Genomic DNA, 72,089 nt, shown 5'->3' with positions numbered 1-72,089 from the left:
ATAGAACTCAAAACATCAGCACTCGCATTATTTGCTATTTTAAATTATTTTATGAACGAGGCAAACATAGAATGGAAAAATTGCGTCGGAATATGCACCGATGGTGCTCGTTAAATGTCCGAAAGATTCCAAGATATACAAGCACTTTAAAAACAAAAATCGCCTCAATGCACACATTGCATGATCCACAGAGAAACTTTGGCTTCGAAAGAAATGAGTCCTGGTTTGAATATTGTATTAACTACAGTTGTAACCGTAGTAAATTATATAAAAATGAGACCCCTGAAATCGAGAATCTTTTCCGCACTTTGTGAAGACATGGGTTCAGTACATTCAGCGTTACTATTTTATTGCGGGGCAAGATGGTCATCACGTGGGAAATTTTTGCAACGTGTTTATGAATTAAGAGAAGAAATCGCCATTTCCTAGAAGAAAACAGACAGGAAACCGAGAATTTTCGCGATGGTTTATTTGTGATGAAATTGAGCTACTTGGTTGATATATTCGAGAACTGAGACTGGCTATTTCTAATATTAAGCCTTCCTTCGAAAAACTTTGCTCTGCAAGACAGGCCCAAGGAAGTCGCTAATAATTATTAAATTTGTTTTTAATTTAGTATTTTTTGATTAAGTAAGTTGTTTTACTTCAATAAGTTATTAAATATGTTGAAATATATTTTGTTTTCTATGTATATGTGTGCTTTCTTTTCAGTCATAATATTTTCTCTTTTTCTCTTTTAAATAATATTTTCTCTTGGATATTCTCAAGCCCCCTAGGGGGGGGGCCCACAGGTTGAGAATTGCTGATCTATACTATTAATAAAAAAAATATGTGTGCATGTGTAGGTAGGTGTTGCCAGACTGTTTGACCTACAGTTACCAAATTTGGCACGTGTATACTTTGAATGTCAGGAATGTTAACCTAGGAGAGATTTTTTAAAATTTTAATATATAATTTTTATTAATTTAAAAATTAAGCGAAATTTTGGTACTACAACTTCTGGAAATATTGTTGCACAAAAATGTTTTTTACATCATTTCAAAATGCTATGGACAGTCTCCCTTAGAAAGGTACATGTACATAATAAACAGAACTTCACCAAGATAAGTGAAATAAGTAGTACAAGGATTTAATGTGATAGTATTTGGCAAAATCAGATATAAAATTTATCTGATATAAGTAATTTTTTCAATTGAATATCAACGATTTATTTAAAATTAAATATAACCAATATTCTCGGCGAACTAGCTGGTCACCTGAGGCGATTAGCTAATAAATGGCTCTGTTTATGTTGTTGTTTCTAATTGTGATTAGTTTATCCTATCTAGATGAATCCATGAGTCAAGGACTCATAATAAATGCGGCCTCTTGTGACCAAATAGCGAATCTAGAAAACCTTTAGGTTAAAATTTGATATAGAACATTAAAGTAGCTTGTTTTTTAAAAAGCATAGGTTCCTGAAAAACTTCCATCAATCAGATTATTAGCCTAGATCAATTACTTATTAACCTAACATTTGTCTATTAGTTTTTGAATCATACTGGCTAAGAACAAATGAAGAATATAAACCAAAATTTTTTTCAAATGACACAAACTTTATCTTAACCTATCGGGAAATCAATTATTTGACAAGATTGGGATAACCCTTAAAATCTCATTAACATAATCTAAGACAAATAATATTGGATATATACATACAGTAACATTCAATCACTCCCAAATAATCTACAAACAAGAATTCTTTACTTAATAATCGATGATGTTTATTTAGAATTATATAATCAAGGATGCATAAAGATAATTCATTATTATACAAAGGATATTTAAAAATTTAATTCTTTTTACTGTTGTTTCTGATAAACACAACTTACTTGCGAAATATATATCAGCAGCACTCATTAGCTCTCCATATTGGGTCATTATATCATCGCTGCAAAAATAGAATATGTAATAAATGGGTCGTTCCATAAACATTTCGATACAATTTACTAAATTTTGGCAACCATTATCTTGGAATACAATAATTTTGTAATTATAATAATAATTAATAAGTGGTTCTTTTTAAAATTTATTTTTTTTAAAAATCCCATAAGATTTCCATATAGTTAAAGAAATTATTTGAAATCAAAGAGGAAATTGTTACTTAAAGAAACTATTAGTCAAATTTTAAATTGATAATAATATATAAAAACATGAGAAAGAAGAAAATGAATGAGGTCATCTAAAAGTTGCTACTCTAATTTTTTTAAACACATCTCTTCTACATTTTTTTTTAATTTGAAAAGAATTTTTATCTAATGCAATCAATTTTTATTTCTATTATACGATAAAAAGTCAAAAGTTCATTTTAAATTTACGTATAAAGCAAAACTTCTTAAATTATCCTTTAGTTTAAAACTACACAGAATACGATATTCTAATGTGTGGGTTAAAAAAGAACTAACCAGAAATATATAAAAAAGGGCTGCTTAGTTCTTCATTAAAAAGTGAAAGACTTGTTTTTATCAAGAAAAATGTATAATCTAATACATTTATATTTTTCTACACAAAAGCTGAAGTAAAAAAAATAATTATGAATCAAAACTGGAATCTGAAGCTCCGTAAATGATAATGTTTTAGATTTAATTCGTCTAGCTCGTTGCATCAGATGTTACATTCTATGCGTAACGATTTTTGCACCACGAGATTAGCAGAAATAATACCAGCCGAAAAATATTATCATGTTTAAGAGCGAAAGTAAAAATTCTGAAAAGAAAAAAATTTACTTAACTTAGTTTTAATATTGGCAAAAACATATTTGCAAAAATAATAATAATAATAAATAAATAAATAATTTTAAAAAAAATTTGTTTGTATTTCATTGCAACGACAAAACACATTGTTAAATAATGTTTAAAATTGATTTTGAAAATTATTTAAATTAAAGATAAAAATGCTAAGTTATTGCATTTTAAAGTTCTGCTGCATGATTTTTGTGCAATAACATGTTTAAGGTTAAAAAAGAACATTAGTTTTTAGATTAATTTTGATTAACTAAAAAATTGAATTAAAATTTTGAAACATTTTTCTTAGAGAAATTTTATTACACAAAATGTGATTCTTTTCTGAGCTACGAATTATCTTCTTTGTAGAGCGTTCCCAATAATGTGTGTATAACAATTTATAGAAAGTAAGTCAGCGTCAAAATATCTGACGTTAACTGGAAATCAAAAAAATAATTTTTTTTCATTATTTTACCTTCTTCCGATGACGACAATTCCTCCTGTCTTAGGGTTAATCCATCCTTCATCGTTCTGGCACCAAACACCTGCACGAGAAAATGAAAAGTTAAAGATTTTTTTTTTTCTTTTAGAAGTTATATTCGTGATACTTCGTTTAGTGTTCCTATTTAGTGTTTTAGTATTTTTATATTTTTAATGCTTCGTTTAGTGTTTCATCAAGTCTTTAATACATCGTTTAGTGTTATAAGATGCTATGATTTTTTTAATTATATTGCATTTTAATGTGTTTTTAGGATTAAAACGATTTCATCTTTAAATTTTTATTCCATTTTTAATGTATTTTATTGATTTTATTCACCTATTGAAGTTTCGTTGTTTATAAGATCTATTGTATGTATCTTTGCATTCATATTGTGTTTCAAATGTTTTTCAGATTAAGTTTGTTTAGCTTTTAAAATTCTAGCTCATTTTCAATGCTTCTAGGCTTTAGATTTTTACGACTTTTTTTAATCTGAATGTGTTTTTTAATGTTTACAAATTGACTGTATATATATATATATATATATATATATATATATATATATATATATATATATATATATATATATATATATATATATATATATATTAAATATTTAATATGTTAAATCTAATATGTTCTTGTCATTCACTTCTTTCAGTTTTTTCTTATTAGGTGTTTTTCAATCTAATGCATTCTTTAACTGAAGTTTTTTTATATTGGTTATGTTATATCTCATTTGCTTTTATTTGATAAGTATATTTTTCTGAATGCTAGTTAAACATAGGAAACTAGTTTATGAATTTAGAAATATTTTTTTTCCATTTAACTTTAAGGATTGAGATGTAACATTTTTATAACATTTTTGTTGAAATTTTCTGGTCATAATAATTTCAATAAATTCTGAGTCATTATTATTTACTTAATTCATAAGCAAAGTTGAATCCCACGTGGCAAAGTTGTGACATTCGGCTACATCATTTTTGTATCCTTTTAGATTTCAGTACAATTATCTTTATTGCATCATTGCAAAATTGATAATTCGTCTTGTGGCAACACATTTTGTGCTCAATTCTTTATATTCTCAAACGAAGGCAAAAGATATTTTTATTTAACATATTTAATAATTTCACTTAAATAAATGAAGCATTGATTTATCAGCAGAATAAGAGAAAAAAATAAATAAATATATAGAGATAATTTTCATATTTTTTCCCATATATAAAGATAAAAAAAAGGAATAGAAGCCTCTCAAAAAACGAACAACGGTTTTACTTTGATGATTAATCGTCTATCACATTATTATCGAAATTCACGGCTTTGCTGCTGAATTCTAAAATTATAGTTATTATTTCAAACATCGGTATTCTTTTTATTGGCAGGTATTTCCAGTAATATCTCGGTAAAAAAAATCACAAAGCCTTTTCGAACCATAAAAATCATCAGATATAAAAGATGATTTTCGTTAAATTTAAGAAAATTCACAGCAAACTACATCCTATATTCAAATTTCTGTTTTTAAAAAAATTTAATAATTCCTTTTTAGTATAAAAGAAATAATATAATAAATAGTAAACATGATTTTAAAAAGGCAAGAAATATGGAAGTGTGTTTAAAAATTTTAAAACTTGTTAATTGAAATTAACAAATTCATTATTGAAGAATTTATTAAAGCTTACTATAAATGACCAAAATTGTAACTACAATTTTTCTTTTTCTTAGAAAATTCGTTGTTCTTCGATTATCTTTGTATTCAAATACGAAAAATATTACTATTCAAAGTGATTCACCTTCGTATTTGCTCAGGTATGTGTCATACAATCTCTTGTTACCTTTGTCGCCCCAAAGACATACGGGAAATGAAGGACAAGGGGTTGCCACTACAACTTCTCCCCTCTGACCAACAACTGGTTTCCCTGAAATTACAAAATAAGAAATGAAACTTATTTTCTGCTACTTTTAGTGTTACTTATTAGTTATTTTAAGAAACGAAACTGTTATTTTACTCACTTCTGAACAACAAGTAATTCTCCTTAAATTACAAAGTAAGTAATAATTTTTTTTCTGTTATTTTTGGAATTATTGCATAATATCCTAATTTAAGAAATGAAATTGTTATTTAGACACTAATCACCACTTCAAGCGTGTTTCATAAATAATTATTTTTTTGATCCATTTGACTTACAGGTGGTTAACTGCTTTCATTTTAATAAGTCCGTTGGTTCCCGTGGCCAGCAGATGATAATAATATTTTATATTGTAGCAATTAACATGTTAAATTAAAGAATAAATGGATGTTTTATTCTACACTATATATTTCTGGTATTTAAATGCCATTTCTCAATAAAAGAAATTGTGATTTTCTAAGACTCAAAATCAGCACTCGAAGCCATACATAACGGTAAAACAACAATAACGCAAGAAATTAATACCCTTCTCCATTTACTAAATATACCTTGCACTCTCCAGTGGATCCCAGCTCATGTTGGAACTGAGGGGAACGGATGTGCAGATGCCCTTGCAAAAGAAGCACGGGACGAAGACCAACCTCGAGTAGTCACCTGTGCAGATGCGAATGCTGCCGCCAGGCGAAGGATCTACAACCAGAATCTTAGCAAGGCAACAATCCCCGATCTAAACTGCCCAAGAAACCTTTCCTCTACAATAGCTGGGCTACGTACTGGACATTTCAAAGGTATGAAGACCTCACGAACCAATAAAAAATCTTATCCCATCTGCAAGTACTGTCCCCATTCGCAACTAACTCCAGATCATGTTTTTGACTGCCATTATCGGTTCCCTCTTTCAACTTGAAGCACCCCCCAATCGAAATCTTCCATAGCCATCGGGCTCCAGAACTTGCAAATCTTGTCACCAAGGCTTTTGGAGGACTCTAATCTTTTGCACTAGCACTGTATGCATAGACTGGACAACAACAACAAATGCCATTTCTCTACCTCTTTCAGATAAATAAATAATGTGAATTTGAACTTCTAGTCGGAAACTTCGCAGAAGAATTATTTCATCCATCCTTAATTTGTTATTAAATATATATTCTTTGTTGTATCAAAGATATCGTGTACACAAATAATGGATTTAATACATTCGTATCATTTATCTATATAAAAGTAATAACTGAAGCAATGAAAAATAATGGATTTAGTAAATTCGTAACATTTATCTATATAAAAGTAATAACTGAAGCAATGAAAAATATTGTTAGAAAATATACATCAAAGTATTTTAAGAGTTTATTAAAATTACGGTGTAAATTATACAGATATAAAAATGATATAACTAAAATCATTTTTAAATGTAAAAATTGTTGAAAATAATTTTTATGAAATAATAGGTTCTAAAAGTTATTTAAAATGTAATATTTCTATTAGCTTTTAATTATAAAAAATGACTTTATCGTTTCCAATACTTAATCCCATTGAAAATAAACACTTTCAAATCTTTTTTAATCGAAATAAAATAATTTCGAAACACAATGGAGTTTGAAATAACCGAGTTATAAAACTATGTATTATAAATTGAAACATTCATTTTCCTCTTTAAAAAAAGAATATCACTGTTATAAATATTTTTATTTAGTTATTTTAGTTATCTGTGCATCTTCAAATAAATGCCATTTTTGACATTCTCCGGATCTTGCTAGAAAGCCTCTAATTTTTGGCCTGATGCAGATAAGTGCATCTGGGGGGGGGGGGGGTACGGAAAGAACAGCTCACTACCTGAAAAGAACGAAACTATTTATTCTGTTCAAGTTTTTCTCCATCTTAGCAAGAGCTTTCATCCTCATCGGGTCGAAGGTCTGATAGTAAGAGCCAAGAAATAATGAATTCAATGATACTTTGACTTCACAAATCGGAAAACGTACCTTGTTTATCGACACATTGAAGATCGACTCCCAAAGCAGGAACTTGGCATTCACCCATATAGGAAATCGTGTTGAAGTCAAAGCCAGTAAAATCGCCAAACATTTCTGTAGCTCCTACATTTTTGAGAATATGTAAATATTACAAAAAGGTTATTGATTAAAGATTGCTTTTTTTTTAAATAAGTAACCATGGTTCATGTGAATAAAGAAATATCGGATCAGGTTATAAAATAGCATAATTTCTATTTGATTAATTCGTATAAATCAATATTTTACAAAACAATGAAAATTCAATAGCATCAATAAACTTTTTCTCGTAAGTAAATCTCCTTTATTCTACTTTTATTTGATTAATGGTAATGGTAGCAAGGATGGTTGCAGGCTAGTTATCATTAGTTTTCTTTAATTAATAGTAATGATAACAAAAATGGTTACAAACTAATTATCATTAATTTTATTGAATTAATGGTAATGGTAACAATAATGATTATGGGCTAGTTATCATTAATTTTTATTAAATTAGAGGTAATGGTAGCAATGATAGCTACAGCTAATTGTCATAAATTTTGCTGAATAATGGTAACAATATGTAGGGCTTTGTATCGAAGCAAAATATATATTTTTTTCTTAATGTATAAGCAATTTATCGTTGCTATGATACATAACCTACTGTATTAGCTTAACAACTACAGTTTATTTTTTCTAAATAGCATAGCATTAATAGATCAAAATGCTGATATTTATGAATTTTATAAAGCAATATGTTTATTTAATTAATAAAAGTTATAATCTTCTCACCGTATTGGCTACCAATGAAGATATCATTTCTCTTCAGGTTTTTGTAAATGAAATCGTAATTTCTTTTCTTGACAGGACTAGCTCCCATGGTGAAAACCTTCAAGTGATCGAAGCTTAGATTTGGATGATCTGAAAGAAAAATCTTTTAATTAATTCAAGTCTATTTTAATTGTCAGATATCTTCATTGAAAGTGCAAAAGTTCTTATATCTGAAATTTCATTCTATTTTAATCGAAATGTGATTAAAGTTTTGCACATGGCTGTCACATGAACTTCAAGATGAAGATTAATCTTCAGATATTTCAAATTGTTTTCTTAAATACAAATTCAACAATATCAAAATTTCTCACCATTCCATACATTCATAACTTCCAATCCGTCAAAATAGCAAGTCGAAATGAACGCATATGTTATTTTATATTTTGATAAAACTGTCCATAAATCGAAGTTTTTCGTTTTATATACTGGCTCTCCATCGAATAGAAATTGCTTGATTCCTAACGCAAGAGTGGGAAATGGATAATCCCAGACACTCCACCCAACCTGAAAACAAATTATTAAGAATTAAAAACCACTGTTAATATGTTTGTATTTCATATTTTGAGTTTCAATATTACTAAAAATGATTTAACTATTGAGAAATTTATAAAGCTAAGTACGTTGTAAATTAAAACAATACTAAATAGTTTTAACTCCAAAATTAGTTAATCAGATGGCAGTGTTTGTAAAGTATAATGCATTTATGCAATATTTTTAATCCTTTATATGTGTTTAAAATTCCTCATGTGTCATCAAACGGTAATACGTTCATGCGCAGGAGGTCACTACATATTAGTTTAAAGAAGCCCAATCAAATAGGACTTGATGATTTAATGACGGATCTTAATGATTTTATCAGCATTCCTAAATCTTACAGAAATTGAATAGTATGAAGTAAATTTGTATTTTTTCAAATTATTTTATTTTTGCAACATGTAAAATTAAATACCTTAAGTTGAAAGTGCTCAAGAGTTCTCTGCTGTGATATTTTGACTTATTTCCGATAAAAATTTATACAATTCATGTATTTAGTTTTAATTATTTTTTAAGCAGCATTCTTCATGTTTTTTCAAAGTATGAATCATATATAATTCGAATTTATCTGACACAAAACCTAATTAATTCCGGATATTTCTTCGTATATTTTGAATTCGTCCCCTTTTAAAGTACTAATTATTTCATCAGAATGTACTAACATAAAACTGAAATGATATCAGACTCTTTCTTCTTGCACTTTAAATTGTCTTTCACTATTTGAAAGATTATATTTAAGAACAATATTCACATCAATTAATCAGATTACAAATGGCATATCTGCTATACAATATGTCTATTTTTTTAATACGAAACCCCTTACCGCACAATGGCTGTAAGCAACGTCTCCACTCTTCAAATTCAAATGAAATATAAAATCTCTCAAAAGCGAAAGAAAAGTCTGGAAAGTAAAAAACGGACAAGTTTATTAATATTTTAACGTATAAAATAACAAAAAAATTAATCCATGTAAAAAATAAAGAAGGATTGTAAGAGACTAGGGATTGCAATACCGGACCGAAATTTCAATACCGGTATTCGGTATTTTTTTGAATCTTAATACCGGGATACCGGTTTTAATACCGGTATTAGAAATTTTAGAAAAAGAAAGAAAACACAGGTGTTTCTTTGTTTTATTTGCCAGTTTTGTTAGAGAGTGTAAATTGTTGCTAGTTGGTGGTACTCTTAGCAATGCGCGATATACTCTTTCCAAGTATTTACCTCTAAATCCCTTATCTTCAAATAAATCGATTTTTCGTCGGGTGGTTTTGGATATAGCTGATTTCTGTATTATATTTTGGTTCGTTGAAATTTTTTTATTTATCACTAATTCTAATTTTTGTTCAAGAGACAATTCCTTTTCACTATCGACAATAGTGACATCATAATCTTCGACAATTGTACCGAATTCTTCTGAATGTGGATAGGTTTGTGGGTAAAAAATTTTAAGAAAATTTACTCTTAACTTAATGAGATTTGAATTGCTTATTTTCTTTCCTTCTTTTTCTTTTTTAAAATCATTATAATTATGTAAATACCATAAGACATTTTCTTTTTCGGTATGCCTATCTTCTGTGCGATTTTTCAATGTAATATAAAATTCTTCAGATAGTGATGTGTACTGTTCTTTCAGTGACTGCAACATGAAATTTGTTGTTGCATTAGCTGTTAATAAATTAGAATCTCTCCGACATAATGCCTCAATAGTCATTTTTATTGAAAGTAGAGCTGATATAGTTCTGGATATTAAGTCGAATTAACTATCTGAAAAATTAATTTACAGATTTAAGTCGATTATTGCTTTTTGGATTGGATTTCTCAGTTTCAAAAATCGTTCCATCATTATACGTAACCTGTTCCAACGTGTTTTAGAATCTATTATTAATATATATTCTGTTTTATTTTTAGTTAGTATATATTTTAGTAATATATCCTTTTTATAGGGGAAAGTTTAAATATCTTAACAATTTTTCGAACTTTATAAATTATAGGAAGCAATTCTTGATAGGTTAATATTTCATACGCATTAGCAATATCTTCTTCAAGAATTACATTGTAATTATCTTCATTGTCAATATCACTCTCACTCTTACTCTCTTCAAAGTTGGAATCCGAAATTTCTATATCCACAGTAATTTGGATTCTTCTGTGCTTTATTTTTTTGGTATAATACATATATTACTTCTAATTGAATTCCATGTGCATAACACAACTGCTGATTTGCACCAATCAACTTTCCAACTTTTTTCATAATTGTTGCCCCATCAGTCGTTATGGATACAATATTTTCTTTCAGGGTTAATCCATGTTTCGCTAATTTAGATTTAAGCCATTAATTGGCTAATTAATTTCGTCTGTTAGGGAGACATAAAAACAAAAACGTATACTATTTTGCTATGTTCGCGATACCTGAACATAGAGTGGAGACAATTTTAAAAATTTCTAGTAAATACCGAAAAACCGGTATTTCAACTTGTGAATACCGGTATTACGAAATTGTACAAATGGCTCAAAATACCGGTATTGCAATCCCTATAAGAGACTGTCCACTTAGACTTGAACACAAATCTTTTGTTGAAGAATTCTTTGCAATTAAATATTATAAAGTAACTAATGAATCTTAACTGCAATCGCGAAATTTTTCAATAAGCAGCTTAAATACTTCAATATCTTGTGTATTTATCTCTCTCTACATGTTTCAATAACTTTTTTCTTAATATATGATGAAGACATTTTAACAATATTTGTAATTAATTGATAGCCCACATATATAAATTTCAATCAGATTTTCAATTAAATGAATTCTGATAGAACCAATAGCAGAATTAGTATGTTTATTTCTAGGTTGTCTCAATGCCTTTAAGTTTAATGCTATAGTTAAGACCCCATTTTCATCTGAATCCAAATTAAAAATGCAAGCCGGCTGGATAGACGCCTGCAAAGCTCTGGGCAAAAGTCTTGGGATGCCATTCGAATGTTCTGGGCAAAATTTCTTACAAAAATATATCGTTAGTTCTCACATAGACATCCCTATATGATCGGGTTAGAGACACTGACAGATTAAAGGGTTATGGTAAAATTGCTCTGCTTCTTGATATATTTGTGATTCGTTTTTGAATACATAATACTCAAGAACAAATGAACAACTTTATAATGAAATTAACTGAAAATATCGATGAAAATTTCCATTACAGACTGTTTGTGTGTTTAATTTTTATTGAATTTGAATATTTTGTATTTGAATGGATAAAATATCAGCACTCTAAACGTGATGAAATGGGTATGTACTCACTACTGCAGAATGTACTACTCCTTTGGGTGAACCTGTAGTACCTGATGTGAAATTGATAGATATGGGATGATCGAAGGGAAGTTGTTCGAATACAAGATCTGGTACATTGCCACCAGGTGTCTTGCCTCTTTCCAGGAAGTCCTTTAGAAAGATGCTGTGCAAATATTAATCAAAGAATAATTCTTTATTTTTTATAATAGTCTATACATAAAAAAGGATAACGTACTGTTTATTCTCGCATTCTAAAGCAGCGCTTCTGCACATGCGTCAGGATGTATTTATTTAGTCAAAATAAGGGTGAGAGGAAAGATGAAAAGAGGAAATACTTACATTAACAATAAGATGAATTAATAAGGTAAGGTGAATTATTATTTGTAGATGAAAATTTGTAGATAAGATTATTTGTAAATTTGTAGATGAAAAGAGGAAATACTTACATTAAAAATAAGGTGAATTAATAAGGTAAAGGGAATTATTTGTAAGTTTGTAGATGAAGATTATTTGCAAATTTGTAGATGAAGATTATTTGCAAATTTGTAGATGAAAAGAGGAAATACATTAACAATAAGGTGAATTAATAAGGTAAGGTGAATTATTTGTAAATTCAGGAGAAGTAAAACACCAGATAACTCGTAATATTATCGGAAAAGGATATTAATTCACAAAAAAATACTTTAGGGCATTTTTTTATTTATTGTGAGAAGTATAATCGTTGAATTATGATGAATAAATGGAATATTTTTTTTTCTTAAAATTTAACAATTTACTTTTGTATAAAATAATAACAATTTTTTAAGTGAATACACTACTAACGATAGGTAACATCAATCACATTTAATAATAATGTATAAAATATGTTTCATTGTAGTCTGACTATTCTTTGTCACTTTAATTATCCATATAAGCATTTAATATACAATTTTGAGTTACAATAAGATAGTACGATCAGAAACGATATGACATTCACGTGTAAAAACATAGCACGTAAACGTATACGAGAAAAAATAGAATGGAAAAGTATTTAATGGAGCAGAAATTAAGGCTGAAGAATAAAAAAGTCCGGAATTACACTGCTTCTGCTTTTCATCCCTTAGCGAGGGAGTATCGTCGAAAAATGGTAAGCTCGATATATTAAAACGAACAGTTCTTGGCAGAAAACTCGTTCTTATTATTAAGTTATTATTAATTACAAGATATTAATTGTAAGTTAATGTTTATTTAATTAAGAACTATTTTTATAAAGAAAAAGAATAGAAAAGAAGAAAAGGAAATAATCATTCATTATTCCAAATTATTTTCAAGTTTCACCCAGATATTAAGAATTTAATCAATAAAGGTTAAAAAACAGACTACCTAGAATTTTTATTGACTATTAAAAATACAGTAACTAGTCCAGATGGGTAAAATGGAATTAAGAGTAAAACGGAAGCAAGCTACATGCTATTATTGTCCATGTGATAAAGTCGTTTAAAATTTTATTATTTATTTAAGCGAATATGCTGATATGGCAGAAATTAATAAATGAATGCAGCTTTAATTAAAAGAGTTTGAAATAAATTTAATAATGGCAACATAATTACATCTGATGCAACATATAGATTTAGGGCTCTTGTAAAGCCTATATCCTTCAAGTTATGTAGTCATTACCATTATATGCAACTTGATTCCAACAATGGAGAATTAGTGAATATCTAAATTCGTGCCTGTTCTACTGATTTTTTTAAATAGCACGATCTATTGATTTATACAATCTCTGGAGCAGTTTGACAGCCAATGTCGTGAAAACTTGTCTCAGAATCGGATCATAGTCAAATAGGATCAAATCGGCAAGTGAAATTCCAACTCCAGTCAGTTGGATTCTTATATTTATAGATCGTTCTATTTGAAGCATCAACAAAATTGGCATCATTAAAGAACTTCTCCTCATTCTTTAGTCTCTAACAAGTTGTACTAAATGTTATATTGAAGAAGTAAAGGCATTGCAAGGTAGTATATGTGATTTGTCAGATGCAAATATATTGCTGTAATTATTAAATTTCTAATCCTTATAACTGAATATTGAATGCATTATTTTCTTTACAAAAATATTTTAAATGATAGCTATATTTAAGGTACTTTGGATAAAAGTATGGAATAATATTCTCATCCGCAGCAATGGCGGATAAACTGGCTAATTGAAAAAGGAACCGAACCTTTTTGGGATATTGGATATGTCCTTGGATAATGTGTCCTTCAGAGTAGGAACAATGATTAGCTTTGTCAAGTTTGGAAGACCTGTTGAGAAAGAAATATAAATTAGGCAGCCGCAGCGGTAAAATAATATAAACTCACCAAAAATAAGATAAAAATCAATATATTTAATCGTTTATATTGTTTAAATATAGACGAGAATAAAAAAAATATTACTTTAAATATAGACAAAATAATCTGAACATTTTACTTACTCTTGACAGTTAATAACAAAAATTTAAAACCAGAAACAGTTAAATGCAATATATGTAGTTAAAAATATATAAAAACTGAAAACAATACTCACTTTCCACAATCGTTGATAAGTTGTCCAGCTGATAATACAGTTCTCCATAATTATAAAAGCCATCTCCAGCGATAACTAGTTTGGGATCCATCATTTTTAAAATGTTTGAAGCTGCCTTTGAATAATGATAGAGAGGATTTAATGAAGAAGACATAAAAAAGCCAAATATTATGAATTAAAGCAATCGAAAATATACGAAAACTGAAAACAATTTAGGATGCTTTTGATGAAAAAAAGAGAATACATTTTTAATGATATAGAATGCGTCTAGTTCTAATTCATACCTGTAGGAAATTACATTCATATATTTAAGAAAATCGTAAAAACTAAGAATCATATTCCTAAACACAATTATTGCACCGATTTCTAAAATTGCATTTTATATTAAGATTTTATCCACAGTTACATCGTCAATAATTGAGTGCTTCCCAACTTTCAAACATTTACAGTTTAATAACTATCTCTATTTATAATGAAAATGTGTGTGTGTGTGTGTGTGTGTGTGTGTGTGTGTGTGTGTGTGTGTGTGTGTGTGTGTGTGTGTGTGTGTGTGTGTGTGTGTGTGTGTGTGTGTGTGTGTGTGGATGATGATGTGATTTTCTTCCATTGTACAAAATTAAAAAAGGATCGTTTTTAATATCTATATAGTTTACAGGACGAATAAAAAGTTGTAGTTAAGATAACGCTTAGTAAATTTAGAGATGATCCAGACAAAATAGTGCAATGATGTCAGCGAATTAGTCTCAGTTAGAAAAGTTCATGCGTAAAATGAACTGAACATATGAAGGGCAACGGCTTTAATATTTGACAATTCGACGTAATCATGGACATGAAATTTTATCTAAACTATTTAACTGAAATCAAATATCCAATATCTCCGGCGAACCAGATGGTTGCCAAAGACGACTAGTGGCAAAATAAAATTTTGGTGATTTGCCAATTTTCAGACATTTCTAACAAATCAGGATCTCTGTGTTTTCTATTTAAATTCAATTCTAAATAATACTTTCTTTTGTTTATATCAGATGAAACACAAACAACAACTTGTAAAACAAGTTGGTTCTATCTGCATTAAAGATTGCATCTCTCTTCAAATGAGGTTCAAAATACGCTGCTTCAAACAGCTAGTTATTCTGATAATATATAATCTTATGCATGCACCTTAAAATTAAATGCTGTGTCCCATGATTACATGTGGTGTGCGTGTTTCTAATTATCTATTATTTCTTGGATACCCTGAATACTTATAATTTGATTTTAAAAAGAACATTTTCTTTTATTTTTCATAGAATTTCTATACAATACCAATTTTTTAAACGATTGTTAGAAAGTTTGATTGTTCCTGTCAAATTCAAAACAATAAAGAAAATTCAACAATTATAAATGTTTCAAAGATTTCAGTTTTCTCCATTTATGCATCATAAAAGGTGTTCTGAATTCATGGAAAGCAATTTATTACTATTGTTGTTATTAAAACTATTGGAAAAGTAAATCAAAATAATCATGTCATCAAACTTTGATTTATAAAAAAAATCAAATTATATTAATACTAAGAGAAACTATACAATCTTAAAAACTTTTCTGATAGAAGCAATCAAATTCATTTATTATTAAAACATTTTACTATTGTTGTTATTAAAACTATTGGAAAAGTAAATCAAAATAATGATGTCATCAAACTTTGATTTATAAAAAAAATCAAATTATATTAATACTAAGAGAAACTATACAATCTTAAAAACTTTTCTGATAGAAGCAATCAAATTCATTTATTATTAAAACATTTTACTATTGTTGTTATTAAAACTATTGGAAAAGTAAATCAAAATAATGATGTCATCAAACTTTGATTTATAAAAAAAATCAAATTATATTAATACTAACAGAAACTATACAATCTTAAAAACTTTTCTGATAGAAGCAATCAAATTCATTTATTATTAAAACATTTTTTTGATCTCTTTATGGTGAAAATATTATCTGTTTCTCAGCTACTTGCAGAGAAATAATACAAAAGTTATGAAAAAAATATATATATGATCGTTTCATACATTTTTTTGCCATTAGTAACAGCAATACTCTCATCAAAATAACTGATAATTAATACACTTATCAAAAATTATTGATCTGATAAAAATTACACTTACTCGAGAGCCATAATATGGTAAAGGCCCACCCCAGATGGCACCTATGCTTGTCGCTGCTAACATCGCAAAAACAGCCTCTTTTCTATTTGACAGGTAGCCTGTAAAATGTAAAATATTAGTTTTAAAAATTTTAATATAATAAATTTAAGAATAGTGATATAAATCATAATATCATAATAATTAATTTAATTAATTTTAATATAATATAAAATTTTTAATAATAATTTAATAATAAATAAGATATGCATTAAAATGTCATAAAGAATTTTACTTTCAATGTTGAAAATGATCTTTCGATCCTCAAAGTTAAATATCGTTTTTGACTGGGCCTGTTTAGTTTCGTTTCATTTGATTAACAACCCATTGTTAATCTATCTCTATCTTTATCTTGTCTGTTATTGTTTTATTTTTTAAAACAATACTAGAATTGGTATTTTTGGGGTAGGTGTCCGTTTGAAACGCGGTCAGATGAAGAGGACAACACTCGAGCTGGCAACCCCCTTATCCGAATTTCCGCATCACACCAGCTGGTTAATATTTGATACTGACAGACTGAACATCAGAACCCCTTACAAAGCATTTCCTCTTTGGAATCAGTTCTCCAACCTCGAACTCCCAGTTCTAAATCTGAGACCTTACCATAAAGCATCTCGCCTATGACCATTGGTCATGAACATTAAAATTCGGTTGTATTTTGACCAATTAATTTTTAATATATGGACTCTAAAATATAAATAACCATAAATTTAAAACATTAAAAAAATGCCGAGGTAGTTGGTTTAAAAAGAACTTACATCCAACTCTGTCGCCCTTCTCTAGTCCATGTTTTCGAAATGCTGCGGCATAAAGTTTCACTTGCTCGTATAATTCAGCAAAAGTTATGGTTTCTTCATTTTCATGTTCATCTGGAAACAAATGAGAAGAGAAAAGAAAATAATCGAAATATAAATTTAATGACTCGCTGAAATAACATATTCAAAACTCCTTAGTTACAGAAGGATTTTTTTATGTTCCAAAAAAATTATAATTCTTTCTTATTAGAATAATTAATAAACTTAACTTGAGTATAAAATATGTTTTGAAAGCATATTTTGCTTCTAAAAATATCACATAATAAATACAAAAGGAATCTATGCTCAGTATTAGATTTGTCGATCTCCATTTTACTAATTCTCCAAAGATGTTCAAAATAAAAGGAAAAAAAATTACAGACAATTACACATGGATTCCACAAAAATATTATGTTATATACTTAATTTATGTAATTTATTTCATTGATTTCTTTTCTGATATATTTTCTGTCTTTTTATTTAAAAGGAAATTAATTGATAAAACTTTTTAAAAAATGAATGATCAAGAAATGTTTTTGTCTTAGAAAACCAGACAAGCATTACATTTATTGTATATCAATAAATTATGCAATTTTTAATCTGTTTTGAGTCTCTAGAACGAATATAATAAATAATGTATTTGAAACTAATTATTGCTTGAATAATTTAAATGTAGAGGAAAATTAGTTTTAAATAGATTATGAAATCGTCAATCATTTCAACAGGGAGTGCGTTTTAACATATACAAAAAATTAATTTTAATAAATGCAATAATTAATACATTATACAATTTTCAATAGATATAATAATACTCATTATATAAATGAAACTAATACTTAAAACTTTAAAAATTACTTTCTCCACATTCTTTATACTCAGTATAGAAATAGAAAGAACTTTTAGAGCCAAAAGTTTTAAGATTTTAACTAAGCTCTACAATTTAGACCTCTCTAATTTTTAGAATTATATCTGCTTTTATCTGCAAATCGTTCTGTCTCTCTGTCTGTAACTATAATAACTCAAAAACTCATTAAACAATAGCTACGAAATATGATACATAACACTTAAAAAAAATTGAAAATTTCTTTCAAATTTTAAAACTCCATCCCCAAGGTGTCAGTCCAATTATCTATCCGAATACAAATATGCATGATAAATCTAAAACACAATAAATAAATAAAATTTAGTACAGTGTTTTAGATGAAATTTTGTGTGAAATCTTGTTTTTAAAATTATTTATTTTTGGTTTCCATCAATAGAAAAATAATGTGTTCAAAATGAATATTCTATTTATTTATTGTGCTGCGACATATCAAACTCTCTTATATCACTCCACGCAAGGATAGAAATATATTCCTCTTATATTGTTTCACTTCCACCTTGTCCCGGTCTCCTATTCTTTTTGTAATAAAAATCTTAACATGCGTTGAGTTCATAATTGGCCCAAGGTCTACAATTTTCGTGCAGGTGAAGGGAGAATAGCATCCTTGTTAGATAACACACAAGACAATTCTCGCTTTATTCTGACATTATATTTATTAGAATAGTGAAGATAATATCTGAATTTACCCAGACAGATGATGGCTGTTCTATTATCCCTGATTCTTAAGATATTTTCTGCGTAATTGAGTCGAGCTCCAGGGAACCATTCGCAATCTAGAATGTTACTGCCTTTCTTGACAAACACCTGCAAAATATTTAAATCTTTTAATATTAATATTCTCGTTAATAACAACAGATATAATTAAACCCTAACATTGATGGTAATTATTCGAAAAGAATAGTTTTTTAAATAATTTGCCTTTTAATGTTATATTTATTAATATAACACAACAGTAGCATTCAAAGGAGACCTCAAAAAAAGAGAGATAACTGAAAATTAATATTATAGACATTTAAACACAGAAAGACTTGATTTCATTTCGAAAGAAATTTAAATTAAATAGTATAAAGTTAAAGGGTGCATAATTAGGCAGAACAAAGGCGTTATATTTAAGTTAAATGATTTGAAATCATTCTCATTCTCTTATTTTTGATTGATTTTTCCAATGATATTATTGAAAAAGAAAAACTTTATATTGCTTTCTGTATCGCTGTCTAAATGGAAGAATTTCACCTTTCACATTTCTTCAAGAATACCAGAGTCATGGATGCTTCATTTAAAAAAGGTTTTATTTATGTAGACTAAAAACCTCTCAACTTCTTTAAAATATATTATAATTAAACTATAAGTTGATTATCAAATGAATTTCTTTATGCATTTTTCTCTCGAAATTTTTTATATTTACTATTTTACTCATGAAACTTTATGTATTTTAACTTGGAATTTTTTGCATTACATTTGTAAAAATAAAAGTACTAAGTAAAATAATTTTAATGTTTTTAAAAAGTGAGTTATTTACCTTCTCATAAGGCACCGAGGCGATAACATTAAAATAATGAAACATTTCTTTCCAGAAATCTACGAAATTATCAACAGTCCATTTGTGAAAGTCCCAGTAAGAATCTATAGGATGACGAAAGTATATATATATATATATGTTTTAAAGTATTTATTTTTAATATTATCTTATATTGCAATTCAATGTAAATAAAAAAAGAGAAATTCTTAAAGAGGGAGAACGCAAAAAGACAAATTTATGAAGCAATTTGCAATCAAAATAGGAATTCAAATATTTGTTCTTAAATATAAATTAAGAAAATCAATGCTATTCCTTTATTCTTAAAACATACATAAAGCCTTTTTTATCCTAAATATTGTTGGAATAAATATCTTTTTATTGAAAATGTATTTAAAAGTCATGCAAATTTTAATAAATTTGGCAGAGTTTCTTTAAAGATTAAGAACAACAATTTCAGACATGTGTTTCACTTAGCATTTGATTCAATGTATATTGAACCTTCGTTTCTGAGACAAATATTTTGATGTTAATGCTTGATATATTAAATAGTTAATTACCTTAAATTTTATACTTTTTTAAAATTTAAAAATGTGCTTTAATAAGTAGAAATGATTTTCTATATAAATCGATAATAATCGAAATAACCGATTTCATAAATCGATATTCTCCTTCTTATGTAAAATAATCATATATGTGTATTTTATGAGAAAAACTCTATTTTGAAAATTTGCAAATTGTTTTTGTAATAAATTCACCTATTTTCCCAGCATGAAAAATGCATAGAAAAGAAACCAAATAAATTTAATTATTTCATGATTTATTACTTACCAAACTTCTTATTATATTTTTCTTCAATGACTTTTTTAAATTTATCCAACTCTGTGTCTGGCACTTTTCTGTCCCAAATAATCGTTGGTTCAAGGATAAATGAATTGATGAAGCCATTATTACACGAGTTTTCATCTAAAAGAAAGGAAACAGTGTCTGCTGTTAAGATATTTTGTAATTAAAGATATAAAAAAAATTCCAACATTATCTTAAATGTCAATGGATGAGTACAATTAACATCTAATAAGAATAAATTAAAGAAAAGCGATAGGATACAAAAGATTCTAATATATATTAAATGCCTAAGTATAAGTATAATTTACGTCTAATAAGAATAATCTAAAGATCAGAGATAAGATATAATTTATCTTAAATGCCTACGGATAAGTAAAATTTACATCTAATGACAATAATCTTAAGAACAGAAAATAAAGATTGTAATGCTTATGGATATTATTATTTTAATGGGTTTCATAATTATTCAATATAAGATTCAGGAATATAGAATTATTCTACAGTTTTTTCATAAAAAAATACATAGATAGAAGGGCTTCATTCCATTCTTCCAAGATCTTTCTTTAATTTAAATGAAAAATTTTGAATCCAGAAATTTTATTTAATTAAAAAATTATATTTCCTACTAAAGAAATTACGAAAGCAAACAAATGAAAAATAAAATTAGCTTTTAAAGTAAATTTAGTTAAAATTAAAAACATAAATTTTTTTTCAGAAACTTTATTTCCTATAAAGAAATTATGGCGAATGCAGACTTAATACTGAAATATTATTAAATGCTGCGTTAAAGAATCTGATAAAGGCATTAATAATTTTCCCAATTCTTCAGTCATTATTTTAAAAGAAATATTTTGATTTTTTAAGAAACTGCAGTATTATATTTAGACTGAATTTAAATTCAAACATAGTCAAAATGTATTAGGAGTCAAAACATAGTCAAAATGTATTAGGAGTCAAAACATAGTCAAAATGTATTAGGAGTCAAAACATAGTCAAAATGTATTAGGAGTCAAAACATAGTCAAAATGTATTAGGAGTCAAAACATAGTCAAAATGTATTAGGAGTCAAAACATAGTCAAAATGTATTAGGAGTCAAAACATAATCAAAATGTACAGAATTGAAATAAGTGTAAGGACAACTGCTGCTCTATATAGATCTCCGCTAACTTAAAAATCATATTATTAACAATTATAGAATTTTATGATTAAAAATATTTTTACAGTATTAAAGTAATATAATTATTTTATACCTCAATAAGGTATCTAACTTTAACATATATAAATTAAAAAAGAGTTCCGCACTGTAGATAATTTTACAGCAAAGAAAGATTTGATTGACTTCAAAATTTTTATGACATTTTAAAATTTTGTTATGCTTCTAAACAGGTGATATGTAAGATAAAAAGTGAAATAAATGATTACACAATCTAAAAAAATTGCTGAGACAATATTAGAAATATTAATTGATGAACTAATTAATATACTGATAAACTAATAGATATATTGATGAACTAATTGATATGTTGCTGAACTAATTGATATTGCTACTAGATTAAAATCCTTTATTGCATTTTTCGATGCAAAAATCAGTTTTGTATAGATATTATCATGTATAAAAGCCTCTTCAAGACATATTTATTGAAACAAAAGCGAAATTTAATAAACGGTAGTAGAGAAATTCAAAAATTTGGCGTTTCCTTATAATTTTCCTTATTTTAGAATCATTTGCATAAAATTTTATAATAAAAACTGAAAGAAAAATTGCACAGAAATAAAATCGGTATCATTGAAAAGGTAAACGTTTAAATTTTAAGATAAAACACATTTTTTCAGATTATTTTTTTTCGAAGTTTCTGTGGGGAAAAAAAGCAAAATATTGATTAATTTCTCATCACCTAACGCTGAATCTGTCGTCGAATATATGTTTCGTTTGCTCGAAAAAAGTTTTAGTTTTCTGACCTCGCATTGAGTGATTGACTTATGCCTGCTTTTTAACATTACGAAATTACTGCTTTGGAACGAATAAAAATACCAGTTAAAAAATTAATAATAAAACTAAATACAAATGTAAAAAAAAAATAATGGTTGAGTATTTCTAAGTTAACATTGATTTTAATCTGTTTCATGTTCTTAAAAAGTAATAACAATTAAAAAAATATTGTGTAAAAATCAGATTAATATTATTTATTTGGTCAAAGTTTAAATTTTAAGATAGTTTAAAAGTATTTTCTCTGGTATAATTAATCCTGAATTCTACTGTAGAAAAAAAAAGTGAAAAATTTTGCTGATTAATTTATCGATTTAAAAATGAATTACTTTTTCATTAATTGAATATTTAGTTCAATTTTGAATTTCGAAAAATTGGCACTGTTTCTCTTGTTTTGAATAAGAAGAGAAGAAAGAAAGAAAGAAATTTGGTTGGATTTTACATAGTTCCAGCACATACGTATACGATGTATAGCCACAATGACTTTCATTTGGCTATTGTGTATATGTTGATTTCACCTTCTTAATAAGTATGCCATTGCATGCTAAAGAAACGCGATACGATTCGTGAGAGTGGTTTAGTTTTACATATATGAGTGAATAAATGTCACAAATATTCCATCTCTTGCATTGATAATTTTTAACTATAAGAAATTTTTGTACTACAACATTAAAAATTTTCCTGTTTACTTAGTAAATCATACAAAAGTGAAGAAACTGACATTGAAACTGAAATTGTTAGTTGAATTCTACTAGTTCAGTTAGTATTTCAATTCTAAATTCTCAATAACGCCTCTCTGCAATTTCTACTGCATTCTTACTACTACTACTACCCTAAAAACTGTGTAAATACTACTTAAAAATAAGTAGTTGAGATGAATTAGAAGTATTTCACACCTACCAATTTTCTTTATCAAAATTGCAATGAAATCCCTTTACCTTCTTAACCCTTTAAAGGGCCATTTTTTTCTAGTCATATTATGTTAAAATATTTTTAGGCTTGAAATTAGAATAAGGAAAGGGATTCATTTAACTTATTAGATAAATTTAATTTGTTTAATTAATTAATTTGGCTAATTAATAATTAAATAACAAATCAAGACACATCATTTTGTGCAAGATAAAGAACTGAAGCATCTAAGTGTCTGTCTTTCTAAAAAAATTTGTCAGAACTTATGCCAACCTACATAAATTCATACAAAGATTGATAAATTTGGTGGGAAGCCTACTTCCCACGGCCCTAGAAAGAGTTAAATGAAGTTCTTAACTACATTCATTAATTTCTCCGTTAAATAAAATTTTAGATAAAATGAATTGCAGTTTATCAGTTTTAAAAAATTCGTTTATTTTCTCAAGAACGTGTGATATTCTTTTATTGGACTTTTTAAAATTTCGTGAATTACTAGTGTGTTTTCCATGATATATAAATTAACGCTTTTCATGCATATTTTATTAATAGAAGATATTTTTCACATTATATAAAATAAAAAATTGGTTCGTGTACTATCAAACTGAAATCATAAATTGACATCATGTATATAACTTTATAATTATCATATTTAAAATCATAAGAAAATCAGTAATTGAAATTTAGATTCAAAATTTGAATAAATTAATTTTTAAATAATTCATTCTCTTGAAAATAGAAAAAAAAAGAATTTTTTATTTGAGCATTTCTTACCACAATTATTGATTAAATCCCGCATTTTTTCCAAGGATTGGAATATTAAACACAATTGATCTAAGAGCCTAAAATCTTGTCATCAATTCATTATATAAGGCCCAATAGTATCAAAATATCTGAATGCCAATCATTATTTAAAATCTTACTGAAATGTCACTCAAAAAAAAATCTTTAACAGGTGCAAGAAGTATTTGAAAAGTCTCGATATTTCGATACCGTCCTTTATTTCTAGAGATAAATGGGGGCTAACTACAAATTGCATCCTAAGGATATACGAAGGATTTAAAATAAACTTAGTTTGAAAGAATTGTATGAATTTACAAAAATGAAATGAAAAAAGGCATCTTTAAGCAGCCTTGGCGAAACAAATTTTTTTTTACAATTTCTAAAGCATGTTGCTGATCAGGTGTTTAAATGCAACATTTTTTTTTAATTCATGAAAACATAAACATGATTGTAGACATCTATGATAGGCATTTTGAAAACATCTGTATAAAGTCTATTTCTTCTTTAAGCATTTCAGTATGTTAAGGAGCAAATAGTACCGAAATGTTCAGACAAGTATATAATTTTCTATGACATATTAAGCAACAAGAAATGCTATATGGAATACTTTTCTTCTATTATATCTAAAAGAAATTTTTACCCAATAAACTATTTAAACTACTCTCAATTTGAATGTTGAGCTAAATCTTAAAATTTTGTTTAAAAACGTATCTTTTATACTAAATATATATTAACATATATAAAAGATTTTTAACCCAATAAACTATTTAAATCACTTAAAATTCTTTTTTTAATTCTTGTTTTTAAATCAATAATTTTAATTCTTGTAATTTAAATCACTAAAAATGTTTTTTTGTATCAAATATATAATATCATAAAAAAATTTATCATTATTTATGAAAAATTAAGAGGAAAAACATAAATTGCCGGTTAATTTTGAAAAAAAAAATCTTTTTGAAATTGTGATTTTCTTGAATTTATTGATTTTGTTAATTAATATATTACAGTAACTCTAATTTTTATTTAAAAAAACACTAAAATTGCATGAAATCAATCCAAATAATTTTTCTTGAATTTCAAGTAATTTATAAGACATGAGTTGGTGTAAATATCTTTAAAACAATAGAATAGATTTCAAAAACAAAAACTAATTTAGAAATTTAAATTAAATAGTTATTTAGTTTAATTGCTTTAAATTTGTTTATTTTAATTAACTGTAATATATCTAAGAAATTTTCATTTACTAAAATATATATAATATTTTACATAAAAATTAAGTCAAGTAAAGTCATAATTTTTTCCTTCAAGTTTAGCAAATATTTAACGATGAATTTTTCCAACAATGTTGAAAATCAGATATATCAATATAATTGTTTGTTGATTATATTATTATTTATTTATTTTATCATTTTGCTTTGAAAAAAATATCACCTAAGGAATAAAATTCTTAGTCTTAAGGAATAAAAGTCTTAGTCAAAATCTTTAATAAGGGAAGCTAAGAATTATTTATAATTTTCTTAGGATTTGGAATTCATATTTACAAAGCCTAAGAAAATTAGGAGTAATTTCATATGAATTAATTCAAATAAAAATTAGGAAGGTTCCGCCATTAGTTGAGTTAACTAAACTACCATCCAACTACTGTTGGACACATTGACTTCTCCATATGCTCAAACATTAACTAAACACAAAAAAATTCGTTTGGTTCCGAACTCTGCACACAATTTCTATTGAACCAATAATCGGCAAATAATAAAAATAACTATATCCAATTAGCTTCATGTAATAGCTAATCAACATCGCTCATCTTAATCCGTTTTGTCACAGAATTTTAGCTCAGAAATGTGTATGTATATTTTCTAGATAAATATTATTATATTCTCTCTGTTTAATTCTGACTGGATCCATTCTCTGCTGGATTCTTTAAAATTTAACACTTTTAATGCTGAATCGTCTGAAATGCCATTTCAAGCATGGAACAATTATCTCTCCAATATTTCCATTTATTTTCCTTGAATGCTGTATTCTGATTACCCGAAGAGCGTATTTTAACAAAATGACTCCTCCTAAAAGGGCTTGCAAAAGAGTCTAAACCTTTCCTTATACTATTCTTCCTGTATTCTCAGCTAAGCAGATTCTTCTTTAATATTTTTATCTTTTAAGAATACGAATTATTGTCCAGTTTTTGTGGAAGCAGAACATTTTTCATATCTTGAAAGTCAAGCTGGCGTCCCGATATTCCGCAGTCCCGAACTGTGAAAAATCCAAAGATTTAAGAACAAATATTCTTATAGGAAAGCCTAAAGGTTTTAAGCTAATGAAACCATGTTAAGTAGGAAAAATCTTTAAAATCTATTAATAGTAACTTCTTTTAGTCGGTTGGGGGGGTCGTAAATGAAATATCTTTTTCCATAGAATATTTTTACACTCATTTCTGATGTCTTTTTTATTTTCTTTTTTGTCACTTTCTTCGGGAATATCTCAGGTTGGAGAAGCTTCCGGCATGGTGGTTGGCTCACACTACTATAGTGGCTACAGAAATGGTGGAAGTGGGCTGCTTTTTACCGATCACGCGACGTACTTCTCACTGGAAGGGTTGTACCGTGGCCGGTATGACTCTTAGAAATCAACCTCCGTTCCCGCCCCGCAGTCAAGTCATTCAAATTTAATCCAAGTGTCTTTAATTAGGCGTATTTTGAAATTAACGTAGTAATGTCATATGTCATGCTGCTTTATTAAATATCATGCCATCCTAAGGCTCCAAGGCGATTTGTCGAAAATTCCAAATCAATTCAATTACTTCGAGTTTTGGTTTAAAAATCTAATTACTTTCATGTCTCATTTAGAATTTTGAATAAAAGTAAATTTTAATTGTTCAATATCAATTTTTATTCAGAACGTATGGGCATTCATTTAAATTTAAATATTCGTTGTAATATTAAAAACATCAAAAAAAATCTATCTATCTAATCTGTGACTTCCTTAATTTAAATCGTTGATCATATAAAATAATTTAATTTCGTAATTTCATTTTTTTCATTGTTTAAAAGTAGATTAATAAAACAAAGGAAATTTTTAATATTTTATTAAAATATATGATATGATGATCTGAGAATCATCTTAGCTCATAAAAATTTCCTTGCGATTACTTACATAAGAAATTAGTTCTTTAAGTTCTGATAGAAAGAAAATACATTTCAGTGAATAATTTTTTTTTAATTATAATATTTTAAAATCAATATGAAAATAGAAACATTCATACATGCATTCAAAAAATCTGAAAATTTCTTAAGAGAGTTTTGAGATTTTACAAGTCATTATTCTAAGATTTTATCATTCCTTTGATTTATAATTTACTCTATTTCCACTTCTTTAGCATTTAAAAATTATTTGAAAATTTTATTGTATCGGCATTTTTGTTTTTCTTTAATAATTTCTAAATTCTCCTCAAAATTAAGAAGATTAAGCTAATAAAACTTTTTAAAATTATATTCTATTAAAATAAATAGATTTCTGCCCTATTTGATACGAAAAGAGAGAGTATTTTAATCAATTCAAGAAAATACAATGTATTTAGAACTCATACATGCATTTCTTTATTTTTAAATTTGATTTAAACTATAGCGAAAGAGAAGGTCTTCAAAGAAACACAGGATTACATCATCAAAATCAAGAAAAAAATTCAACTTCTGACAAATAAATTTTATTCAAAAAAATATGCCATATGAATCTTTTCTCGAAAGGTGTTTTTTTTTTTTTTTTTTTTTTTTTTCTAAAATGTTTCAAATCATTCAAAAACTAAAAGTCAAAATATTTTATCAGATCAATACACTGTCATCAAAATCTTCATTCATGGAATGTCAGAGTCTCGAGAATACGCTTTATCATTTACAATGTATCATGCATATTCAAATTTGAAGGGCTTCAAACATCTGGCGTTTTAAGACATCTGAAAGACTTTTGCCAGATGTTAGATATTTTGACATTAATTTAATTATCTAATTCGAGGGCAGTTTACTTTAATAGGAGGAAATGGATTGCATCAGGAATTCTAGTAAGAACATTTATATATTTTGGAATATCTTTTAAATTTCCTTGTTAGCAGTGTATTTTGTTTCTTTCTCCTATGCTTATCCAATTTAAATAAAAAAATTTAACTTTTGAATAAACATACATAGAAATAATATGCTTTTTTTTTAAACCTATACATTTGTTTTTAAATTTTCTCCTTTTACCCATTAATTATATAAAAAGAGAAAAAAAATTATTGTCTATCGTTACGAAATAAACGACATTAATGACAAAACTACATTTGTTTTCTGTTATACATTTTAATAATCTTTGTTTTATAATATTATTTATATTCAAGAATATGAAATTAAAATTAAGTGGATTTACATCGAGAACTCAAAAACATAAATTTGAAGGTTTTTACTTCTTATAATAGAAGTTTTAAAAAACTCCAATATGCTAATAATAATAATCAATATATTATGCTAATTCAACAAGCTAAAAATAGACTAACATGCAAAAAATAATAGTGTTCAATATGCTAATTATTTTATCAGGGCTCAAATCTTTTGTATTCAATTCAAAAATTTAAACCTATTTTTCATTACAATACTCGATTCTACAAATTAATTATCTAATTCGTGTTAAATGACTATCTATTGATTTTTGTCAATTTGATTTTATTTAAAATATTTATGGTCACAAGAATATGATATATTATAATTTCGCATTCTTGCCTTAATACATTAAAACGTAAAGAATATTTTTAATAGATGGAACCATAAAATATCATTAGATATTTTAAATATCACAGATGGCTCCATAAAATGATATTTTATGGTAAAGTATTCCTAAAATTGATTATGGCCCTAAGAAAATAATCTTATTTAATTAAAATAATGTATAGTGAAACTGATTGATATATTATCATGTCTTTTAATAATTTTATAAAAAGATGTACTTTACTTTTTTAAGTACTGCTAAAACAAATATAGATTTTTTAATTCAAAATTTGCAATTATTGGATCTTATTTAAATGCTTTCAGATTAGACGTAAAAAAAATTAGAAAAAAAGATTTCTTTAAGAATTTCTTTAGTATTCTTGATCAAAACTTCTACGAAATCTGTACTTTAATTCCGAGAATAATTCCAAGTTGCTAACAAAAATACTTGATTTATTTTTTAGATGAATTTTATTAGTAAAATCACTGATAATCTTAAAACCTTCTCTCATCCTTTGTGATAAATATATTATTCCTCCTTACCCTGCTAATAGAATTATAGATCTTGGTTAAGGTGCTGAACACTACAAGTGAGATTTTTATTTTCTCAGTCCCATATATGAGAGTTGTTTACTTCATGGCATAGTAAAAATATATCAGCATTTGTATATTAATTGTTTGGAAAGGGCGAATAATATTTAAGAAATATCTATATTTGACATGAATTGTGATATTAGACAATTTTTTTCTTTGAGGAATTCAAGTTTCAAGTACTAGAAAATTAAATATATGTTTTGAATGGTTGAAGTCAAAAATATATTCGGTATAGAATTAACCATAAAATCTAATTACAAAATTTGTTTATTAAAATTATTACGCTTTATAATAATTTTACGTAAGTACGACAAGTAAACATTGATTTTTACTTATTATAAAAGTGATAAGAGGAAGATATTTTATTTTTGACATTTCAATTGTTTAAAATTTTGTAATTGATGGTTATTTATCCTATCCAATCAAAAAATTAATATTTCTTAGTAAGCATCCTAGCTAGTTTCACTTATATAAAATGAATATTTTTTCTAATTAATTTAGTAATTGATAATTATGAGCTCTAAAGTTTTAAACGATTGTACTACCATTGATAATCAGTTGCTACAATTTCATAACTCTATATCATCAGGAAATAAGTCAAAGTTCAAAAACAATATTCTCGCCTTATTGGCATAAAAACTGTAAATGATTTAAAGATGCCTTGTTATTCGATTTTACATGATTATAATACAAAAAAGAAAGACATTTACCATTATGCTACGGTTGAATCATCCTCGATCATTATATGTATGTATTCCAGAAAATCGAATAGAATATTTTAAAGTACATGTATGTGCCACGTTTTATTAGGCTTAAAGTTTCTTCTAGCACATTCGTTTCTATATTAATTCTCAGATTTATATTTAAAATGTAGTCTAATAAATTATTTATCAATTAAATCAATCAAATCAGCTAAATATGTGGTAAACTTTAAAAACGACAATATAATTGAGTTAAATACATTTAGTATATCGTTTGAGTATTTTGAAATTGAAAAAAAACAATTGAAATTATGTATGTTTTGAGAGTGTCAGACTCTGCATATTCCATGCTACACTGCTTATTATAACGTTAGAAAGAAATTCATGTTAGAAAGAAATGTTAAAAAGAATGTTAGAAAGAAACACAAGAAATGCAGTGGTTTTCAAGCTTCAATGGCCAGACATATTTAACGCATTCTTAAGTTAATATGAAATGACGTCTTTGTCTTTGTGTATAAAATTTATCAATATTCCTCAGTAAAAATTTTGCTAAAATTGCCAAGCACAAGTAAATTTCCTTTTCTTTCAGATTCGTTCCAGAATGACGTCAAAGATCAGGCTATTAAAACTTACTCTGTCATATGGAATAAGAAAATGCAATCGGAAATTGGGCTTGAAAAATTCCAGAAAATTATTGAAAGGAAATACAAAATAAAATTTGGTAAGTGTTTCATATTTATGAAAGAAAAATTTCGATATAATTTATATTCTAAAATCAAATAAGTTGAAAGGCTTAAAATGTTAAATACATAAATTCTAAATATTTTAGATGAATTTATTTTGTAACAAATGTTCTGAATGAAATTTTTTAACACAAATGGAAGTTAAAATCGAATTCTAAAGCTTAGAAAATCCTGAATATTTTTTTCTTTTTTTAAATATAAAATGTTTTTAAAACCAGATATTTAATTTATAGGAACTGATATTTAATTTAGTAAAAAGGGAACATTATAAATAAACGAAGCATATTAATGATACTAACATTTATTTTGTAATTTAGTAATGCAAAAGAAAATTGGAACTATCATTCCTTACAAAGGAAGCCCATTCTTAAATCTTTAGATATAACAATTCTTACTCTTGAAATTTTTAAAACATAGTAAGTATTTTTTTAATATTCATTCGTTACACTTGTCTAAATGCAAGCGAATACCAAAATTTCAATGAGAATGTGTAAATTATACAAATTAAGTAGTGCATTTTAAACAAGTTATTATGTACACATGGGGGTCCTTAATGATTACATGAAAGCACACTGCTATTTCTTACCTATAAAGGAGAAAATTATACTCTGATCCATAATTTTAAATAAAATTTCTCTCAAATGATAATGATGTCAAAGATTGTTACAAAGAAACTTTATTTGAACAGTAATAATAGCATGAGGCATCAGGCTTAAAAATACAATGTATTTAATATTATTTAAATCATGTTACATCTGCATTCAGAATATTTCTGAAAATTCGTAGAAATATAATTGAAGAGGAATAATGTCTAGAATATTTGTGACTAGTTGTCTTATATAATATTTGGGAAAAAGTTTTAGAAAGAAGTTTCAGAAAGAATTGAATAAATTCTGTAACCAAACATTTTTTAAGAAAACGAAAACTTTCAAATTATTATTTTTATTTAGAGTCTTATTGGGATCTTCACAAATGGTCAGTGGAAAATTTCTCCGGTTTTTGGAAGGAAATGTGGAATTTTTTTGACATTATTGCTTCTAAGCCATACGAAGAGGTAAAAGAATGAATATTTATATAAAATTCAATATACATATATAATATTTTTTAATATTGTCCAAGAAAATAGAACTATATTTTATTCATGGGTTTCTATCCAAAAAATGCATCTTTCAATTCTCAATGTACCTTTCCTCGGGTGAATTACATTTGTTTATATATACGTGCATACGTGTTCTTAAATACGTGCATTTATATTTAATTCTGAAGATTAATCAATCTGTTTTTATTTTAATTTTATAACTTTCTTATATTAAACTTTCAATATTTATTTATGTTACCAATAAAGCATTCGGAACTGTATTCGCTTTTTAAATTGTATTATTCTGTCCTTTAATTCTTATTATTTCGTTTATTCATTTGCTTATTCGTTAGTTCTTGTATAATATTAGTTTCTTTTTAGTGTTTTAGTATAATATTAATTATATACTTTTATTGACATGTAATTATAAGTGTAGCAATTATATTATTACGAAATTTTCGGGGTTCGTTTGGATAGTGGGGGTTATATGGTGTGAAGAACACTCAATCACCAGGCGGCAGTAGAAAATAAAACAACGACGTTTATTTACACGAAGACACACAGGACAGCACGAAGACGACAACTATATACAGCACAGAAGACGATTATCTTCAGCCGAGACGTGCAGCATACAACAATATACACAGCAGCATACAACAGTATACACAGCAGCTCTACTCCTTCGCTGCTCCGCTAGTCCCTGGAAGATGAGTTCTTCGCCGTCGCTTCCGACTACTCTTCGACTCCACTGGTCCACGACTCAATTTACCGCCCGGTTCACAACAACTCTGCAGCGGCAGGACTGCTTCCTTTTATAGGCATCAGGAGGCGGGGCTAGAAGCCTCTCAACCAATCAGGAATGTTCGAGGCGTAACTCGGTTTCTACTGGACGGATCGAGAAAATTCTCGATGTTTCGAGTATAATCTATTTTGGTGCGAAAGTCGCCAAACTCGTCGCCAAATGGTCGCCAAGCTCTGGGACCTCCTATGGAACCGACTATGCTGGGAAGCAGCATCACAGGTTCGTAACAATATCCAATCCTACACTATGTATCCTACAAAACAAATTCTCAAATGACCTAACATAATTTGATTACAGTCAAATAATTGATTAAAGAAGCAATATTAAAACAACTATTTCCAGATAATTTATCTTTTTAAAGCAAAAATTGCTTCAGTCTGTGGCTAATCATGACTTATTGATAGGTTTTTAGGAAAACTGGAACCGGTATCTTAGATAATGAATGGTTCTGCGGAGCAAAATTTAACATGGCTGAAATCTTTCTCAGAATTCGAAATAACAGAATTGCGCTATCATATTCTGGTAAGTCTCCGAAACTTACTTCTAATGAACAGAGTTTCCATTCTGAACGTGGTCCAATAACTAATTTTTAAACCGTTAGAAATAGTCATATAATATCAGTTGGCAAAATGTTTTAAATGAAAGTAAAAATTATATTTATAACGTTTGAGTCAAAAAAAAAATATTTTTCAAAAAGTTACGAAATCTAATATTTTATACGGCCCCGAAGTCCCTATCAGTCATACTTAGTAAAAAAATTGCCGACTCTCTACATCATAAAATAATCACAAGTTGGTTACTCAGACCCACCCTGTAACACACGGAAAAAAAAGTTGAATGAAACCGATCATCGCAACAGCATTGACGAAAACTGAGGTTGAGTCCTAAGGGCCGTCACTAGCCACAGTACAACCCCTTCTGTGGAGGTATGTCTCATCATCGGAAGGAGATAGCCGTCCGCGCACTATTTCTGTACCCACAAATGCTGTGAGAACCACCACCATTCCAGAAGCTTCTCGTCCTCATAATTGAGGTGCTCCCAGGTAAAAATACCTTCTTTTTATAATTAAAATTAACAGATTCATAGTTGTTTAACCTAAATAGGGGTAGTGTACAAATTTGTTTTGAGGAACAATTTGAAAAAGTAATATAATAGAGTATAATTTCAATCTACAAACGATCCCTTAAACTACTCCAGCGAGATCAGCGAGATTTGTTTGTATAATTCATCTAAAATAGTGATTTTTCAACATTTCTAAGTAAGTCAGTTTTTGGCGAATAATAATTTTTTTAAATTTAAAATATCACATTAAATCACACAAAATGTTACTAAATATCATAAATGGAATCGGGAAACTATATTACGAATTAAATTTCCTAATTTTTTGAGGAATACATTTATTGACTGAAGCAACATAAAATATAGTTTTTCTTTCTTTTAAAGCATTTTTCCAACTTGAACTATATATTTGTCTCTACAGGTTTAGAAATTAGCTATTGGGCTATGAATAAGATATACCCTGTATATCAATTAAATTAAATATTCTAGTATTACGAATATGACTTTTAAATATTCATTTCATCCGCATTCCCTTTTTGATGTGGCATATTTCAAAAAAAAAATTGAAAAATAAATGAAAAATTGAAAATTAAATAAGAAAATATATTGCGTCTTGTTAATTTAAGTTGTGTTTTCTTTATAGACCGAAATATTATCTTTGAATTTTTATTCAGGTTTGGAATACTAATTGGTAATTACTCATTAATTCCAGTGAGTGAGTTTTAATGAAATTTCGAAATAACAAAGAACTTATTATATTTTCCTATCAATCACAAATTTTAATTTAATAGTACAGGAATTTTTTTTATATATATTTTGCAATAAGGAATACAAACAACAATTGTGTCTTTCTTCATTGACAGCAGCTTTCAATTGATCAAAAGCCAAAACATCTAAGCATAACTCAGCTAACATCTAACTGCTTTACATCTAATGATCGCATCAAGTCTATTGAAGTCTTAATTTAGCCTATCTCGTCATTAAGCTGCCATTTGAAATTTGTTTTATATAACATTAGCAAAAACTGATCGCTTTATATTAATCGTCAATCCTTTCTGTCATACTGAAAATTGTATATACTCAAAGCATCTTGAAAATGAATTTTTTTAAACTGAAATTCGAAGAATTAATCTTGTAACAATAAATTTCATAAAAAATCATGTTAATCAAATGGGCAATTCGTCTTTAATTTTTTGGCATTTCTTCTTTCATTCTTTTTTTTATCTCTCTTTCAGTAGATGATAATTAACATTTACTAATACTAAAAATATTATTGCTATGATTTCCTTTTTTTTTCCTTAGATGAATTCGAAAACAAAGGTGAAATGACATTTGCAGAAATGTTCGAAGAGGTAAAACGCTTTGCCGCAGCTTTTCGAAAGCATGGTTTAGGTAAAGGAGAAAGAATAGGAGGTGAGTTTGTTTTTCTGATTATACGTTCCTCAGACACGTTCAATTATAAGAAGAGTTCACGTAAAGACAATTATAGACCAGATTCGATTTTACCAAAACCAAATTAACTACATTAATCAAAATTTAAAATGCTTGAAATAAAATGCCACTATTTTTTATTTATTATAGTGTTTGATGGTGTATAAAATAATCAACTAATTTCTAAAAAATTACAAATTTTTATGAAGAAAAACGCACAAAGCTTTTTTCTAAAATAAATGAATATTTACAAAATTTCCGTTAGGCTATATTTCTGTTTTAAGACAAGTTGTATGTATTTAATAACTGTTCATAATTAATACTTAATTGTTCAGAAATGCCTTCTCATGGATACTTCTTTTATTTTCGTATAAAAAAGAAAAAGTAAAAAAAGGAAAGAAAAGACATTGTTCCGATTAATACTCTCAGTTGAACAAGATTTTAAAAAGAAGAAGTCATAGAAATTAAAAACTCTAAAAAGTACAAATTGTGTCCATATTATGACACCTTACATTGTATTTACTAATATTAGTTAGGTAACTAGTCTCTGTTCCTCTTATTATTGTTCTTGATAAAGAAGAAATATAAAAACTTCTGACAGTCAAAGCCACCTTGAAGTACCTAGGAAACATCTACAGTTATACTTATTTTAGCTCATTTATATAGAAAAGGTCATTTTCTGATTGTTTTCAAGGGAAACGTGTCCAAATTTGTATTTCCCTTGAAGGGTAGCAACGAACATCTGTAACAGTGAGAAATTCCCTGATAAAGTTACCTCTTATAAACATTTAAGAATAGTTCCTAAAATTCCTGATTGTTTTTCACCGATTGAAATTCTTTGTCTTTGCGATATTTTATCAAATTAGGACAATTCAATTAGGATAATTGTTCAGAAATGCCTTCTCATGGATACTTCTTTTATTTTCGTATAAAAAAGAAAAAGTAAAAAAAGGAAAGAAAAGACATTGTTCCGATTAATACTCTCAGTTGAACAAGATTTTAAAAAGAAGAAGTCATAGAAATTAAAAACTCTAAAAAGTACAAATTGTGTCCAAATTATGACACCTTACATTGTATTTACTAATATTAGTTAGGTAACTAGTCTCTGTTCCTCTTATTATTGTTCTTGATAAAGAAGAAATATAAAAACTTCTGACTGTCAAAGCCACCTTGAAGTACCTAGGAAACATCTACAGTTAGACTTATTTTAGCTCATTTATATAGAAACGGTCATTTTCTGATTGTTTTCAAGGGAAACGTGTCCAAATTTGTATTTCCCTTGAAGGATAGCAATGAACATCTGTAACAGTGAGAAATTCCCTGATAAAGTTACCTCTTATAAACATTTAAGAATAGTTCCTAAAATTCCTGATTGTTTTTCACCGATTGAAATTCTTTGTCTTTGCGATATTTTATCAAATTAGGACAATGTTAAGCCAGTTTTTATGCAACTTAACAATTCTATTTCAAATCGAATTTTTTCACATGAAAAATAGGAATTATACTTGCTGAAAGGATCAAATGAGCCATGCATAGAGAGAATAAATAGAATTTTACTAGAAGTTTATTTGGAAAAATAGCAGAAATAAAGCTTTGTTAAAATACGAACTACATTCAATGCAAATTTGAGGCCTTAATTACTTTGTTTATTAAATTATTTCATTATTTTATTAGAAAGGCTTTATAATTCGTCTAAAGGAATGATCATATCAGTAAAATAAACCTACAAAAATTAAGTGTCTATTAGATTAATCCATATACTATAAAACACATCAAGTCTAAAACATTCAAAATATATTTTATTTGATTTATTAGATAAATTGTATTATATTGCTAGATTTTACTCACAATGAGGAATATTTATTATTTATTTAGTAGAAATGTCATGTGTTTTTTATTTTCTCTTTCATGGATTTCATTTTTCCCCAGTTTCTTCAATAAAATGCAGTTATTTATTTATCATTCTTAATCTTACTCGCTTCTACTTCATAGGATATATTTCAAATATCAAGGAAGCTCTTTTCGCATTTCTGGCGGCCCTAAGCATTGGTGCCATTTGGGGAGCAGCCATGCCTTACTTGGGACCTCGAGTAAGAATTCAAAAAAAAAAATCTTCTTTTTTTTTTACAAAAATGAAAACACTTGGTTAATTTCACATTTATAAATATTTTTCAATATTTCTCCTTTATTTTTATCCATTTGTATTGATCTTGCTGAATTAATTTGAAAAAAGAATTCCTTCATTTAATCTTTTTTCTTTGTATTTATTCTTTAGTAAAATTTCAGCAAATTCCTTATTTTCAAACTCTTTCTATAGTTATAACAAAACTAATTCTCAAAATTCCTTATTTATGATACTTTGCTTCTATTCTCATTTCTGATGTTCTAATGATTATATTTTTCTCATTTATATCTAATTTTGTTGTTGGTACTGTTGGTCTAGTTCTAGATTAAACAATTTTAGAAACTTAAAATACGTTATTTAAATTTTTTAAAGCATTTAGCAAAGTTGCCTGGCTGAATTGTGACATTTTTAGTCCTTGCCCCACAAAACATTCTTGACTTGCATACTGCTTTTTTAATGTATGTCAAATTCCATAAAAACACCACTAATGTTATAAACTGACATGAAAGTTATATTGTTTCTTATGTTACTTGTCAAAGACAAATTTAAGCCGACGGAGCGTCTCTTTTTTGAGTAGCGCCATCTAAGGCAAAGAATACGACTAAGCTGCTCATCCAGAGTAATATTGCATATCCTCATACAGAGTGGACTTCCCTCATGCATTGCATTCACTCATCCACAGATCGTAATTTAGACCTGAATCAGAGAAAGATCAGCTCTGAGCTGGCATCCCCAGTAATATTGTATCGACATGGAGGACTTTGTGGCTACTACAAATTTATACGTGTACCAGCTACTGCATACACATGGAGTCTTCGGCCGTCGGATTTGGGCTCACAATCCAAGGAATTCGATTCCAACGCCTTACCAACCAGACTGCCCCGGCCCACATAAAGTATGTAGAACATAAAGATGATTCGATGTCACATAACATTGTAAGATCACAAATGCCTTCTTCAGATGTTGGATGGTGTTTTTATAGAAATTAGATTACATGTCTTAATTCGCTGCTCCAAACATTACGGTTCCATCTTGGTGACCCTCTATAGAAATACCTGAACGTTACATTTAGATTGCAACGAATTGGTGGAGGTTTCATTTGATTGAACTACAAGCATTTTTGTTTGACTTCTTCTTCTGAAATCGTATAAAAAAGCAAAGTTTGTAATCATTCAATACCATGTAATACCGGAAAGTGCGATATTGGGCAAAAATCTTCCAAAATGTTAATTATTCAACGCTGCGCTGATGGTCTTATATAAAAGCTTGCGGCTGAAATATCGAATAGCTTCTTTAGCATATGGTTTTTTTTTATTGATATGCATCTAATTAAAATGTTTTATTACACTGACATTTCCTTCCTTAATTCCTACTTAGGTCAACAAAGAAAAATTTTATTTTAGTTACTTTTTATTAAATAATTACCCTTTAATATTTTATATATTTTTTCCAGCGATCTACACGCTTCGCCACTGACGGTATTTATTCCTAAATTTATATCCTTCTAAATATCTTATATAAAAGAAATTTTTTGAACTGAATAAGCTATATCAAAAGTCCATAAAAAGATCATTGATGCAAGTTTTTTTTATTATTATTAGTTTTAAAATAATGTTAACAACAAAAATGATTTATTAGTCAATATGACACTATCGTGCTGCCATCTATTGGTCTATTTTTTTTCTCCCATATAAAACTAAAATTAATTAAATTTAATTAATGAATTAATATTTGAAAAAACTGTATTAACATCAAGTGTCATCCACTACAAGTTTAAAAAAATGTACTTGAACGTGAATGGATGAATAAAAAGTATTTTATTAACAATTGAAAATTTGAACAAGATTTATAAATAAATATATATAGGAAAAGTATGAACTAATAATAGGAATTGAAAAATGAGTTTCTTTATTCATGATTTTCTAACATTTTGCCTCTTTTCACATTTTTGTTATAAATTAAAATTTGTCACAGTAAATATTCAATAAATGTATATATATGCATTTTCTTCTTTTTTATCTGCCGCCATTATTTCCGATAAACTACGCATTCTTTTCATAAAAATCTTGAAAAATGATTTTTGGAATGTCATTAAGATTTTAATCACATTTCATCAATGTTAAAATCGTTTTTTACCTAGATTTTGTTTCATGAACCTCAATGAGGTAATCGATTGAAAAAATCTCAAATAAGTCTTTAATCAGTAATTTTACTGAATGTTTAAGTAGTAATAATATTCCATTCCAAGAAATTGGGTAATAATTTACCTATTGCTTAGTTCATTTTTTATTTATATTTAACATTTATTTCGATTAAAAACTAATTATTCATTTATTTGTTAATAAAAATAATTTGCAGAGCTTATTGATTTTTTTTTAATTTCTTCAAAAACAGTTCAATTTCCTTAATTTATTTCCCTTTTATTCCTTCTCTGTTTATTTATCATGAATCAATTCAGTTATCTTCCTAAGCATTCATCTCATTATCATTTTTGCATTTGCGTATAAACTAAAGTTTTATTTTTAAATGTTTTAAATTTAAAAAAAATCAGTGTTAAAAAAACTGCTATAATTTTTTACATTTAATTTTCATGACTAGATAAATTTAAATTTAATTCTCAACTTTTTAAATCTATGCCCCAAGCATTTGCAAACATATTTTTGTAAAAAAAAAAATCCATGACTCTACTTTTAATTTAGTTTAAGCTCAATAATTTTCTTAGTTAAATTCTTTTTTAATTTGCTGTTGTCAAAGATTTCACTCAACAAAAATTTTTAAGCCAACATGAAGAAGCAGAAACTTTATATTATCATTTTATTACTTTACGGGACAACATCATTACTAATTTGAGGACTGTGCAATCATTGTAGGCGGTATCCAACATGATGAAAGTGATCCAGCCCAAATTCATCATAGTAGTGGATTATTTCCTTTACGGCGAAGAGGAATTCTTCCCTATTGAAAATCTAACCACAGTCACTGAAGGTGAGTGTTTATAGTTATTGGCTATAAAAATAAATGAAAATCGGGAAGTATTAAAATAGAATTAAGCAAATCTCAAAATGGGTGCAATTATTCATTTTATTATGTGTGCAGTAACTTATAAAGCAGATATAAATGCCTCGGGAACAAACCTTTAAGTATGACATAAACATAAAATTCACAACATTTCTGTTACGTTTTAAAAGAGAAACATCATAAGGGAGGGAAAAATAATGCCATGCCCTAGTCTTACTAAATCCCAGATATCAACTAGGGATGAAAAAAATCGTATTATATAATTGGGCACCAATTACCTTCCTTACAGATGTTACATATGCAGCATTTCTTTTTCATGTGAACTGGTATAAGTTTCACTTTACTTAATCATAATTGTATCTACCTGGTACTGCTAATCTGTACAATATATAATAAACCTATATATAGTTTTACTCTGCTGTTTAATTAATTATTTGAAACATTCGATAAACAAATTCATTTCTAATTTAAATGATATAAATAGTTAAAACAGAAGTTGCCAGGATCGAATTTCAGATCTGATCTTCATATCACTTGAAACGACGAGAAAAGGTATTTTCATGATTTTTCTCCACTAAAAAGTTATTTGCAATTTCTGCTACCATAACCCAAAGATGGTTATGCATGTCCAGAGAAAAAAAAGGTTTCAAATTTTGGAAAAATAAAGTACAATTGTAGAAAAAAATTTGAACAAAGTAAAAAAAAAAAAAAAAAAAAAAAAAAAAAAAATTCAAAAGCCCTTTAAGAAAGAACAATATACGGTGAACACTTCAAAAGCTATGCGAAAAGTTCACTGATGAGAGTTAGCAAGATAATAATAATATAAATAAAAAAAAACAGTGGGAGGGGTCTTTCCAAAGCTTTTTCACAAATTATTTAATAAACTTGACATGCTGAAGAACACCGTGCATGAGATTGCAGTACAACAGTTACAATTAACTTTTGAAGTATATTTAACATTTCTATTGAATCTATCGTGTCATTCTTGGTGAATTATTTGGCGATGAAGTCCTGACATGCGATAAATAGTATCCGAAAATTGAATTTGCGCTTTAGATATGTTTTTCTCAATCGATTGAAATCAAAATTTGACATAAAACTGCACTTCTAATCACAAAATCCCATACCTAATTTGATATATTTAAGTCATTGCGTTTTTTTGAATTATCATGTTTGCGTGTTTTTATAAATACAGACCGACAAACAGACAAAACTTTGTTGGTTTTGGCTCAAACTTTGACAGGTGTCTACACAACAGATGTTAAATTTATATACCGAATCTTATCCGTCTAGCTTCCTTTGTTTTGTAGTTATCATTTTAACAAATATTAGAACAGACGGATAGACGGACTCCGTCTGAACAGATTTTACTAAAACTTTGATATAAATTTGCAATTTTGGTATAAAAATCATATACTAAATTTCAACCATCTTGCTCAAAGGGTTATGGAGTACCTTTGTTACAGACAGACGGACATTTTCCAAAAATGTGTTTTTCGAACTCAAGGAGTCTGAAATGTGGAGATTCATCAAAATCTCGAGTTCGAATTTTTTGACGATTACTATACTTTCTCTGTACTACGTATACGAGAAAGTGAAAGAAAATAAACCTCTCAGAATTCTTTTTACTAAGAAATTGATCGATATATTAGAATACTATTATATTATAATCGATATATTAGAATGATACAGCTATGATATATCTCATCTTAAATATTCTCGAATAAGGCTTGGTATGCGTTATTCAGTATTATTAGTGACACTATTTTCTTAAAACAAACTGGATGAGAAATTTAAAAAAATAGAAAAAAAAAAACTCTTTCAGATATTTTTTTTTCAGATCTACTAATGCAGAGGATATTAAATGGAATAAACTGAGGGATTTCATCAGTTACATTTTCAAAAAAAATAACATTAATTAATAAAAAATAAAGTTATCAAATTCTCAGGGTTTCGAAAAGTGAAATCTAAGTGAAAATGCTATATGAATAGGCATTTGCTATTTTTGATTATCTAACCTAAAAAATTGCTCTATAAAATTGATAAACCCTTAAACAGAGAAATAAATTCCCATCCATTAAATCTGCAGGGAAAGTCTGGGATTAAGTTTTCTGATATTTGATTGAAAAGAAGTGAAATTGTTGAACACATATAAATAGTTACATTTTTCACATTTTACCTGAAAAGATTGTGCACTAAACGTATTTAGCAGATAAATTGAACAGAGGGATACCCATTAACTGAATCAGTTGGGTATATTCATAGTTTACGATCGCTTCTATATCAGTTTCGGGAGAATCATTGGAATGGCTATTTTATTGAGATTTAGGCGGCTGTATTGTTATAGAAGTTGCTATTTCTAGTATAATTGGCCAAATATATTCAATAAACGATTGATATGCTATAGATTTTATTCCTTTTCTTATTTTTGCATTTCGTAGATATTTTCAAGCAGTTTGTTTTCCTTGTCTCTTTTGTATATTTTTTGTCTTATTTTGGAATAAAATGCTATTCTTATGCTATAAATTGTTATCGTTCCTGATTTTCTGTTAAGTGCTGATCGCTATCATTATATCAATTTAAACTTTTAAATCCATTACCCATCTTGAAGGAGGAAAATAGGCATGAAGTCACAACAAACTGTGAGACAATCTGAGGTTATCCGATGGCATTCAAAGTAACGTACAACTGATGAATTTTGCATCACGAAATGTGACTCCTTCAAAAAATCGAAATATCAACTGTATGTAAATTGAACTTTAAATTGAAATTATATTAATGGAAATACAAGTAGCTAAGAAAGAAAACAATGCTTCAAAACAGAAAAATAAGAGAAAGAATTTCAGAGCAGAAATAAGGGCATCGTATCTTAGTCGAAATGTGTCAGTGTTACAGCATGAGAACTTAAAATTTGAAACCCAAGTTCATTGAAAAACAGATGTGTAAGCATGCTGGCTTTGGTGTACACAGACTCATCGGGTACAATATATTCAAACTGCAGTTACCCATAAGTGCGAAAAAAGAGGCAAAGGCCCGAATCTGTTTCGGATCACGTCTCAAAATTACGCATTTCGTATAAAACAGCTCTCATTAATTAATGCTCATTAATTAAAAATTTTAATTAATAGGATTTGGTAGGATTAATAGGATAGGATAGGTAAATTTATTCTATTGTATTTATACCATTAAATGTCCTTATTTTTTTTCAATATTTGAAATAAATAATTTCAGGTCTTACAAATTTGGAAAAAGTTATTATTGTGCGCCAGACTGAAAATACAAGTTATCAAAATCTTTCCAGTATTCCAAAAGGGTAAATATCTTGATTACAATTTTAATAAAAGAATTTTGTTCTTCTACATTCAGTGTTTTCTTGAAATTCAATTGCATTTTTATTACATGTGAATACTCTAAAATCAGTATTTTTATAAGCAGTAACTTTTTCATAAACTTTTTTCATCATAACTAATAACAAAGTTTTTTTTGCCGTCTCCTTTATAATATTTTACATTTTGGTTAAGGAATTATCATTATTATATAGAAAAATCTATACTTTGAAATCAATTATTAACATTATTTTATCTAACATTCGCCAAAGTAAGTTTAAATTTTATGTTATGTATTAATAGTTCGTCTTGGAGCAATAGAAATGTCGTAAAATCCTTTATTTGTATTTTTGTCTAAATTTCTACATAGAAAATCTATTAATTTGTTTCATATACCAATTTTGTCCTAAATTTGATAGAAAACAACAATTTTAATATAAACTTCTCATACCAGTTTTAACACGTCTAGCTTTGTAATTATCAATTATCGTTTCCTCAGACAAATAGATATAATTTGAAAAGTATGCATTTGAATACTTAGGAAAATCCAAAGTTTGAGAGCTTATATAAATCTCGAGGTCGAATTGTTCGATAATACAATAAATCGTATAAATATTTTGTATATGATCAATACAGATGCATTAAATATTTGTTTTTAAAAGCTCTTGGAAGTTTACAGTTATCTCCGATCATAGCATGGCTTCAAAATGAATGAAACAACAAATTGCCTCTATTATTTTCAATACCTTGTGTATTTATATATTTTTAAGCAATAGAAATTTGTTTAATTAGATGCCAAACCATCAATGCTACCACTTTTCTATTTAAAAATGAATGAAAAGTGTTTTTCTAATTTTTCTATTCATTTTTTATTTAAGTTTATATAGAGAGAAATTTTATTGTCAATGCATGATTAGAATTGGTCAATGTATTGACAATTCTGGTCAAGTTAAAAAATAGAAAATTGATGAATTTTATGGAGCAATTTAGTGTTCCATGCAATTTCTAAATAGATCTGAGAGTGGGAACAATTGCTAATGTATAAGTTGCATTTGCAGAGAAAAGGTCTACATTATATTTACAAAAAAACGTATGCTGTTATTCACTAATATAATAAAATGTATCATTATACCATGAATTTCGAATTACTTTGCGATGTTTTTGTTTCTAGCTGAAATTTAGATATAGAATTAACGGTTCTTTTTACAGAGTCTTTCTAGAAGACTTTTTGGAGAGTGGAAGAGCTCCCGACGGCACGGTGCCCGATCTGGTTTTCGAGCAACTTCCTCCAAGCCATCCTGGCATCATCAACTTCACATCCGGTACTACCGGCATTCCGAAAGGGGTGGTACATCCACAAGTGGTGAGTTAAATATTCTGATAATTTATTGCAGTTTAATTTTTAAAATATGCAAATCCATTATTAGAATTCTCTTCCGATCCATGGGCAAAGAATTTAAATATGCAAATCCATTATTAGAATTCTCTTCCGATCCATGGGCAAAAAATTTAAATATGCAAATCCATTATTAGAATTCTCTTCCGATCCATGGGCAAAGAATTTAAATAGGCAAATCCCTTATTAGAATTCTCTTCCGATCCATGGGCAAAAAATTTAAATATGCAAATCCATTATTAGAATTCTCTTCCGATCCATGAGCAAAAAATTTAAATATGCAAATCCATTATTAGAATTCTCTTCCAATCCATGGGCAAAGAATTTAAATAGGCAATTATTATCGTAACGTATACAAACGCGATTTTATGTACAGACACAGCAAAACTGAACAGTTATAGAAATCCAGCAATTATTAAAAGCACAATATAGAGTTCGTTTATTATTAATTGAAAAATATTGCTCTAAAGAATATTAGAAACTGTCTTTTAATGTTGGGAATATTCTTATTCAATTTGAAAGCTAAGCAGTCTTAAGTCTAAGCAATCTTAACCCAAGTGGCAAAATGCTTGAAATTTTCCACCTGAGTGGTGTCGCATTTATGTCATTTCATTTCTTTTTTTAGGCATTCCTTGGATTAATGAGGGATTATGTTCTTCACTTGAATTTGAAAAACGGCGATGTTGTTGGTAATTACAGTCCGGTAAGTACTTTCATTGCCTAATGTGGTTAGACATATAGTAAAAGGACAAATCAAGTTGATAGTATATAACAAATAAACACATCAGCCGTGTATGACTTATTACAAATTTTTAGATATCTTACGACTTTACAAAGCCCGTTCTTCAAATTTAAAAACTACTTTAAACATTGAATTTATTAAACATTGGTTCAATTATTGGTATGCAAAATAAATACTGCTGAAATATATTAATATTTTTTTAACGATTAAAAACATTTTCAAGATAATTTTACTGAGCCTAATGATACATCGATTGGCTTTTATCCTACTTTCGGCCTGAGTCGTTGCTGATTGGAGCATATTGAACAAGTTGTAGAAAAAGTTACTTTTGAAGATTTGAATCTGCATAACACCAATAAATTCAATGTTAGCACAGCTGTTGGTCTTCAAGCTGCACACTACTCATACACTTTCAAGATAATTTTATGGGTCTTGAGCTATAACTTTTATCATACTGTCAATTCAAATTATCGCTGTCTGAAATATACTGATGAATTTGTAATCAAATTCATTGTTAAAACTTCAAGTCCAATCATAAATTGATTTAATTTTGTTCCCGCATAATCAAATCTGCTCTTGCTCCAAAAAACTCCATTGCATAATTCATTTGTCAGTAATTCATTTAGTCATGCATAATTCAATTGACAAATAGCATACCCAAGTTATAAAATAATTTTCATCTAATTTCTTAAACGCTGCTTATTTTTAAACTTTATATTTAAGATGGTTTTCATTTTTTATTTAGAAAATTAATTTAATTAATAATTCAGTCAATACGCATTTAATAGAATTAAAAATTTAAATATTTTAATGAACTAAAATAATATTTATGATGGTTTCTAATTCCTTCATATAGCCAAGTTTTGTGACTTTTTTATTTCTAAACTTCTGTTTGAATTGATGTTATACCCGGTAAAAATAAAAGAAACAGCGCGGAGCATACGTAATTTTTATTTTTAGAATCACAAAATACTTCTGTAATGTTTTTCATTTTAAGTTGTGAAGAGAATTTTTTATGAAGAACAAAATTCATCATAAGTGACTTATCATGACTTATCATCATTAACATGCATAACTCATTACTATGATTCCCTCATTTATAAATAATTGGGTATAAAAACAAAATTTTGACATTTTATAGTTCTTTCAAAAATTTTATAATTTGTATTGATTGTTCCTTGTAATTTCAAAATTTTTATAATTTGTATTAATTGTTTCATCATAAGTATTTCATAAGCATGATTATGATGCCTTTATTCATAAATAATTGGGTATAAAAGAACCACAAAATTTTTATATTTACTTCATTTTAAGAATGTAATAATATAAATAATCTTTTAATGGCATTCTTATATTTTATCTTATCTTCTCACCCCTCCCCCCCAAAAAAAGAATTAACCAGACTGTAACTGAAGCTTGATATGTAATTAAACTTCATGAATCCTTCTTTGCAAAAACATTAATTTCAATGATCTGAAAACTTTATAACGATTATGTTAATTACAGTTAATCTGAAATTAATGATAATGAATTAGAGCCAATAGGTCAATGATATGAAAACTAATTCATTTGTAATAGTTGATTTTTTCAATTTAATTACAAAAATAGGGCATTTAGGGTTTTTTTTTTTAACTTTTTGCTAGTTGTCTATAAAAAAATTATTTGCAATAATTTAAAATGGCCGGGCAAGAATTTTAATCATTTCTTTTTTTTGTTAAAAAGTAGTGAGGATAACATTATACTTAATGTATGCTCTTTTATTATTAACTTTAATAGAAATGATAATTAAAATTACCAGTTTTAAAAGCATTATGATTCCATGCTTAATATATGACATTTTTAATTTCAAATTACTTTAACGACCTCGGAATTTAGTTATAGGTTTTTTATTGTCATAAGCCAAGAACATTTTTGGTGAGCATTCATGCTATTTGAACATATTGCTGCTTGAATCAACATTCCAGCGCATGGCCTCTGGCTAAGTTGGGGTATTGCTTGCACCATTTTTCCTTTGAAATTGTTACACACCATGGACTCTAATTTACCTGCAACTATGAATTTAAATAACTTCTTAGAGTTTCTCTAGATGGCGCCACAAATACAATGAAAGTTTTAAATGAATTTATTGTCACAACCACCAATTTTTTTATAGCATAGTTAAGGAACTATCATGTTCAATCTGATATTCTTATTTTTAAATCTTGCTGTTTAAAAAAAAACCCTTATCAACTTTAAAAATGTCAAAAATAATTCACTTTCAAACATAAAATGGTATAATAAAAATTTTTCACTATAGTGCACTATTATGTCAATTCTACATATTTTTATTTTGAAAACCTTACCCATTAAATTCCTTTTCCTTTTTCTTTTTGTTAAACAAAATTTAGAGCTACTATCTTCAATGTTTCAAAACTTATTTAATTATAAAATTTTGGGTTAATTGTAGCTCGCACTGTATAACTATCAACTAAAGTGGCAATAGATTCTTAATTAATGCTCTACTTCATTTATTTTATTTATTTTTAATTTAAATGAAACTAACAATGCTCTAATTATTATATTTAATATCACAGGCTGGCTGGGCTGTTTGGATCTATCCCATACCAAGTCTTGCTTTAGGGGTGAAGCAATTCTTGTTTAACGGTTGTCCTACGTATAGCAAAAACGGCCGAAATATCTGGAATCATTTATCAGAAAATAAAGTGACATATATTTTCATTTCATCGGGGGATACTATTGATATGGAAAGCACGAATATTGTACCAGGTATTGATGAATATTTTTCTTCATAATTATTAATTTTGAAACAGGTTGAATTTTATAGATGTCAATGCAGATAATATGTATTGAAGAAAAAAATTGACGCTAACATTAACTATTTAATTCTGAGGTCACTTATAAAGTTAATGCTTTTATAGTGATGAAAAAATTTTTTAATAAAAATGCTTTAAGCAAATTGCAATTTTAATTGCATTAATCTTTTAAAATTTAAGTTTATTTTTTCTTGCGATATTTGTTATGGCTTAATTTTGTTATAATATCATTTCCATCAGCTAAACATCTTTTTTCTAACATTTATTTTTACCCACGCATTTTTGATTAAAGTATACTTTCTACTTTTTAATGCACAAGTAAATGTGCATTTTTTAAACATTACTTTTATATTTCCTGTAATTTAATCTTTAGCCCCAGATTAGGGGCATTTCTTGTACTTATTCGATGGCGCGCATTGGTCTTAGTAGGTCGGTAAAATATATTTCTTAACAAAAAGCAGAGAAAATTGCATTTATTTACGGAAGAAGGTATGAATGTCCATCATATAAAGATAAAAAAATAGTTTTTATATGAAGATTACATTTAATATTCCATATCTGAAATGGGAAATTTTGAAAGTAATTTTAAGGATTATTTCAATTTAAAAACTGAAGAAATGCAATACTTAAATTGAAATTATTATTTATTAAAAGCAAAAAATTATATTATTGAATAAAAAATGAAACTTATTTGTGGCCTTCTTCTAAGTAATTCATTTCAGAAAAAAGAGCGCATACTTCGGACTTGAGAGGTCCAGACATCTGGCTTCTGAAATAAGTAAAAAGAAGAAATTTCCACTGAAAAAAAAAACTGAATTTTTTTGGTACATTTTTAAAGTCCTTATCAAACCAGTCTTCTCTGTTAAAAATTTCTGATAATCTAATGTTAAACATATTATGAAATACTGCAACTATTTTACTAAGGATTTTTTTTTAAATTCATTGACAGAAAACATTTACTATTAGTAGTAGCATTTTTAAAATAAAATATTGCTCTTTCATAAAGAATACACAAATATATAAAAATTTTAAAACTCCGGTAAACCACGATATAAGTTAATATTCAAACTTTATAAAACAAAAGAAGTTAAGAGAAAGTTTCTAAAAACAATCATAAAGTGAATTTCCAATGAAGTCATATAATTTATATGACTTCATTGGATGGCAAATGAATCCAATTCAATTTGCCATCCAATTCATTTGGATAGCAAATTGGATCCAATATGGCAAAGATAGTCATATAATTTCTATGCTACTTGGTTTTATACGACAAAAAATTATCATTTATAAACTGTCAATTACTTTTATTTAAAAATTCATGGCTCTGTACAATGAACTTTTAAACTGGGTAGATGAATTGTGTTTTAAAAAATGTCTTGCAAGCTATCAAATGTTTGCATTCAAAAGAATATTCCACAAATAATAATCTTCAACATACAATAGTCATCATTACAGCAGAAGATCGTCTCACCTCATATTAATAATTGAAATTTCTGCAGGATAAATAAAGCATAAAGGTGTCCAAAGGATTTAAATTATATTGTAAATCAAGTTAAATAACGTCGTTTGATGTTTATATAAATAAGAATGAATAGCAAATTTCAAACGTTTGTTAATTAGGATGTCTTATTATGTATTTAATTTATAAGTATGCAGAGATAGTAAGTGTACTCCTAACCTTTTTATAAAATTCAATATATCTATTCAAAGACTCAATTTTTAAGCATATAAGTTTTAAGTACAGCAGAAAATCCATTGCCCTTTAATTTCTCTTAGAGATTAACCGAAATTCGGTTCATTGCTGTGCGGAAATCTTTTTAAATCTCCTGTATGTTCCATATTTGGGAATTCGTTTCAGTTTAAATGAATTTAGCTATTTTTAGGCAAATTATTGAAAAAAGGGGAGGGCGGATGAAACAAAAAATTTCTTTTTACGAAATGCGCATTAATACAAAATCATTTTATTCGTATTTATTTCACAGAAGTACTTGCTTTATAATTTTAATTGTATTCTAGATTTATTATAATTTATCACTTGAACAATTTAACATAAACGTCGGTATAAAAATAAATGTTATTCAGAAATATAATTTAAAACCAATTTGCATCTTAGACTCTTCAATTTCTGAAATCATTTTTGAGAGAATTATTTTTTATACATTTATCAAGTAATTTTTATTTTAAGGTGAATGAAAACATGCAGTAAATTACGTACTTATACTTTTGTTGAATAAAATTCTTTTTTTATATATTGGCACCCTGAATCTCGTATTACGTCATTTTACAGGTCTCAGTACGAATCTCGATTGCTTAAAAATTATCTCGTTGAGTGGGAGTCCACCTAAGCCTAGAAACTATGATTTTCTTCTTAACAAGGTGAAGAAAGATATGTATGTTGGGAGCATGTATGGTATGTTATTTAAAATCTGTTGGCAAAGTATTTTAAGCCATATATTAAAATACAAAATTTTGATCAGTTCAAGAAATAAATGTTTTGTTAAAGAGGTAATTTTTGGAGTGTTAATTACAAATTTATTTCAACATACATTAGCTGAATCACAGAATATTTCATTTCATATAATAATATACAAGTTATTGATTAATGCAAGAAATAAATGTTTTATTAAATGAAATAGTTGTTGAAATGTTAATTATGAATTTATTCCAACATACATTGACTCAATCAATTCATGCTCACATGAGATTTATTAAATGCTCTATATTATCTTGAGAGTTTATTACACATGCTGCAGGGAAATAAATGTTTGAAGTCAATGAGCAGAATAATATAACATAGGTATTAGATAACATGTCCAACAACATTTGTCATATGTCTGAGATACAATTATTTATGTTTATTCCTTTCCATTCAACAAATCATTACACTCAAATTTCAATCAAATTTCATTCATTTTTAAAACCGTTACAGGATTTAAAAAATTTATTAAAATGTGAATCATAAATGTCGTATCAAATGTCCATATGCATTAAAAAAGCACCATCTTGTGACACGAATTCCAACAAGTTAGTCAGGACTGTGACACAAAGTACAGAATGTTTTTTTTAACTGACGGTACTCAGAGACCTGTGTAGCTTGAACTATCAACCGCAAAGTCACCACATTTTGTACGGGGACTATTGACGACATGGGATAATGGAAATCATGAAAAAAAAAAAATTAGTCCCAAAAGTTGCCGATAGGGGAAAATATGGCGCTTTCCACTTTAAGACTGCTAAAATTTTGCATAAAACACAGGGAAAAATTGCAAAATGCAAAATCCCGATTACGTAGTCGATACCTGCGCCAGTATTTTGAGTTATAAAAAAAGAGGGGCATTGAAAATCATTTCAAGTGTCAGTTGATTTGCAAAATGCGTCTAACTTTAGCACAGCGTAAATTACTTGAGAAGCTCTTTTATCTTAATCAGTCCAATGCAGCGGTCGCTCTTCGCGAATTTAGAAGTTGAAACAATTTACGTAAAGGACCTCTATCAATTAATGCAGCGAAAGCAATGATTAAAAAATTTGAAAAAATAGGTTCTCTCGCAACTGTCTGATAGAGGACAGAAAACGGTATCGCAGAATACGATCACAGATGTTGCGACTGCAATCATTAAAAAAATCAGACGAGCACTGCTGGTAATAGCAGCACACGTGGAATTGCCAGACAATTGGATGTTAGTGCTTCAACAGTATGGGAAGAAAACCTTCAGATTATGATCTTCGATTAACCTTTGCTTTGACATTTCTTGCCAGGATGGATGTCTACGAGGTTCGGCCTTGGAGTCATTTGTTAATCGCAGTACAATTACCGACGTCCGATACTGAGAAATCTCCGTCTGGAAATTATAATTAGTTTCCATATTTCCATACTGGATATGAAAAACAAGGCAAAGTCAATTGAAGCAAATAATTCGACTTCTTCCTTTCGCATTTGAAATTTTATTCAACTGAATTTCAGTGAAATTTTATTCAGTATTCAATGTGAAACGAGTGAAAAAAAAGGGTTTTAAAATAAGATAATATGAAATTAAACCGTGCTTTTATTTATATCAATGTTATCATAACCGTAATTAAAATACTTTAAATTAAGCTTGAAAATAAAAGAAAAAAATCACAGGTGTCCCAATGAATATGTCTTTTTAAATTTAAGACAGACTTAAAGCATATTTTTACCGACATTTATCTTGTAGATTCGTAAACACATTTTCAATTCTAGAAAAAAATTTTAGGAAATAATAAAATTTTAGGGAATTAATCTAAAATATTTATTTGAATAATAAATAAATACAATAAATTTGTACTGTGAGTAATAGTTGGTACCTTTTTTTGTAGGAAAATACTTCTACGCTCAAGAAAGTTTCGATAGTTTTAAAATATTTTTCTCCAATTTCTTAAGTAAATCTTAATTCATGCACAATTAAAAGGTCAAAAGACTGCTTAAAAACAACCACTTACTATATAGTTTCATTGCTGTGTTACTACCCTATTCATATACCGTGTCTTGAGGTAAAGAAATTCGTGTTCATGAACTCCGCGACCCACCCCTCAAATCGGCCATTCAGCCTTCCTTCCTAGGGGAAATCAAATGATGGATGCTCCATAATTATTAAACATCGAATCACATATCCCTAGTGGTGTCAAATTATTTATTTAAAAAATCAAATTTCTGTATTACCTCTTCCAGCTTAATTCCCTACCTCATCTCATTTTACATCTTCTTCAAGCAAAGAATTTGCTTAAGACTCAATGATTCCTTTAGAGTCAAGAAGTGCAATGAGTTCTTTCAGAATCAAGAAGTTAAGAGTAAAGAATTCTTTCAGAATCAAGAAATTAAGACTCAATGAGTCGAAGAAGTGCAATGCTGAGACTAATAGAGGAGAAGGAAAATGAAAGCTTATAATCCACATCATTGTATGAAGAATTGCAAAAATGTATAGTTACATATGGTGGCTACCACGAAATAAACAAGTCATATATAAATTCTATCTGTATTTATTCTTTTGTAATAAATAAATTCCAGAACCATTTAAGGTACAGTTCTAGAAACGGGTACCATTTGGCCATTTTCCCCCAAATTTTTCTCGCCAAGCCCGCGGACGCTGTAATCTTCAGAATTTTATTTCATAATATTATGACTATTTTCAAGAGACGCCGGCGACTTTATCTTTAAATTTTGGCGCCAAATTTGGCGGTACCCGTCCCTAAGATTTAGCCCCTTTTAAATGTATTATTACTTCAAATCAAATTATGCTTATTTTCGATTTTTAGTAATAGTGTTAAACTGCTTCTAATTTCAGGAGCCACAGAGACTTTTGGAACCTTCTCAGCGTACAATCTCAATATGCCAGCTTATGCTTGTGAGAGCCAAGTTCCTGCGTTGGGAGTGAACTTGCATTGTTTCGATCCAAAAGGTAAACTAACATGATTAATTCATTTTGACTTAACAATAATATATCCTTTCAATACTTCAGTATTTTTAAAACCATAGGTATTATGAGAATCTTTATAACAAAGCGAATTGTTATGTACGATTCTTGGTTTTTAAGAAATGCATCAAAATTACGAAATCGTCCTTTTGTCACTATATTTTAATTGATAGTGATCGCTATATTTTAATTGATTAATTTAAGTGATAGATTTCAAATACCAAAAGATACCAAATAGCTTGTGATACCAATAAATACCAAAAGCTTTGTGAAACTACGTCATTTTACATGTATATGTGGAATCTATTTAATTTTACATGCTCTATCTAAATATATCAATAATTTAATAGTATTTATTTTATGACATCCAATATTTTGAGCAGAAGCAGAAAAAACGTTTACCTCTCTTTTCATGCAGAAAATCCCCCCCCTAAAATAAAAGAAATGTATCAATTCTGATAATCCCAAAAATTCATTTTTTTTCCTTCGCATGCGTAATAAAACAATGCTTTCTCTCCCTTCCATAGCTTGTGATGGGAAAGTATTGTCCGAAAAGTAATTACAAGGTGCATTTATATTAATTTTTCATCCATCAGAAAGGATGGAGGTAACTCCATCGTTTCTAGGAAGAAAAATACTACTCGTAATAGGGAATCTCTTTAATTCCCAGACATGAAATAAATGGGGTTGCAAACTTTTTTTTTCTTAACTCCTGATTCTTATTCTTATTCTCTAGAGCAGATAAGTAATATTAATAAATACGATTTCGGTTTAATCGAAGAATTAATACCTTAAATTTAAATACTATTTTTAAAAAGTTCAGATTTATTTTCAAATTTAAATGGCCTATCAGTACATTTCAAACTTCTTAGACACATGGGACTGAAGGAACTATATAATCTTCTGTTGAAACTCTATACTTATCACCAAAAGTTTATGACATTTAGATGTTTTGTCTATTTATATAAGTGCCGATAATAATGTAAATAAAGAAAAGAGATACATATGATTTTTTACATTGTTGCCAAGTTCACAACACATTTTCACTCCATACATTTTTCTGTATAAAAAGGAAATAAAAAAAATTAAAGAAATCGGAAAGCCCAAATAAAAAATAGTGGGAAATAATTTTAATAGAAACACAGAATAAACCATGATAAAAAAAAACAATATTATTAAATCAGAATATATTTTAAGTTAAAGGTATAAAAAGAATGATAGTTGGTCTTTCATTTATACGAAGAGAAGATAAATTTTGAATAGAATCATGTACACCATTCTTCGATTCCAGTTGTCCATTGGGGCGATTGTTTTTTCACCAGAATCGGCACATCTATTATTGAAAGAAGTCAGTTTATTATTATTACCAAAACCCCTGAAATAATGCGCAGAAACCGATCTGAGGACCAATGAGTCAACGAAAAGATTCATCTCATAGATTCACTTTAACACAACTTTTTGAAATAACATTTCTGAAAAATATAAAGGGATTTTTAGAAGTTTGTTTACTAAATATTTATTTCTTCCTTTCAAAATGAATAATTAAAATGAAAATAATTTCAAAAAAATTATTTCCCATGTTTCGTTCAAAAAATTAAATTATATACTGAATGTGCATAAACGAATATCTCATTACTGTACTGTTAAAAGAAAAGAAAGCAAAATACAACTTTGTTGTTCATCGGAAATAAAAAATAACAGTCGAAAGTTTAAATTAACTGAGTTAATTAATTAAGTTAACACAGTTATGAGTGTTAAATATAGACAAATGTTTGCTCCATCGCTCAATTGATGTTGAGGAACATAACTGAGCCTTTTGAAGCACCACACCAAACACACTTGAAAAAAATGTGGGATGACGTTCCGTCTGATATTATTCTGTTTCTGATGGGACTCAGGTTGAACATTCATAACTAAGTTGAAATTAAACTTTCATCTAATATTTATTTCAGATGAACAACAAGGTTGTACTTTGTTTCGCTTTCTTTCAATAAATTGAGAAGATAAAATAGTTATTTATGTACACTCTGTATTTCTTCCTTTCAATCTGACAGACAACTCGGTGTTGGATGAAGAAACTTTTTCTGGTATATTATATGAAAATTTTAATTAATTGTTTCATCCTTTCGTTTTGACAGCCAATTCCATCGATGGTTAAGAACATTTTTCAGGTATATTATATGAAAATTTGTATTAATTGCTTCTTGATTTTCTTTTTGCAGGCAATTCTGTTATTGATTAAGAAAAATTTTTTCTAGTACATTCAACGAAAATTAGAGGAAAAAGATTTCATAAAAAAAGGCAGTTAATTTCAATTAATTGATTTTTCCTTTCATTTTGGATAGACAATTTAATCAGGGGTTAAGAATTTATTTTTTTTTTGTATATTATATGAAAATTTTAATTAGCTACTTCTTCCTTTCATTTTCGTAGGCCAACATTCAGTCGAGAGTTCAGAAACTTTGTCTGGTGTATTATATGAAAATTTCAACTTTCATCCTTTCGCGTTACCAAACAATTCCATCTTCGTTTAAGAAACTTTTTCTGGTATACTATAAAATAATTTCAACTAACTGTTTCATCCTTTCATTTAAACAGACAATTCCATCATGGTTTAAGAAACTTTTTCTGATATATTGTATGGGATTTTTAATTACTTTTGCTTCCTTCCATTTTGGCAGGCTATTTTGTCGATGATAAAGAAACTTTTTTTGATATATTATATGAAATTTTTAATTAAATTCTGCTTCTTTCCATTTTGGCAGGCTATTTTGTCGAGGATTATGAAACTTTTATTGATATATTATACGAAATTATTAATTAAATTCTGCTTCCTTCCATTTTGTCAGGCTATTTTGTCGAGGATTAAGAAACTTTTTTTAAATATATTATATGAAATTTTTAACTAACTTCTACTTCCTTCCATTTCGGCAGGCTATTTTGTAGAGGATTAAGAAACATTTTCTGATATATTATATGAAATTTTTAATTAACTTCTGCTTCCTTCCATTTTGGCAGGCTATTTTATCGAGGATTTAAAAAAAATTTCTGGTATATTATATGAAAATTTTAATTAATTGTTCCCTCTTTTTGGCAAACAATTCTGTCGTGGGTTGAGAAAAATTTTCTGGTACATCCTATGAAAATTTTGATTAATGGTATCTTCCTTTCATTTTGGTTAAAAAAAACTCCGTCGTGAGTTAAGGAAAAAAATTTTAGTATAGTACACTAACATTTCAATTAACTTCTCTTGCCTTTCATTTTGGCAGGCAATTCCGTAGTGGGTCAGCGTGGAGAAATGGTGATCACAACACCAACTCCGTCCCTCCCAATCTATCTGTGGGGTGACAAAGACAATGAACGCATGCAAGAAGCTTACTTCAACAAATATGGGACAGGTAATTTTCAAGAACAATTTATAGTTAAATAATATTAAATATTTATATAGCCTATTTTCCAACTTTATAGAGGTAACACCTTAATGCCTAACATCATTTATATCTTTCTTCGGGTTAGATTCTATTGCATCAGTGCATTTTTTTTTATAATATACCTTTAGACTTTATTTGTATAAGTTTTGATTTGCAATCTAAAAGCGTAGTGAAAATGTTATCAAATAATTCATTCGCATAAAATAATACAAGAAAATAGGTATGTTTCTAATTATTTAGAATAAAAAAATATTATGAGAAACAGGATAAGGTCTTCAAGAAATTATTTTGGTTTTTCTGTCTACACTGTCTTTGTTCCTTACACCAAATGTTTTAAATCATGCTTAGCATCTTATTTTATACTGACTTGTAAGATAAAATGACGGCGAATTGGGGAAAAAAATATTTCACTTACCGAGCTATATTCACAAATTTATTAGATTCATGCCGTATTGTCTTGGGCAAAACATATTTACACTGCTATTTCACAAGTTTATGATTTGAATGTTATATTTTCCATCAAATTAATATGAGTATCGATTTACTAAAACTCGAATAACCGAAGATGTAACTCGAGTTCGAGGATGAGGTCTTAAAAGTAATCCTGATTTATATATCCAAGAGTAGATCCAATCGCAAATCATACAGCGAAAAAGAAACACAAATGTTCATTGACATGTAGCTCCCAACAGCACATGACACTTTGAAGACATCCATGACATCACAATCTAGAATTCTCAAACTCCTTCCTTTGAAACATATTATTTCCTCTATGATTAAGAGAGAAAAATTAGAGAACATGTGTCTACTATTGAAATTTCTGTAAATACAAAGTATTTATAATAATCAAGGAATACAGAGCATTATAAAAGCAGAAAAAAAGTAAAATCAAGAAATACAAATATTAATTAACACAACTAATAATTAATGCTAAGTTAGTAATGTAAAGCAAATACAATCAAAAATATACTAATAAGTTACCCATAGTTTCACAAATATAATTCCAAGTAAAAATCAATTTGGAAATCAGTAAAAATTGATCTTTCTCTTGCCCAGCTATATTTATACATTTATCATGTTCATGTCTCATTGTTTTGGACAAACGAACACTCATCACAAAATGTAATACTCATTTATGCTGCTATTATATGCTAACAATAAGCCATTGCATAAATAAATACATTAATATAAACAGTATTTTAGTAGTATAGTTAAATACTTACTATACTTTTATATCTTACGAATAAATCATTACAGAATCAATGGTATCTATACGATATACAATTATGCAAAATTTTATGGCTTTTACATAGCATAACATCCACCACCAAAGACATTTCACTTTTAGTGAAAATTTCATAAAAATCTGTCATTCCAACATATAAAATGGCGTTATTAAAATATATTTGTATATGATCTCGAACACGGGAACGGGGATACAGTATAACTCTTATATTTATGAAACGTTCGCACATATATGTATGGTAAAATTAGTTATGATAGCAATTTTTTTCTTTTTTTTTAATTTTATATATGCATTATTGGTAACAAAAAATAAATTGTTTATTTTTTTAGAATTCTATTTGTGCAAAAAATACACATTTTGTTATAAGGTTTCATGCACGAGTAGCCGATATATCTCCTGATTTAGCATAAAGAACAATAGACCTGAAAATTTTGTCGTACTCAATCACACAAACGAAAAGTGTCAAAAACTTCAGGATACGCTAATACAGGATTAGTTTGTGCTATTCGTCTTCAAGAAAGTATATGAATAAAAAAGATAGAGGATTTAGAATTTGCTATTTCACACTAGTACACTATCGAATACTGATAGCACACTAATGAATGATAGTACTGATAGTATACTAACGAATGATAGTACGATAGCGCATTACGAATGATAGTGCTGATAGCATACTAGCGAATGATAGTACTGATAGCATACTAACGATAGCAACTGTACTACTGATAGCAACTACGAATGACAGTACTGATAGCAACTACGAATGGCAGTACTGATAGCAACTACGAATGACAGTACTGATAGCACACTAACGAATGATAGTACTAATGGCACACTAACGAATGATAGTACTGACAGCACATTAACGAATGATAGTACTAATAACAACTAACGAATGATAGTACAAATAACACACTAACTAATGATAGCACACTAACGAATACTAATTCTTCAAAGCCTTCAAATGAACTCACTAAATTATGCTCTAACTATACGGCTAAACATTGAGACCAGAGCTATATTCAAATATGCAAGATGCGTATTTAAAAAATATTGTTTAGTTTCATGTTACTAGAAAGCATTAAACTAAGACCATTTTGATTAGTTTTCGTGTTCCATACCTACCTCATTTTGGTTTAATAGTTAATAAGGAGCGAGATGCAAAATAAAACTCAAATTTCCAAAAATTACCTTTTTATTTTTCTGATATTTCACTTAAAAATATTTGGTTTTGAAACTGAAGGACAATACTAGCAAGAAATTTCTGATGCCAAGGTAATTAATTCATCTACTTTTTAGTTTCTATTACATTAATATTTTATCTTTTCTTCTCTCTTTTTTCTGATCTTTTTTCGAGCACACGTAAATTGCATAATAAGAATGAAATCGTCGAAAAATTTTGAGGCACACCCTGTTTTGCATGGAATTAACGAATACCTTTACATGATTCTCGTTCTTATATTTATGCATGGCGTTCGAAAATTATTCAGATGATATTGACGTAAAGGTCAAACTGGAATAATATTAAAGCAATAATTAGAAATGCTGTCCCTAAGATGTCATATTTTGATAAGGAAAGTTTTAAAAATAATTTTTTAAAAATATTAGCATTATTTTGATTAAAGACATTTAGATAAAACGCTTTTCAAATCATCTGAGTTTTGATTATTTGATTAGGTTATTTTTTAAAAAAATTGAATCTTATAATTGAAACAGAGAGTCCTTTCAAACTAAACCAATGAAAAGTTGTTGTTGTTGTTTTCCACATTTACTATGTATGAAAAAATATTCTTATGACAAAAAGATGAAGTAAAACATGCAATTTAATCATGACTTAACAAACAAATTTGTCAATTCTATTTAAATCATTTTGAAGTTTGATGGTTTAAAAAAAATGAGAGCTTTTCTTGGAAGTAAAAACGAAATTTCATAGTTAGTAAATCTTTTTAGATTTTATAAAATTTGATGGTGGGATCCCATAATATTTATTTCATAAATCACAGCTAAAATATTTGATTTACATTTGTTATTTTATTAATACTTGCATTAGCTTTATATTGTCAGAAAAAATTATGAAATTCTTTAAATAGCTTTGAAAAATTATCATCCCTTCTGCTAGCTACAAAAAAAAACTTTATAATAACTTATTAAAATACATTTGATTTATTGAGTACAGATTTTCTAAATATTCACTTTTGTTGTTATAATTCCCTTTTTTTTAAAAAAAAATAGGAGTTTGGTGTCAAAATGATGAAGGATACTTCAATCCTGAAACAAAAGGTTTCGCAGTAATAGGAAGAAGGTATGAATCCTGATATTGAAATTTCAATTTGTTTGCTCAATTTTCATTGAAAAAAGTGTATCCCAAAAGTTTATGATTTATTTCTCTCTTTATCTCTTATTTTTTATTTCCTTGATATAGTGATAATGCTTTGAAACAGTACGGCGAACGTTTAAGTCCTGATGATATATATATTGCAAGTAAGTCTTCTAAGAATATTAAATTGAATTTACATCATTTAATCAAGTTTTTTTTATGCATTTGAATAAGATCAGATTCCACAAAAATGCTCAAATAATGAAACTTCCTCTTCCCCGTTATTTTATTTCTTTTCCATGGTAATAAGCAGTTACGTCTATAGTTTCATGTTTTACACACTAGATGGCAGCACAATAAAAATAGTCTGGCTTTTGCTGAAAGTTAATCCCGCAATTATTTGATAATGTGAATCATTCATTAAATGTCAAAAAAATTAAAAGCTTGAACTTTAAAAGCATGCACTCATATCTGATACAAGTAAAACTAAGTAAATTTTTAGATTAATTGTAATAAATTTTTAACGTATGTTACAAAAATATGATATAGAAAGTGTAATAATTAAAAAAAAGCTCATCTCGATTTTTAACATTAAATTGAAATGTTTGATAAAATTACAAAAAAAGACTTTTTGTTTAATTTAAAAATTTACTTTATATTTTTAAAATTTCTGCTTTAAAATTATTGTTGAAATTTAAAAATAGCTTATTATTCCATAATGTAAATATTATAGCTCCTTATTTTAGGTACTTAAATTTAATGCAAGCAACTTACTAATAATTTTTTAAAAACGTAACGGCAAAAGCAAAATTGTAACAGGACTCGAGTCCGGGACACCCATATCATGGGGACGCGGCGCTACCCCTATGTCAGGACACCGACACATAAACTGTTGATATTAGAAGCAGTCAAAATTAGGGCTTGAAAATCACTTTTCAGCCTCTTATTTCTAAGATACTTTAGTTATCGAAAAATGTTAAATACAAAAGTTGTTCCTCTTAATAAGGAACTAATTTGGCTAATTGGATTTATTTTTCTATCTTCAATATTAAGAAAATTATAGAGAAGTTAATATTTCAACCCCCTAACATTTGTACCCTCCTTGAGTTAGGTGGGCCATTTAAGAACTCGTTCGAGATTTTTTCATTTCTAACAACGTGTGTGTGTGTGTGTGTGTGTGTGTGTGTGTGTGTGTGTGTGTGTGTGTGTGTGTGTGTGTGTGTGTGTGTGTGTGTGTGTGTGTGTGTGTGTGTGTGTGTGTGTGTGTGTGTGTGTGGAAAGAAAACGCTAGATGGATAGAAAAACTTTAATTTAATAGCCGAATCTTGTTCATAAACATTCAAAAATAAAAATAGAAATATGAAAATTTTCATTAAAAAATACTACCGCTTGTCAACATACAAATGCAAGTAGATTTCGCTATGAATGCATATATATCAATTTAACAAAACAAAATGCAAAGGACTAGTACATTGTATGAAAAATGCAGATATTCAAGATAAAGAAATCCTCTGAAACAGTAACAGATATCACAATAAAGAATGCAGACATTATATTAATTTAGTAACAGCTAGCTAAATAACGCAGATGTATCACAAAAGTACAGCAAAAATGAGTATGAGAAAATTACAAAACGAAGCACATGCAAATGTAAAAGAAACATAATGCAAAATAAATTCCTGTTTGAAATGTCATTTATTTTTAAATGGGTGCTTAAAAAAAAGGAAATGTTATTAATTTGTTTCTCAGTGACCATAAGGGTGTATGTGAAAATATTCACTACACTGGATAATGGAAAATTATAAAACGTATTAAACCCTTATACCATATAAAAATACAAAACGCATGTAGAAAAAACACAATCGTGGTATATACAAAGAATACCATAAGTAGAAACTCATAACACAAACAGACAGAAAGCAGAATTGTCCTTAGAGTGCAAATAGAGAATTCACAAAATCAAATACCATTTTCATGTAATCATCATCAATAAAGTAATTTTTAGGATGATTATTTGACAGTTGACCACATCAAAGAATTGCAAGACTACATTTGCGTGTGCCAAGACAGTGCTTCCGGTGATCCCAGATCAATCCTTTTCGTCCAATTGGCAGATGGATACGCATTCACTCCGGAATTGAAAAAGAAAATTGAGCAAAGTATTCAGCAGGAGCTTTCTATCGTGAGTGTCCCAGAAGTGATTTTAGAGGTGCCAGACATTCCGGTAAGTCTTTGGCCCCTTCTGTCGAGTTAAATGGTTTAAATAAGATTGCTTAGTGTAAAGTAGTTAGCTGATAATTTGATTCGGCTCTAGATTTGAAATTATTTCATATTCCGCTTCGTTTTTTTTTTTTTTTTTTTTTTTTTTTACAAATAATTACACTGACTTTCCATGATAAATCTCTTTTGGATTCTTTCCTGTTGAATTGAATCAAACCTTCCCTGTATAGTATGTTCTTTCACCATTTATCTCAGGTTAGCATTCTCGATCTTCTATAGTTTTTCACTTTCTTCGATGAGTTATAAAATATACATCTCAAATGCTCGGGGAGTTCTAGAAACAGATGCACTTGTATTTTTCCTTTTCTCTAGACCATATTTTTGCACCGTCATATCAATCAATCCTACACTCAAAAAGCTTCCAGATTCTTAAGCACATTTAGAGTTAGAATTATATGCACTCATACATCATTGCTTAAAATTCAAGGCTCAGTGTTTTCTCTCTACTTATCTTCTTCTTTCAGGTGGATTTCGTGTTTAATGTTGCTTAGCCCATTCTTGCTATCTTCGAACAGCTTGCAGTATTTCATCTCAAGTCTGCATTCTTGATCTTCTACAGTTTTTCACTATTTTCGATGAGCTTTCTTTTCGCTTTTAACTTAAATTCACATTTTTTTTTCTTACAACTTCGCTCTGTCTGAATTGCTGCATTGTTTTCAGTGTTATTTTAAGCTAACACCGTCTCGATATGTCATAATATCTGGTTTTTTATAGAATCGATTAAAACAGGCTAATACACACGTAATCGAATCATTTGATACATATAGATAATCCCCTAGAAACAGAACACTATGCCTAATCAAAACTGTCGAATAAGAAAGAGTCTTTGTCGCCTTATTTTAGAGATAAATAATAAAACTGTTCAAATATGAAATCCTAAATACTTCATAATGGCACTCATAATCATATGCCACTGTATTGAACTGAGTAGAATTTTGGGATAATGCAAAGCTTTCGTTATCTTAGAGTAGCTAAAAATTAAAAAAAAAAATATTTTTCATTAATCAGTAACGTGATTTTAAAATAAATTATGAATTTCACAAATCAACAATAGAATCAATACATAAAGCTTCACAGACACGTGATTGAAATAATTGCGCACTATTCATTTATGCTGTTATTCAAGCACAATAATGAAATAATGTGATCAGGATAGCATAAAAGGAATTTCTATAACTTTTGAATTAAAACTTCTCATAATCAAACGCTGATGACACTGGGAGATATATATATATATATATATATATATATATATATATATATATATATATATATATATATATATATATATATATATATATATATATATATATATATATATATATATATATATATATATATATATATATATATATATATATATATATATATATATATATATATATATATATATATATATATACAGCTTGTCTAATAATAAAATAGAATATTTGTCTGCAGGAGTGTGTGTTTCTGTTGGCGTTAATTAAAAACTAAACGCTTTTGGTGTTTTTCATGGTAACTTCTAAAAACAGTTATTGTACAAAAAGGTTATTTATACCAAGTGAAGATTTGCATTATTTTTTTTAAATATACTATTTTAGCTTTCATGAAATTCCTCCTGAATTTTGAAAGTTTTGAGAACAAAACTGCAAAATTTTCAACAATACATTTATTGTGATTGTGAAATTCAAGATGTTTTCGTTGCTTCGTTAAATATTCCATTCTATTGTCGAGAATTGGGAAAGATATGATTTTATTTACTATCTGTTCAATTTATTTGAAAAATAAGGGGAAAAAATCAACACTGTGGGAAAAAAACGTTCATTAAATAGATTCATGTACATAATAAGTAAAACAAATTAAAATATCGCAATTTTAAGATCTTTCACAATTTAATGCTTAAAATACTTTTTTGAAGAGATCATAAACATCAAATAATACGTAAAACATTCAGTAGAGATTAAACTACAGACATTAATTACCATATGAAAGATGTCTATTAAACGTAGACATTTAATAGAGATTCCATATTTCTGGCGAATCAGCTGATGTCAAACCTTGTTTATTAATAAATCTTGCTTATACACGAGATTAAAAAGATAGAATTTATATTACTTAATGCTTATCTCTTAGAACTATAGTTTAAATTTACTCCTACCTTTTATATGTATTTCTATTTTAATTTATTAGTTTGGTTATTCTCCGATTTCTAAATCGAATGGAATTTATAGAATTTGATTTTACCTTTACCATTGCAAGTCACTGTGTTGTGATGGATAAGAAACCCGAATTCAGTGATAAGTTGATAGAAAAAAGAAAATAAATTTCAGTGCAAAATTATGTAGAAAGAAATTTTAAAAAAATATGTTATGCATAAAAATGTTGACTTCTTATTGATTGTTTACAAACTCACTTTATATTTGGTTGGTATTAAATGCAATTCTATATTATAGAAAAAAATGTCACAAATTTCATGTAATAATATCATTTTTTTAATTTTATTTCAGTATAATATAAACAACAAAAGGATGGAAAGTACTGTCAAGCAAATTGTTATGACAAACGTCATTCCTCATGTGACAAACATCAGAAATCCAGACTGCTTAAAATATTTTTGCGACATTCCAGAAATAGTAAATTATAATTGAATTGGTATAGATCTAATCATTCTCCATATATTATTAAAAAGAATAACTATATGCTGTGTAAATATATCCTCTTAATAATCAGAAGTAATTGGAATTTAAATATATATTTATTTTATTGATAATAAGATAAAATACGAGTTCGTTTCTTTTTTTTTTACAAGGCAATCCTCATTTTTATGGTCTCAATTTGAATTATTCTCTGAAAAAAAATCTGTTTTATTTCCTTAGTTTTAATGTGTTTTTTATCATAGAAATAAATAGATTTAATGCATTCCAAGTTAAAATTGAAGTATGATACTTTCGGTAATTTTAAATCCGAATTATATCAATAACTGTCATTAAAAGAATGAGAATAAAATAGTTATAAAATGAAATGACTAATGTTTATTTTTGTTCCATTAAAAAATATTTTTCAAATTAAACAGACCATTTATTGAAATTTTTGCAATTTTATTGCCCGTGGCATTATTGATTACTAAACATAAGAATACGACATTGAAATCGTTTCTTTACGCACACATGCGTAGAATCTTTAGCAATGCTTCCCTTTTCCATAATTTATTCAACAACTAACCGTCTTTGGAGAACAATTGAATCGCAGGAATTAATGGCTGTTAAGAACTGCAATTGAATATTTTGTGTCATTTGATCTTAAAGCTTCCCCAGCAAAATATTTTTAAGCTTCAAATGTATTATACTCTCTTAAATAATATTCTTTTAGAAGCCTTATACCGTTCTGTTCACTGAAGTGTGCAATTTTCCTAATTTTGTTTGTCTATATCTTTAAAATGATTTCTATACTTAAAAATGAATTAACATTTTTTTCCAACGTTTGATTCTGAAGTTAAGCTTTAATTGTAAGCACTAAAAAAAATCTGAAATTTTTTTTTATTAAAAGTATTTCCAAATAAATGCTGAACCTACTCAACATGGAGAAATAAACCGAATTTTCGTATTTTGATCAATAACAATACAAAAGAAACCAAGATAAAATATTAGTTGCAACAACGAATATATTTCGAGTTTCTCATCAATCATGAATTATAGTATTGAAAAGTACATTTAAAATGTTTTAAAATATCGTTTAAATATTTTTAAAAATTATACAGCAGAATAATAGGTAGAATTGGGAAGGTAATTTTTTTTTTTAAATTTTGAGATGATCTAAAAAGATTTTTTTAATAATATTTTTAGAAATTATTGCAAAATACAACAAAATTAATTTATTCCAATTTAATTAATTTTTATTAAATTATTAAACCTTAAATAAACATTAAATTAAATTAAATTTTATTTAATATAATTTAATAAAAATAATTCAGTTAAAAATTTAAAAATCGCTTCTAGATGCAAAGTATGTATGTGCTAAATTTAGCAGCTCTAGCTCAAAAGGCCTGGCTTTCAAAGTACCAAAACACGCACCGACTCACACATCAATCTTTATTATTAGGATATATAACAAGCCTATTTAAAAACAAAAAAATGCAATAAATATTTTATTCCAAAATATTAAATGTCGAATATTATTTAAGAAATTCTGCAAGACGCAGTAGAACTTAAATGCATAAATATTTTTAAAAAGCAAACCTTTAGAATAAATCCTGCATTTTTTATTCTAAAATTGAAGAGATATAACACAAAAGATCGCATAAATATTCCTAATTTCATTGAAATGATCAAAGAACAACAAAAATTCTATAATCTCTTAGCCAAACTAAAAAGATGACTGAATTATAAAACTTTCATTAAATAGCATAGTTAAACATAGACTTAAAAAGCGAGGAATCAGATTCTAGTATCCTTCTTCAATAAGAACAATTAAAAATCGCAAGCATCTAACTCATCTCTATGTTTTACTCGAAATCGATTAAGCTTTAAGAAAACTATTTTTATAGGGTTTCACGCTTATTAGAAGAGTTCGGTGTTACTTGAATTTATTTTATAATGGAATTTGAGTTATATTTTATAATTTAGTAGCAATTATCAATATTGTTCTCTTTTATATTAAAAAATTCTCAGAAATACAATGAAAATTTTTGTCATGTTTAAAAACACAAAAGAATCTGTATAATTTAAATACACTGGTATACCGAGTTTCTAAGTTCAATTATCTAGGCCTTAGATGAAATAATATTTTATTCCATATTTAGAAATCCCGAAATTTGGAATTGATTGTTGAATGTTAATCGATTACTCCTAATCTTAACATCAATTAAGAAGTTTCCTAATTGATGTTAACATCCTTCCGGATAGATGAGAAAATGGCGAGTGTGTACCTGGTAGGGGAAAAAAGAATGCGAATACGTTGATAAATGCTAATTATCAACATTAAATCAATATAATCAGTTTGGAGTTGATTTAGGATTAATAACCGTTTCCCAAAGTTGAATTATTGGGACACGATTTTTCGCCAAATATAATATTGACAATTTTTTATAGCAATCCTAAATGCTTTCTATCACAATATCTAGCAGCCATCGAAAATGGCGACGTTTTTAGCAAGTTTTTGGAAGGTTGGCATGGTTTTGTCGTGCTTAACGAGAAATCGGATTATAATCTTAAATCTTACCTCAATGCATATATTTACATAAAGTGCATATATATAATTAATAAACTCATTTTATTATTAAATAAAAAAGTGCAACAGATCGTTGTTCAAATAGCAGAGGCCTGTGGTGAATAGCATATAAGCCAGTTAACAACTCTTCTACCCGAACGATTGTTTTGGTATAATGGTTTTGTTACTGGACTGCTAACCACAAGGTCCCAGGTTCTATCCTTTCGCGCATCCCATATCACTTCAGGCCTTAATGGTTTGACAAGAATATGTCCGATTGCCAAAGTTGGTGTGTTTAGCAATTTCTCGCCAAATGTAGCGATTGCAACAAATTTTATTGCAAGCTTTAAAAAATGTTTATTGCTATTTCTTTTAATCATCCAAGATGGCATGATTTCGAAGAGGATTTGGCACGATTTTGTCATGCTTTGCTTGATAACGAACATTTTCTTAATTCTCAGAGTCTTTAAAACAGGGTTACTCGCAGTAATTTACAAAACTAAACCTTATTCTAAAAAAAAAATCATTTCTCTTTTACTTTTCTGTAGTTTAGCATTGTTTGCCCCATAATCTTTCTCTATCATTGCTTTCAGCATAATAAATTACAATGTTCCGGTAAAATAGAAATCTTGTTGATTGATGTGAGCGTCCACAGGATTATTTTTGGCAACGATAACTTTATTTGTGGAAAAAGTAAAAGTTACAATAAAAGCACTTTGGTACAGATAAAAACATTTTACTCAAAATGAAAAAAGTTATTTACAGATATTTCTATCCACATTTCTAAATTAACGAAATACAAATATATTGATTCCCTATGAAAAAAAGATAATAAAAAGTACAACAATATTCAAAACTAAAAAAAACTGTGACAGAAGTAAATATTATTGAACCAGTATAAAAGTAAACATTTATGCTGTGAGCAGTAAACTCTAAATAAAGTAGCAAATACCACAAACGATCCAACTGTTTTCATTTTACTTTTATAGCAATGTCTATGGTTACAGAAAAAAATGGGCTCTCTTGGTTCCAAATTGCCTCATACATTGTAAAGGTAAAAGTTAAAAAATAAACATACATTGTATATGTTACTAAAAAGGAAGAAAAAAGTTCTTAGGCAAAAGGAACATGAGAATATAAATTTAATATATGTATATATATGAATAGGAATATAGCATTTTTGATAATTTGTAAGATTACAAACTGTAAATTAGATATGAAGTAAAGCACTTTGATATATTCACTTTATTATTCTGCATTTGAGCAAAGAATTAATTGCATTTATACAAAATGTTAGTATTGTCCTGAAAAAAATTTAATTACAGAAGTACTTAGTTGTCAAATTCAAAAATATCCTTATGTAAAAGCTTCAGAGCTAATTTTCTTTGAATTGTGGAGGAGGGTGGCCACTTTATCATTTTTCTGTGATAAATGGGGTAGAAACTAAGAAACCCGGTATGTGTGTGGGTGGGGGTGGGGGGTGAATAGATTTATCTTCGCTATACCAAGTGGAGGAGATGACACAAGCTTTGTAAATTACCATAATTCAATAAATGATCTATTGTAGCAAAACCCATATTTATGTTAAATTTTGATTCCTTAGTGTAAGTGAACAATATTATTAAAAAATACAACAATTAACATAAATGAAATTATATGCATGACTTTTACAGTAATATTGTAGATATGCACCAAATTTTCGATACAACCGATAAAAGTGAATGGTATAAAAATACATATTCGAGCGTCTTCTCTATACTATACTCAAAATTTTTATGTTGCTATAAAATAAATAAGAAATATATAAGAAAATTGAGGAAAAGACACACCCTTTGGTATTCAGTCCAAAATGTTTTAAAACATGATTCATCAGGCCATTTTCTACAAGGTCTTCTCCAATTAAACTAACTCTAGGCTAGACACATGTTCAACAGTAAACAGTAGACATTGTTGAAATTTCAGGGCGTTGTCTTTGACACACACAGCCAGGTACCAAAAAAAATGTTGTGTTATACTGTACATGAGAAGACGCTTGGCCTTCTAGTAAAATATATTAATCTTTCTGCCGATTCTTGCGGTCAATGACTTATGGGTGGGGGCACGTTAGGTGCTTCCATAGGGTAAACTACTTATTGACTTTTGATTTTCTTGTCACTAGTAATCACAGAATTGTAATTATAGAGGAAATAGAATGATTCACTTTTTTAACAATTGTACGTTGGAGATAGAAATTCATACTCATTCAAAATATACATAAGTCTGATATTTGAATCAAGACATTTGAGGTTAGCCAAATATTTGATTTATATTGTAGAATAATACGTTGGAAAAAGTATAGTATTCAATACAAGGACGGTAGCTCAAACTATGCAGCAGTCGATGACTTAGTCAGATGGTTGAACTAATGAGGTACGCTTGTAAAAGTTATTGTTTATGGGTAATGTAGTAGAGTCAGTTATTTGACATAAACAGCAGTTGCCAGTCCCGGATTAGTAGAAATCTCGGTCGTGGTAGGAAAAAGAGAAAAACTTTTATCTAAAATACATAAAATCTTTTATATGCATTTTCAATATATATTTTTTTTCAAATAGAAAAAAAAAGTTTTACTGTCAATGAATCATCTAATCATCAATTATTTTCAGTTACTCATCAGATCATATCTTAAATTAGAAAATGATAAAACAGCATTGCACAAATATATTAAAATAGGTTTTATCTCATTAAATTGGATAACTGCTAATTAATGGTATTGCGTAGATTGCATTGCGTCTTTTGATGAAAGGTGTAACATCCATATTTCAAACTTTTCTTGGTGTTCAGTGTGGGTTTGGTAACATTTTTTTTCCGTTTCTATGAATCTTTTTAACGTCAAAAAATTCATTTTGACCACTTTCATCCATTGAAACATTTTTTCTTCTAGACATCTGATTAAACCCATTATATATAAAAAGACAAAAAAGATTCAGACGGATAAAACATAAAAAAATTCTAAAAATGAAATTAACATCGTCGCTGACTACCATATCGACTGAATAGACTTGGAGCTGTGGTAAAGGGGCAACAAGGCGATATAGTATAGATGCCTTAGGAATTAGCCTTAGCAAGTGCCTCAAAGAAAGAAAATAGAGTAGAGAGTTTTGTCCCTTTTTAATTCCTCACTGTGTGGAGAGATTTGTCCCTTTTTAACTCCTCACTGTGTAGTGAGTTTTGTCCCTCATTAATTCCTAACCGTGGTGTCAGAGTTAATTAAACAATAGGAGAGTTAACATATTTATTTATCACATTAAAAAAAGATGCATAATCTATAAATATCGTGCCTATGGACTCTTAAGAATCAATGAAACGACAGGAGAGTTAATATATTTATTTATCATTTAAAAAAAGATGCATAAGCTGTAAATGTCTGTATCTATGAA

The 72,089-nt window shown here is 27.7% G+C and overlaps 3 protein-coding genes across 3 annotated transcripts in view; 2 read left to right on the top strand and 1 right to left on the bottom strand.

The window, feature by feature from the left end:
• Positions 1 to 24,342, bottom strand: part of LOC129963853 (acetoacetyl-CoA synthetase-like) — a 26,632-nt gene extending 2,290 nt beyond the window's left edge. Inside the window, exons 1-16 of the mRNA XM_056078428.1 lie at positions 24,213 to 24,342; positions 20,530 to 20,664; positions 19,702 to 19,805; positions 18,869 to 18,986; positions 17,264 to 17,374; positions 16,470 to 16,567; positions 14,323 to 14,437; positions 13,979 to 14,060; positions 11,787 to 11,940; positions 9,318 to 9,395; positions 8,272 to 8,464; positions 7,922 to 8,050; positions 7,124 to 7,237; positions 5,031 to 5,156; positions 3,238 to 3,307; positions 1,872 to 1,930 (exon numbers count right to left, since the gene is read on the bottom strand). Of these exons, the coding sequence (XP_055934403.1) occupies positions 1,872 to 1,930; positions 3,238 to 3,307; positions 5,031 to 5,156; positions 7,124 to 7,237; positions 7,922 to 8,050; positions 8,272 to 8,464; positions 9,318 to 9,395; positions 11,787 to 11,940; positions 13,979 to 14,060; positions 14,323 to 14,437; positions 16,470 to 16,567; positions 17,264 to 17,374; positions 18,869 to 18,986; positions 19,702 to 19,805; positions 20,530 to 20,664; positions 24,213 to 24,237 (1,711 nt within the window). The 5' untranslated portion in view covers positions 24,238 to 24,342. The remainder of the gene's footprint in view (positions 1 to 1,871; positions 1,931 to 3,237; positions 3,308 to 5,030; positions 5,157 to 7,123; positions 7,238 to 7,921; positions 8,051 to 8,271; positions 8,465 to 9,317; positions 9,396 to 11,786; positions 11,941 to 13,978; positions 14,061 to 14,322; positions 14,438 to 16,469; positions 16,568 to 17,263; positions 17,375 to 18,868; positions 18,987 to 19,701; positions 19,806 to 20,529; positions 20,665 to 24,212) is intronic.
• A 3,793-nt stretch (positions 24,343 to 28,135) lies between these two features.
• Positions 28,136 to 56,454, top strand: LOC129962795 (acetoacetyl-CoA synthetase-like). The gene is made up of 14 exons (XM_056076790.1): positions 28,136 to 28,275; positions 30,839 to 30,970; positions 31,943 to 32,046; positions 33,277 to 33,394; positions 35,235 to 35,345; positions 37,356 to 37,453; positions 40,359 to 40,473; positions 43,738 to 43,819; positions 45,042 to 45,195; positions 45,854 to 45,931; positions 48,544 to 48,736; positions 51,071 to 51,193; positions 54,084 to 54,197; positions 56,435 to 56,454. The coding sequence occupies exons 1-14, from the start codon at positions 28,254 to 28,256 to the stop codon at positions 56,452 to 56,454; spliced, it is 1,464 nt and encodes a 487-aa protein (XP_055932765.1). The 5' UTR covers positions 28,136 to 28,253.
• A 1,047-nt stretch (positions 56,455 to 57,501) lies between these two features.
• LOC129963854 (acetoacetyl-CoA synthetase-like) lies at positions 57,502 to 66,121 on the top strand. Its single transcript, XM_056078429.1, has 5 exons — positions 57,502 to 57,610; positions 61,122 to 61,191; positions 61,312 to 61,370; positions 63,228 to 63,430; positions 65,976 to 66,121. The coding sequence occupies exons 1-5, from the start codon at positions 57,511 to 57,513 to the stop codon at positions 66,114 to 66,116; spliced, it is 573 nt and encodes a 190-aa protein (XP_055934404.1). The 5' UTR covers positions 57,502 to 57,510; the 3' UTR covers positions 66,117 to 66,121.
• Positions 66,122 to 72,089: the final 5,968 nt, after the last annotated feature.

Source organism: Argiope bruennichi, chromosome 3, assembly GCF_947563725.1.
Source record: "Argiope bruennichi chromosome 3, qqArgBrue1.1, whole genome shotgun sequence".
Classification (NCBI taxonomy): Eukaryota; Metazoa; Arthropoda; class Arachnida; order Araneae; family Araneidae; genus Argiope; species Argiope bruennichi.
The sequence above is the reverse complement of the archived record's forward strand: the minus strand, read 5'-3'. Positions and strand labels throughout refer to the sequence as shown.

What these genes read in the sequence shown, in the direction of transcription:
- LOC129962795 (XM_056076790.1), top strand. Translation starts at nt 28,254, where the DNA reads ATGGATTGCATCAGGAATTCTA. An exon ending in GAAATACAAAATAAAATTTG is followed by an intron (nt 30,971 to 31,942) that starts GTAAGTGTTTCA and finishes ATTTTTATTTAG; the next exon opens with AGTCTTATTGGGATCTTCAC. An exon ending in GCATTGTTTCGATCCAAAAG is followed by an intron (nt 54,198 to 56,434) that starts GTAAACTAACAT and finishes TTCTTTTTGCAG; the next exon opens with GCAATTCTGTTATTGATTAA.
- LOC129963854 (XM_056078429.1), top strand. Translation starts at nt 57,511, where the DNA reads ATGGTGATCACAACACCAACTCCGTCCCTCCCAATCTATCTGTGGGGT. An exon ending in CTTCAACAAATATGGGACAG is followed by an intron (nt 57,611 to 61,121) that starts GTAATTTTCAAG and finishes AAAAAAAAATAG; the next exon opens with GAGTTTGGTGTCAAAATGAT. An exon ending in TGATGATATATATATTGCAA is followed by an intron (nt 61,371 to 63,227) that starts GTAAGTCTTCTA and finishes ATTATTTGACAG; the next exon opens with TTGACCACATCAAAGAATTG.